This window comes from Anomaloglossus baeobatrachus, chromosome 5, assembly GCF_048569485.1.
Source record: "Anomaloglossus baeobatrachus isolate aAnoBae1 chromosome 5, aAnoBae1.hap1, whole genome shotgun sequence".
Taxonomy (NCBI): Eukaryota; Metazoa; Chordata; class Amphibia; order Anura; family Aromobatidae; genus Anomaloglossus; species Anomaloglossus baeobatrachus.
This window is the reverse complement of record NC_134357.1, coordinates 242,153,640-242,225,141: the sequence shown is the minus strand read 5'-3', so window position 1 is coordinate 242,225,141 and position 71,502 is coordinate 242,153,640. Positions and strand designations below refer to the sequence as shown.

The window sequence follows — 71,502 nt, the reverse complement described above, 5'->3', positions numbered from 1 at the left end:
GCTCCTTAGGCCCCATCCAGCTGGGAGCGGACTCCTGAGTTTCACACTAGGAAAGTCCACCTTACAAAAAGCAGTGCAGGAAAAGGATAGAGACCACCAGCCGGGTGGGGGACCCGAAATCAACCGGCCGTCGCAGCGGCCACCAACACCTTGGTTTACCAGAGACTTGTGTGTTTTACTAACAGTGAGTACACCAGCACCCCCCTGCGGTCGCTATCCCTTGCACCGAGCCACGGGGCCCCGGTGGCCACCATCCCTACCCATAGAGGGGTTAACAACTTGCTGCACAACATCTCCCCCGGGTGCCCCATAACAGCAGCGGTGGTGTCCCACCTAACCACACACCGTGGGTGGCGTCACAAACTTACTACGGCCTAGCCCATACATCTACGTCCCCCCATTTATTCGGCGTGTCCGCGAGACCCTCGAGCCACCACCCCTGAAGGCCCGGATCCGAGAAGCACCGGCTGCTGGCACGGGGGCGGCACATAAGCCCTCCCCCAAAAATAAGTGTGCCACCCCGTGCTCGGCGGCAGCCGAGCCGCTCGGGTCCGGACCTTCAGTGGTTGGCTCGAGGGTCTCCGGACCCGGGGGTCCCACGGTCACTCCGATCTAAAAGGGGTTGGCGGTATGGGGATGTAGGTGTACGGCTGGAGCCGTGTTTAAGTTTGTGACGCCACCCACGGGATGTGGTGAAGGTGGACACCACCGATGCAATTACGGGGCACCCGGGGAAGATGTTGCGCAGAAAGTTGTTAACCCCTCCGTGGGTAGGGATGGTGGCGCCGGGACCCGTTGGGGTATGGGCGGTGCAGGGAGATGGGTGGCCAGAGGGCACTGATGTACTCACAATTAGTAAACACAAGTAAACACACGAGTCTCTGGTAAACCAAGGTATTGGTGGTCGGTGCCCGCAGCCGGCTGCAGCCTGGTCCCCCACCCGGTTGGTGGTCTCTGCCTTTCTCCTGCACTTGTTTTGTGATGATGGACTACCTGCGCTTGCAACTTCAGGAGTCCGCTCCCCAGCTTGTGGTTGCCTGAGGAGCCCTTTGCCCACAGACGCTGGCCCGTGGGATCTCTCTGCCGTGGCGGTGGCTCTCTATCCCCCTCGTTGGGCTGTTGCCTTCAGTCAGGACTTTGGGTGGGACAGGACCTATAGTCCTGGCTGCAATCAGTTAATTAGCTAGCCCCCAGTAGCTTCTGGACCTAGCTTCAGGGTCTGAGTACCCCCCTTTGTGCTCTGGTTTCCGAGTCGGTTCCCCGGGTCGGTACCGACGGGCCACTACCCTATCCCAGTCCATCACGGTTCCACCGAGCCATCTTCCCGGCTCCTGCAGACAGAAGCCTCCGTCTGCCTCCTGGCCAAAGGTGCCCGGGCTCCTACCCTGATACCTGTCAGTCTGCTACAGGCCTGTCACACAGGCCTGACCTCCTCCACTGAACTCTCAAACTGATCTACTGTCTTTTCCCGCCTCAGGCCATCCGAACTCCTTGGTGGGCATGTCCAACCACCTGGCTCCGCCCCCTGGTTTGTCCATCAAGCACTGAGGGGGGTGACTAGGGTTTAAAATGTTTGGCTGCTGTCACCTTTTTAGGGGACTGGTGTAGTGCGGGGCCCTATGAATCTCTAGTGAACCCCATGTCCAAGAGAGTTAAGGCAGTGCTTGAAAATAATGGTGGCCACCAAAAATATTGACACATTGGGCACAATTTGCCCATTTTCACTTTGGGGTTTACTGGCTTTTGTTGCAGTGGTTTAAATATTAACAGCTGTTTGTTGAATTATTATAAGGGCACACCAAATTTACACCATTATACAAGCTGTACACTGACTACATTTTCGTTTAAAGGGAACCTGTCAGCAGAAATTTCGCCCAAAAGCTAAAAGATTCCCCCTCTGCAGCTCCTGGGCTGCATTCTAGAAAGGTCCCTGTTATTATTGTGCCCCATGAGAGACCAAAATAAAGACTTTATAAAGTGGTACCTTTTTGTATTCAGATAGTGTAAATGTGACACGGGGGCGGGCTCTCTGGCGTCCGTTATTCGGCCTCCTGGTCTTGTATGCCGCCCCTATCGCTCCTTTCCATAGCTGATGTGTCGCGGGCGGAGGAAGGGACGCCGTGCTCTCCCACTGCTCGGGTCCGGCTGCCGCTGCTGCGGCCTGCTGCTGCTGCTGCTCGGTGGCTCGAGCGATGGGCCGGATCCCGGGGACTCGAGCGGCGTTCCTCACCCGTGAGTGAAAGGGGATTGGGATTTGGGATAGTTTATTGTCCGTGACGCCACCCACGGTTGTGGTGATTAAGTGGACACCACCGCTGCTCTGTCTGGGGAGCCCGGGAGTGGTGGTATGGAGCAGCCAGTTGTTGGTTTGCCCCTCCGTGGGTAGGGGTGTTAGTGATCCCGGGGCCCAGTGATGGGGTTGGTATGGTGGACAGGTGGGTATGGGGCCTGTGGTGGTGCAGGGGCGCATGGGCAGCGCTGTGCCGCACGGCACGGAGGTACTCACTCAGCCAGTAAACACGACACAGTTCTCGGTAAACAAACGGCTGGTTGGACGGGTCCCTCGGACGGTTATGGTGCTGCGGTTCCCTGCAGTTAGCGGTGACGGTCTCTTCCCTGCACCTATGTAAAGTCTCTTGGTAGCGATGGGTCCCCACCGGTTACCCACTCCTCGGCTTCAATCTGGGCCGAAGGAGCCCTACTTTGCCCGCAGGCGCTAGTCCTGGGAAACTGGTGCCCTGGCGGTGGCGATGTCTCCCCTTCACGGTCGGGCTGTTGCCTTCAATCGGGACTTGGTTGTTAGGAGACAGAGGTCCCCTTCATTGACGGATTTAGCAAATTATGGCGACTCCTAGCCTTGCCGGGATCCGAAAGGCCCCTGCCCTGGTGCTGACTGTTCTTCGTATACTGCTCCAGTACCGCCGGGTCACCACCCGTCCGCGGTCCTTCCAGCAACCTCCAAACAGTCCCCCTGCAGACTATCACCGCCGTCTGCTGACCTTGCTGTCACAGTCCGGGGCACACACCCGGACCAACTTCAGGCTTGCTTAACTGTCCCTTTCTGTCGCCACTCTTACTGTCCTCCTTTACCACTTCACTGTTTTTTGTTCTGCCTGGTTCTTCCCGCCTCCAGGGCTGTGAACTCCTCGGTGGGCGGAGCCAACCGCCTGGCCCACCCCCTGGTGTGGACATCAGCCCCTGGAGGAAGGCAACAAGGATTTTAGATTAGCTTTGGTGTACCTGCAAGGAATGTGGGGTGCATGTGATGTTGTGACCTGTGACCCCTGGCTTGCCCAGGGCGTCACATTCCCCCTTAGCAAAACGCCGACCGTCCTCAGGCTGCCCGTCCAACACCGGTTTTATTTTTCTTTTTGTTTTTTTTTGTGAAAATATGAAAAACGGTAACATATTTACAACTTATAGCATCATCCCACAGCGTACGGTTACGGTTTCCGCTCTCTCCCACCCAAGCAACCTGGCCCTGATGCTGCCCCTAAAGCCCAGGCAGCACCCCTTGACCCCAGTCCAGCACAAGTTACCCGAGCGGGATCTGTCCTTCCCCTCCAGAGGGTAGCCACCGGTTCCTGTGGTGGCTGGGCCCCAGCCTGCTCTGCTGTGGACCCTCCCTCCAACCTGCCTCTCTGGAGGCGGTAATTGCGGAAACGGTAACACAACTTATTTACAAGCCACTAACGTCTGTGGTTGCCCTGCAAGTTCACGGGCTTTTCCATAGGAGTTCCTATGCATATTTTTCAAACGGTCCCCACGGGGACAACGGTGCCGGCAACAGCCGGTTTCCAAATCACAGTAGACAATCAGGTAAATCTTCGGTTATCATTCTCATTTTTGCAAAAACTTTTCAAACACACTTAAAACACACCTGTTTTCTTCGGTCCCAACGGGGACTGTGCAGCGGCACTCCGCTGCCTTTTGCGGCTCAACAGTCCTCTCTCACTCGTGGGGCTCTAGTGCCACCTTCACATGGTGCATCGCTCTGGACCCCAATGGTAGCTCGCTGCAGGCGATCTTCTTCCATATACATGCGGGCATGCACATCCGCTCTACACCCCTCTCAGGCATCGATCTCCCTGCGCAGCTGCTGTTGCCGCCGCCCCCAGTCTGGAGCACTTTCTGCTTGCTCCTGTTCGGCCTGTGCGGGGAACGGACCCAGCCAGAGTCCCTCCGTGTCGGCTACGACCGGCACCTTCAGTAATGAGGGACCCCGCTGTGACTTGGCCTGCTCTGCCGCTTGGCAGCTACATTCCCCCCGTGCCTCAGCCGAGGCCCGGTGCCTGGGAGCGGTCAACGTGACTTGCGGTGTTGGCGTTTGATCGAGGATCGCCTCCGCTGCGGCCGGGTGGACTGCCGGGACCGTCATCATCTCCGTCGCGGCTGGGATGGAAGCCGGGACGGGTGCCAGGGTGGTGGTAAAGGTAAGGCCCGGGGGCCGCAGGTCTGGGCCCTCTCCCACAGATGCTGCGGGCTCCGCTACCGGTGGCAGGGGTAACGGGTCGGTCGGGGCGTTGGCCGCAGGCATGGGCAGTGAGGGAGGTAGCGTGGTGGACGGCAGCAGGCCGGGCCCCTCAGCCGTATCGACCGATCCCTCGGGGACATAGGGGCGTGGGTCGCTTACCCGCTCCTCTGAGACCACCTCCACTTTGGATGCCCAAACGGTTGCGGCCAGGCCCTTCATCTCCGACGTCCACTTCGCCAGCATGAAGTGGACTTGGGCCTGGAGCTTCTGGCACATCTTGCTTCTGGATCCAGGAACGTGTTTCAGCAGAGTTCTGGCGTCCCTGCACGCTACAGCGCTAGTTACATGCGGCTGCGACCACCGCTCCTCCAGCGGCTCCGTCGGGCGCAGACATCTTGTTTCCGTCCCCCTTAGCCTCTTTCCGGCCCCTCCTCTATTGGGGCGGGGTTTTGGCCTTCGCGCCTCTACTACTCGAGAAGACGCTCGAGCGGGAACTTTTCGCGCCAAAGATGGCGACTTCTGAAATTTTTCGGCCGGATACCTCTGGCGGTCACAAGGCGCACCTCTACCCAACGGCAGAGCGGTAAGATCCTGTTCGTGACGCCAAGTTGTCGCGGGCGGAGGAGGGGACGCCGCGCTCTACCACTGCTCGGGTCCGGCTGCCGCTGCGGCTGCTGCGGCCTGCCGCTGCCGCTGCTCGGTGGCTCGAGCGATGGGCCGGATCCCGGGGACTCGAGCGGCGCTCCTCGCCCGTGAGTGAAAAGGGGAATTGGTGTTTTGGGATAGTTTATTGTCCGTGACGCCACCCACGGTTGTGGTGATTAAGTGGACACCACCGCTGCTCTGTCTGGGGAGCCCGGGAGTGGTGGTATGGAGCAGCCAGTTGTTGGTTTGCCCCTCCGTGGGTAGGGGTGTTAGTGATCCCGGGGCCCAGTGATGGGGTTGGTATGGTGGACAGGCGGGTATGGGGCCTGTGGAGGTGCAGGGGCGCAGGGGCAGCGCTGTGCCGCACGGCACGGAGGTGCTCACTCAGCCAGTAAACACGACACAGTTCTCGGTAAACAAACGGCTGGTTGGACGGGTCCCTCGGACGGTTACGGTGCTGCGGTTCCCTGCAGTTAGCGGTGACGGTCTCTTCCCTGCACCTATGTAAAGTCTCTTGGTAGCGATGGGTCCCCACCGGTTACCCACTCCTCGGCTTCAATCTGGGCCGAAGGAGCCCTACTTTGCCCGCAGGCGCTGGCCCTGGGAAACTGGTGCCCTGGCGGTGTCTCCCCTTCACGGTCGGGCTGTTGCCTTCAATCGGGACTTGGTTGTTAGGAGACAGAGGTCCCCTTCACTGACGGATTTAGCAAATTATGGCGACTCCTAGCCTTGCCGGGATCCGAAAGGCCCCTGCCCTGGTGCTGACTGTTCTTCGTATACTGCTCCAGTACCGCCGGGTCACCACCCGTCCGCGGTCCTTCCAGCAACCTCCAAACAGTCTCCCTGCAGACTATCACCGCCGTCTGCTGACCTTGCTGTCACAGTCCGGGGCACACACCCGGACCAACTTCAGGCTTGCTTAACTGTCCCTTTCTGTCGCCACTCTTACTGTCCTCCTTTACCACTTCACTGTTTTTTGTTCTGCCTGGTTCTTCCCGCCTCTAGGGCTGTGAACTCCTCGGTGGACGGAGCCAACCGCCTGGCCCACCCCCTGGTATGGACATCAGCCCCTGGAGGAAGGCAACAAGGATTTTAGATTAGCTTTGGTGTACCTGCAAGGAATGTGGGGTGCATGTGATGTTGTGACCTGTGACCCCTGGCTTGCCCAGGGCGTCACAGATGCACCGCCCACTGCTCCAGCCATCCCCGCGCATGCCCAGTGCCAGTCTCACGGGACTGAGCAGAGTGACCGCTGGTGACGTGTGCGCAGGCAAGTGATTATGGGCGGGGCTGTGATTGTTATCAGCAAGTACCCGCCCATAATCTCGTGAGCGTGCAAACCTCACCAGCGGTCACACTGTGCTCAGGGTAGATGCTAGACTGTATGGGCTGCTTTCAGGGATGACGTCCCTTTTGTCACGTGATAGGGGCGTGTTCAAAATACTATCACGTGACAAAAGGGACGTCATCCCTGGAAGCAGCCCATACAGTCTGGCACTACCTTGAGCACAGTGTGACCGCTGGAGAGGTTTGCGCGCTCACGAGATTATGGGCGGGTACTTGCTGATAACAATCACAGCCCCGCCCATAATCACTTGCCTGTGCACACGTCACCAGCGGTCACACTGCTCAGTCCCGTGAGACTGGCACTGGGCATACGCGGGGATGGCTGGAGCAGTGGGCGGTGCATCAGCTATGGAAAGGAGCGATGGGGGGCGGCATACAGGACCAGGAGGCAGAATAACGGACGCCAGAGAGCCCGCCCCCGTGTCACATTTACAGTATCTGAATACAAAAAGGTACCACTTTATAAAGTCTTTATTTTGGTCAGAAAGGGGGCACAATAATAACAGGGACCTTTCTAGAATGCAGCCCAGGAGCTGCAGAGGGGGAATCTTTTAGCTTTTGGGCGAAATTTCTGCTGACAGGTTCCCTTTAATATTTCTTTATTGTTTCAAAAATTTACACAAGGAATGTAAATACATTATATTGCCCAAGTTTACAGAAAAAGAAGAAGTTATATTTTCGATCAGGGCATTCAAATCTTATGCAACATGTTTCAAAATGCAATCAATCATAAGTCTTATAAAAATTTGTGTAACATCTTAACTCAAATATAATAAAATCTTTTATCTTTTTGTTCCGCTTAATACGTAAAAGGTAATATCTTTCTGTATAAGCTAGTTATATAGACTGTAGCGGGGTGGGGGTCCCCCCCAGGGCGACAAAGAGGCAGTGACTTAAAAAGTCTGATCAACACAGGTTTATTGCCATCGCTGAACAGGTAAACGTCCTCCGGGACACAGCCAGGCTATACACAGTCCATAGGATACCACATCACACAGGTACTGGTTGCCGTAGAAGACGGTCTTACTATACCTCGCCCTGCTATTTCAGGTGGGCCCACAGACCTGTGTTATCGCTCCACACAGGTCTGAACTCCCCTCAGCTTCCTGCTCTGCAGCTTACAAAGCAGACTCTGCCCCACCCAGGCCCTTACAGAGACCTTTTAATTGAACTGTGGTCATGAGCCACCTGCATAACCCGGCCTGGAGATAGTGGACTGACCGCTAAGCAGGGCTCTAATATGTTTCTGTACGCATTCTGGGAGATACGTACCGTCCGTCACATATGAATGGCCCCACTATCTCACATCCCCCCCCCCCCTCCGTTCAAACCCGAGGGGTTTAACAGACGCCCCCAAACAGGCTGCCCGCGACAGGGCATCCGCATTGCCCTGGGACGATCCGGCCCGATGTTCCACCGTAAAACTGAAATTTTGAAGGTACAAGAACCAGCGGGTGACCCGGGCATTCCGTTCTTTCGCATTTCTCATCCAGACGAGGGGCGCGTGGTCCGTCACCAACCGAAACTGTCGCCAGAGCAAATAATAGCGCAGGGACTCCAAGGCCCATTTAATAGCCAAGCATTCCTTCTCCACTACGCTATAATTCTTCTCCGCCGGGGTAAGTTTCCGGCTCAAATAGGTAACCAGATGCTCAGTTCCGTTCACCTCTTGCGAGAGTACGGCACCCAGACCCACCTCGGAGGCATCCGTTTGCACAAGGAAGGTGTTACCGAAATCGGGGCTAATGAGGACCGGTTGTCCACACAAGGCAGTCTTCACGGACTGAAACGCCTCCTCAGCCTGAGGGGTCCAGCGTACCATGGCCGCCTTTTTACCCTTCAACAGATCGGTCAAAGCCGCCGTTCTCCCGGCAAAGTCCGGTATAAACCGCCGGTAATACCCGACAATGCCGAGGAACGCTCTCACCTGTTTAGTGGACACTGGTCTGGGCCACTTTTGGATGGCCTCGATTTTATTTACTTGGGGTTTGATCACACCGCGGCTGTGAGGCAAATCCTGGGATATGAAGACGAATTATGATTTCCAGTCATAATCGCTCTCATCACTCCATGGCCGTGCCCCCTCCCTTCTTGTCCTCAATGTCCAACATCTTGGAAGGTGTCACATCCTAGCAACACATCCCATGGCCATCTCCTGTGATATGGAGATTAGATGATGTGGGAACAATGGACACAGGATGACTCCCTGCCGTGACCCTGTGGTAGGGGCTGCTATCTAATTAGCAAGCTTGGAAGTATCCAGACAGAACGACTCCAGTAAAATATGGTTCATATCTCGCAAGCCATATTTCCGATAAATATGGCAACCATAAAACTGGTGTCTCTGCATGCGGACGATGCTGGCACACCTTTTTTATGGGAGTAGGACATTGGGAAGTACCCCAGGCGTGATATCAGCCAATGGGGAACTAGTAGACAAGTCATGAGTCCTCTCGTTCTGTAGCTAAATTCATAACTGTCACAATGAGAGCGTCGGCGTCCGCCTACGACGCTCCCAGGCCAAGTTATGGCCCATATTCCCTGTTGTGGATATTGTCCATAACTCCAGCCAGGGGTGGAGCAGTGCTCCCTCTGAGGTCACTAAGGTAGGAGGGGACCTGGATTTGCCCAGGTTGATAACCCTACTTCGGCCATTTTCCAGTGTTCTTTCGCTGGGGGTCACGTGTAGGAAACATCTGTGGGAAGGATCCTAGAAACCTGGTCCACGGCGCCCCCCTGTGGCCAGACGCACAAGGTAACTGCTGGAACTGTGTATGCCTGTTTGTAAACCATGCTTTATCTGTAACTGTACTCTGACATATGTATATTCTGTAGATCTCCTATTGTATATATTGTATTTTCTAGTGTGGCTTTAGGCTGATTAAATTATATAATTAATCTTGGGCTGTTCTGTTATCTCGATCTTGAATCCCACGTCTGTGTGTTCGGCTAATAGTTACCGTGAAGCGGTTGGTGGCAGCGAGTTGTGCCAAGGATTATTGTGGGGAGGCCAGTGAGATTCGGGGAGGTTTTATATATTCCGCCCGCGGAGGTCGGGGGAATATATACCCTACTCTCACCGGGGACCCTTCAATAATCGGCATAAGTAGTATAGCGGCCTCCTTGCTTATTGTCGGGCAATTCCATAATTGGCCTGACTATAAGAGAAGCGCTAGAGAGCGCGTCACGTGCTCTGTCTGTCGGTCGGTCGGTATAAAGGAGGGGTGACCCCCACTTGTTACCCCCCGATTGTGACGTACTGGTAGCCAGCGCGGGGGATTTCTGAGTGACCCCCCCGGTGGTTCGTGACATATTGGTGGCATAGCGGTGGGATCGAGATAATAGTGTGTGTGAGTGTGAGACCCATACTCCCAGACACTAAAGACTGCCTGCAGCAGCTGTGGCTGCTGGGGTCTTCAGACCAGCTCAACACTAGAGTGTCAGAGTGCAGGTACTGTAAGGTGTGTGGAGGCATCAGGTGGCAGTTCTGTGTCAGTGACCAAAAGTCTGCAACAATGGCTGAGAGCACCAGGAGCAAAGCCAAAGGAATGGCCGATGCTCAGGCCAGAGACGATGAGGAGGTTGTCCACGAGTCCTCCAGGAGCCCGACGCCAGAGAACAGCTCTGCAGAGGACATTGCACAACCTGGCACTGCTGGACAAGATGAGGAGGAGCTCGCCCAAGGGTCCTCAACGAGCCAGATGCCAGTCCTCCGCTCTGAAATGGACAGTGAATCACCTGGCTCTGCAGCGTGCCGCAGATCACCACTTGCCAATCCCTCCGGCCTGAGAGGTGCAGAGGCCCTCCTTCAAGCTGCCTTGGCCAGGCTTATGGCTGGAGACCGGGATACCTACGAGATACTCATGGCCGAGCGTGAGCGACAGGCAGCGCGTGATGCTGAGGCTGCGGAGCGGCAAGCAGCGCGTGAGGCTGCGGAGCGGCAAGCAGCGCGTGAGGCTGAGGCTGCGGAGCGGCAGGCAGCGCGTGAAGAGCGACAGCAACAGGCAGACCGTGACCACCAGCTGCAGCTAGCTCAGCTCCGGCCCTCATCAGCCACCCGTGACCTTCAAGACACCAAACTTCCAAAGGTCCGTGTTGAGGACTTTCCCGTGCTGGAGAAGGATGGAGACTTGGACTCTTTCCTGACTGCTTTTGAACGGACTTGCCTGCAGCACCATCTGGACAAGGACCAGTGGGCCAAATACCTGACCCCCCGTTTAAGGGGTAAGGCCCTGGAAATCCTTGGGGACTTGCCTACTGAGGCAGATCAGGGCTACGACACAATCAAGCGGGCCCTGATCCAACAGTACAACCTCACTCCGGAGTCCTACCGCAAGAAGTTCCGGACCCTGCAGAAGGGACCAAAGGACTCCTGGGCTGACCACCGGCGGGCACTTGCCCGAGCTGCCGACCACTGGACCCAAGGCCTGCAGCTTTCCACCGGACCGGAGATCCTGGACTTGGTCATCACAGAGCAACTCTTGTGGAACTGCCCTGAGGATCTCCGCCAGTTCATCCGAGACCAGAAGCCAAAGGGGTCCACGGCTACAGCTGCCCTGGCCGATGACTACACCAACAACCGGGCCCCTGAGGCCAGGAGAGCGGCCACCAGCAGCACCTGGAGAGGGGGTAAGATGAATTCTGCGACTGCCCCACCTGCCCCTAGACTGCAGGGGGTGTCCCCCTCAACTCCCCTCTCCAGGCCCGTGGCAGAACCAAGACGGTGCCACCAGTGCAACCTACCTGGACACTTCAAGGCCATGTGCCCTCAGCGTCCCAAGGCCCCGGCTCCGTCCCCATCCCAAGGGCCGCCCAAGGTGTATTGTGTGGGTGGGGGTGGTGGTAGGTCCCTGGACAGCTTCCAACCTGTCACCGTCGGCCGGTCTGTGACCATAGGACTGCGAGACAGCGCCTCGGAGGTGACTCTGGTGCGGCCTGAGATGGTGTCCCCCCAAGACTTGATACCTGGAAAAACCCTCGCTGTCTCCGGGATTGGAGGCATTGACCCGGCGCTGCCTGTTGCTGGCATTTATGTGGACTGGGGCGCAGGGCGAGGGGTGAGAGAGGTGGGGGTAACTGATCGGATCCCCGCAAACGTGCTACTTGGGACAGATTTGGGGCAGATAACCTCCCAGTTTGGGCCCCCCCCAAGGGCTGACCCTTCAGCCAGTACTGACATGCCTCCGGACAATGTTAATGTGTTCTCCATGAATGATGTAAGGGAGGAGGGAGTGAACTCTGATATTTCTGCTTGCATAGACACCATAGACACACACTCAGCTGCAGCTGTGACAGGGGAGGGGGTCAGAGAAAGGTGTGACAATGCCTCTACAAGTAACCAGCCAGTGAGCTGGGATCTGTTGCCCTCTGCAGGGATAAGCAGAGAGCAGGGTGCTGCAGGGGGAGGACCAGTGTGTGGGGTGGGGGCTACCACAGCAAATGTGGGGTCCCCAGAGATTTCACAGCGGGGTTCTGTTGCTGCAGGAGGGGAACAGGCAGGTGAGATTGGGGCCGGTCCCGGAGCGGAAGTGCTCCCAGGTAAGATCTCCGTGCAGGGTTCCCCCACAACCGGGGTGTCAGGAAGCCAGGTAGGTCTGCCTGAACCGGCGACTTGGTCAGGAACGGAGGAGGAGCAGGCACGACCCACGGTCGCAGCGGCTGTGGCCGCTGTCACCCGCAGTGGAGTGCTGGAAGCCAAGGGGCCTCCCGGAGGTCCGATAGCTCTTCCCCTTCTGACCAAGTGGCAGCCGAGTCAGGTGGAGGCCAGGACACAGGTCCCGGGGTACTGACCGAAGATGTGACAGTCTCGTCGATTCTGGCCACATCTAGTCAGGGGTTTCAGGCAGCGTTAGAAGCTGACGACAGCCTGAAAGCTCTAAAGGAGCAGGCGGCACAGCCTCCCTCGGACTCGGACCCGGAGCGAGTGGTCTGGGACCAAGGACGGCTGTACCGGGTCACGGTCCAGCAGGGTTCACCGGAGGCGTGGCCCAGGGACCGACAGTTGGTGGTACCCTATCCGTTCCGGACGGAGTTGTTGCGGATCGCACATGAGATTCCGATGGCCGGACACCTAGGGATCGCTAAGACCAAGGCCAGGTTAAACCAGCATTTCTACTGGCCAAAAATGGGGGCCGATGTGGTTGCCTACTGCCGTTCGTGTGAAACCTGTCAGAGAGTGGGGAAGGCGGGGCCACACCCCAAAGCCCCACTGGTATCTCTGCCAATCATCGATGAGCCTTTCAGGAGGGTGGCTGTGGATCTGGTCGGCCCGCTGGCCATCCCCAGCAGCTCCGGGAAACGCTTCATACTGACGGTAGTGGACTATGCCACCCGGTACCCAGAAGCAGTGGCCTTGTCGTCCATTCGGGCTGACAAGGTGGCCACCGCATTGCTGGAGATTTTCTCCCGAGTGGGTTTTCCCCAGGAAATGCTCACTGACCGGGGGACCCAATTCATGTCCCAGCTGATGGAGGCCCTCTGTAAGCAAGTCCAGGTACGACATCTGGTGGCCAGCCCGTACCATCCACAGACTAATGGCCTGTGCGAGCGGTTCAATGGCACCTTAAAGCAGATGCTTAAGATGTTGGTCGACTCCCACGGGCGTGACTGGGAGCGGTATCTCCCACACCTGTTATTTGCTTACCGGGAGGTTCCACAGGCCTCAACGGGATTCTCACCGTTTGAGCTCCTGTACGGGCGACGTGTGCGGGGCCCCCTGGCTCTGGTGAAAGAGGCTTGGGAAGGGGATTTGGCCACCCCTGGAGTGTCGGTTATCGAGTATGTCATGCGCTTCCGGGACAAAATGCAGGCCGTGACGCAACTGGTACACGACAATATGGCTCAAGCCCAGGCCGATCAGAAGCGTTGGTACGACCAGAACGCTTGTGAGAGGACCTACCAAGTGGGTCAAAAGGTGTGGGTACTGGTCCCCGTACCACAGGACAAGCTTCAGGCAGCCTGGGAAGGCCCATACCTCGTGTACCAGCAGCTCAACCCTGTGACGTACCTGGTCACCCTGGACCCTGCCCGTGGAAGGCGGAAGCCCTTCCATGTGAACATGATGAAGGCACATCATGAGCGGGAGGCGTGTGCGCTCCCCGTGTGCAACCTGCCCGAGGAGGGAGAAGCGGAAACCCTCTTGGATATGCTAGCCCAGGTTAGGGCAGGCGGATCCATTGAGGATGTGGAGGTTGGCCACCAGCTCTTGGAGGACCAACGGTCCCAGCTGTGGGCCACCCTACACCCCTTCCGGGGGTTGTTTACCAACCAGCCCGGAAGGACTAACTTGGCTGTCCATCACGTGGACACTGGGGATCATCCCCCGATCCGGCGTTCAGCATATCGGGTCTCCCTGGAGGTGCAGCAACACATGCGCCAGGAGATTGACGAGATGCTGAAGCTGGGGGTGATCCAGGCATCCAACAGCGCTTGGGCCTCGCCTGTAGTCCTCGTCCCTAAGAAGGACCGAACCACTCGGTTCTGCGTGGACTACAGGGGGCTCAATGCTGTCACGGTCGCCGATGCGTACCCAATGCCACGCATCGATGACCTGCTCGATCAGTTGGCCGGGGCTCAGTACCTGACCATCATGGATCTGAGCCGGGGATATTGGCAGATCCCCCTGACTCGCAGGGCCAGGGAACGCTCTGCCTTTATTACCCCATTTGGACTGTACGAGTCCACGGTGATGCCATTCGGGATGAGGAATGCCCCTGCCACTTTCCAGCGGATGGTCAACACCCTGCTCAAGGGACTTGAAGGGTACGCGGCCGCGTACCTGGATGACATTGCCGTCTTCAGTCCCACCTGGGAAGATCACCTAGAGCATCTAGCACAGGTGCTCAGGCGGATCCACCAGGCAGGTTTGACCATCAAGCCGGGAAAGTGTCAGCTGGCCATGAGCGAGGTCCAGTACCTCGGTCACCGGGTAGGCGGGAGAACACTGAAGCCCGAGCCTGAGAAAGTGGAAGCCATCGCATCCTGGCCCACCCCCAGGACCAAGAAGCAGGTGATGTCCTTCTTGGGGACCGCTGGGTACTATAGGAGGTTTGTTCCATGCTATAGTAGCCTGGCAAAGCCCTTGACGGACCTCACCAAGAAGAAGCTGCCCTCTGCAGTCGATTGGACAATGGACTGCGAGACAGCCTTCCGGGCCCTAAAGGACGCCCTGTCCAGCCCGCCCGTGCTACAGGCAGCCGACTTCACGCGGCCGTTTGTAGTACAGACCGACGCCAGTGACTTCGGCCTCGGTGCGGTGCTCAGCCAGGTGGACTCTGTGAGCCAAGAGCACCCAGTCTTGTACCTGAGCAGGAAGCTGTTACCAAGGGAAGTGGCCTATTCCACGATGGAAAAGGAGTGCCTGGCCATAGTGTGGGCCCTGCAGCGTCTGCAACCCTATCTATACGGGCGCCACTTCATCGTGGAGACGGACCACAATCCCCTCAGCTGGTTGCACACCGTCTCTGGGACGAATGGGCGATTGTTGCGATGGAGCCTTGCGCTCCAGCAATACAACTTCACCATTCGCCACAAAAGGGGCCGGGACCACGGTAACGCAGACGGGCTGTCCCGACAAGGAGAGGTCGCGGACGGGCGCACGGGGGAACACCGGAGTGTGCTGCCCCCTAGCGCCCTCAAAAGGGGGGAGGTGTGAGGCAAATCCTGGGATATGAAGACGAATTATGATTTCCAGTCATAATCGCTCTCATCACTCCATGGCCGTGCCCCCTCCCTTCTTGTCCTCAATGTCCAACATCTTGGAAGGTGTCACATCCTAGCAACACATCCCATGGCCATCTCCTGTGATATGGAGATTAGATGATGTGGGAACAATGGACACAGGATGACTCCCTGCCGTGACCCTGTGGTAGGGGCTGCTATCTAATTAGCAAGCTTGGAAGTATCCAGACAGAACGACTCCAGTAAAATATGGTTCATATCTCGCAAGCCATATTTCCGATAAATATGGCAACCATAAAACTGGTGTCTCTGCATGCGGACGATGCTGGCACACCTTTTTTATGGGAGTAGGACATTGGGAAGTACCCCAGGCGTGATATCAGCCAATGGGGAACTAGTAGACAAGTCATGAGTCCTCTCGTTCTGTAGCTAAATTCATAACTGTCACAATGAGAGCGTCGGCGTCCGCCTACGACGCTCCCAGGCCAAGTTATGGCCCATATTCCCTGTTGTGGATATTGTCCATAACTCCAGCCAGGGGTGGAGCAGTGCTCCCTCTGAGGTCACTAAGGTAGGAGGGGACCTGGATTTGCCCAGGTTGATAACCCTACTTCGGCCATTTTCCAGTGTTCTTTCGCTGGGGGTCACGTGTAGGAAACATCTGTGGGAAGGATCCTAGAAACCTGGTCCACGGCGCCCCCCTGTGGCCAGACGCACAAGGTAACTGCTGGAACTGTGTATGCCTGTTTGTAAACCATGCTTTATCTGTAACTGTACTCTGACATATGTATATTCTGTAGATCTCCTATTGTATATATTGTATTTTCTAGTGTGGCTTTAGGCTGATTAAATTATATAATTAATCTTGGGCTGTTCTGTTATCTCGATCTTGAATCCCACGTCTGTGTGTTCGGCTAATAGTTACCGTGAAGCGGTTGGTGGCAGCGAGTTGTGCCAAGGATTATTGTGGGGAGGCCAGTGAGATTCGGGGAGGTTTTATATATTCCGCCCGCGGAGGTCGGGGGAATATATACCCTACTCTCACCGGGGACCCTTCAATAATCGGCATAAGTAGTATAGCGGCCTCCTTGCTTATTGTCGGGCAATTCCATAATTGGCCTGACTATAAGAGGGGCGCTAGAGAGCGCGTCACGTGCTCTGTCTGTCGGTCGGGAGGTATAAAGGAGGGGTGACCCCCACTTGTTACCCCCCGATTGTGACGTACTGGTAGCCAGCGCGGGGGATTTCTGAGTGACCCCCCCGGTGGTTCGTGACAGCGGCCAATCACGTACCCCAAATATCAGGCTTCCTCCTGACCGATTGCACATTTTTTTGGGTTTGCTGTCAACCCTGCCGCCCGTAGGGAGTTAACAACGGCCTGGACCTGGGACAAGTGGGTCTGCCACTCAGCACTGAAGATGATGATGTCATCTAGATAGGCAGATGCGCACTTCTGATGGGGTTCCAACACTATGTCCATCAGTCTTTGGAAAGTAGCCGGGGCTCCATGACAACATAGTGGTAGAGCCCATCTGGTGTTATAAAGGCCATTTTTTCCTTGGCTGACTCTGCAATGTACTGTACTGCCCTTATGCCGGATCTGCGAGTGCAGCAGAATACCGCTGATCTGAAACTGCCCTTAGCCCCCTACAGCACCACAAGGAAGGAGATGTTATTCAATAACAGTAGTGGACCTGCCAGCAGCGAGGCGCTGTAACCGTCTGAAGATGACAGTTACTCATGACAATGGGAGAGATGACTTCAGGGCAACCGATCAGCCAGACCATTGTGTATGGGAGAGATGACAGATGGCTTCTGGGCAACCGATCAGCCAGACCATTGTGTATGGGAGAGATGACAGATGGCTTCTGGGCAACTGATTGGCCAGACCATTCTGTATAAGAGAAATGACTGAGCTGGCAGCCGAGCAACCGATCCGCCAGACCATTGTGTATGGGAGAGATGACATATGGCTTCTGGGCAACCGATCCGCCAGACCATTGTGTATGATAGAGATGGCTGCCGGGTGATCTATCGGCCAGACACTGTGTATGGGAGAAATGACTGAGCTGGCTACCGGGCGACTGATCGACCAGACCATTGTGTATGTGAGAGATGACCGAGATGGCTGCGCGGCAACCGATCCGCCAGACCATTGTGTATGTTAGAGATAACGGTGATAGCTGCCGGGCGACTGATCGGCAGGACCATTGTGTATGGGAGAGATGACAGATGGCTGCCGGGTGACCGATCCGTTGGACCATTGTGTATGGGAGAGATGACAGATGGCTGCCGGGTGACCGATCCGTTGGACCATTGTGTATGGGAGAGATGATAGATGGCTGCCGGGTGACCGATTCGTCGGACCATTGTGTACCCTGCACCCTAAAATGAGAACAGTCAGCTGAGAAGCAATGAAGTAACACAAGGCAGTCAGATGCTTCACCATTGCCACTTCCGTACCCATGTGAGCTCCTCAGTAGGACTCTGTATCGGCCATTTCCTTGCTGTTGTTACATGCTATAATGTGTGGTTCCACAATAGCAGCACTTCTGTGAATCAATGGCCGCCCCTCCTCCAGTGCTGAACACGACTCGTGACTAGAAACATTTCCCAACCACAAAACTTCCTCATTCCGTCCCGGTCTAGCTGTGCCCCGATCCTGTGTACTGAACCTATGGCGCCCTGTCCCCCGGCTCTCCGCCCCCCTGCCCGCCTTGTCTCCGCCCTCTGCCCGCCTTGTCTCCGCCCTCTGCCCGCCTTGTCTCCGCCCATGAGGCAGGAAAACTGAGTGCAGGAAGTTGTGCTGTTAGTAAATCCCGCAGCCGCAGGTGAGAACGAGCGCTCATGTTATTGGCCGCGTCCTGCTGCTTTTGTTCCAGCGGCTTATCCTGACGGCTGGCTATTGCCAGGTGGTGGCCCCGCTCGGCTGGAGGGAGCTGTGGCTCGGGTGGTGGCCCCTCTCGGCTGGAGGGAGCTGTGGCTCGGCTGGTGGCCCCTCTCGGCTGGTGGCCCCGCTCGGCTGGAGGGAGCTGTGGCTCGGGTGGTGGCCCCTCTCGGCTGGTGGCCCCGCTCGGCCGGAGGGAGCTGTGGCTCGGCTGGTGGCCCCGCTCGGCCGGAGGGAGCTGTGGCTCGGGTGGTGGCCCCTCTCGGCCGGAGGGAGCTGTGGCTCGGGTGGTGGCCCCTCTCGGCTGGAGGGAGCTGTGGCTCGGCTGGTGGCCCCTCTCGGCTGGTGGCCCCGCTCGGCTGGAGGGAGCTGTGGCTCGGGTGGTGGCCCCTCTCGGCTGGTGGCCCCGCTCGGCCGGAGGGAGCTGTGGCTCGGCTGGTGGCCCCGCTCGGCCGGAGGGAGCTGTGGCTCGGGTGGTGGCCCCTCTCGGCCGGAGGGAGCTGTGGCTCGGGTGGTGGCCCCGCTCGGCCGGAGGGAGCTGTGGCTCGGGTGGTGGCCCCGCTCGGCCGGAGGGAGCTGTGGCTCGGGTGGTGGCCCCTCTCGGCCGGAGGGAGCTGTGGCTCGGGTGGTGGCCCCTCTCGGCCGGAGGGAGCTGTGGCTCGGGTGGTGGCCCCTCTCGGCCGGAGGGAGCTGTGGCTCGGGTGGTGGCCCCTCTCGGCCGGAGGGAGCTGTGGCTCGGGTGGTGGCCCCTCTCGGCCGGAGGGAGCTGTGGCTCGGGTGGTGGCCCCTCTCGGCCGGAGGGAGCTGTGGCTCGGGTGGTGGCCCCTCTCGGCCGGAGGGAGCTGTGGCTCGGGTGGTGGCCCCTCTCGGCCGGAGGGAGCTGTGGCTCGGGTGGTGGCCCCTCTCGGCCGGAGGGAGCTGTGGCTCGGGTGGTGGCCCCTCTCGGCCGGAGGGAGCTGTGGCTCGGGTGGTGGCCCCTCTCGGCCGGAGGGAGCTGTGGCTCGGGTGGTGGCCCCTCTCGGCCGGAGGGAGCTGTGGCTCGGGTGGTGGCCCCTCTCGGCCGGAGGGAGCTGTGGCTCGGGTGGTGGCCCCTCTCGGCCGGAGGGAGCTGTGGCTCGGGTGGTGGCCCCTCTCGGCCGGAGGGAGCTGTGGCTCGGGTGGTGGCCCCTCTCGGCCGGAGGGAGCTGTGGCTCGGGTGGTGGCCCCTCTCGGCCGGAGGGAGCTGTGGCTCGGGTGGTGGCCCCTCTCGGCCGGAGGGAGCTGTGGCTCGGGTGGTGGCCCCGCTCGGCCGGAGGGAGCTGTGGCTCGGGTGGTGGCCCCGCTCGGCCGGAGGGAGCTGTGGCTCGGGTGGTGGCCCCGCTCGGCCGGAGGGAGCTGTGGCTCGGGTGGTGGCCCCGCTCGGCCGGAGGGAGCTGTGGCTCGGGTGGTGGCCCCGCTCGGCCGGAGGGAGCTGTGGCTCGGGTGGTGGCCCCGCTCGGCCGGAGGGAGCCGCGGCTCGGGCTATCCAAATCTGGGAGCACTCATCTAATGCTTCATCCTTCATTGTCTTTTACAGGCGCCAAGATGGGCTCTCTGTTCCGCGGAGAGGAGATGTGTCTGGCCCAGCTGTTCCTGCAGTCCGGCTGTGAATACCAGGGGGTCAGTGAGCTGGGCGAGCTGGGACTGGTGGAGTTCAGGGATGTAAGTACACTGCGCAGAGACCATGGTGCGGAGGTCTCTGCTGGCTTGTTCCTGCTCTCTGCCTATCTCTGTCCTCCAATGTAAAGGATGTGCAGCCAATGCGTTATCCCGAGATTGCAAAGTAATCGTTGTCTGTAGTCTCCTTACTTCTGTCATGTGATCAGTGTGACCAAATACCACACATGCCATTCCAATCTATGGCTATAAAGTGCAGAAATCCCTCGTGTTCTAAAGCAGGACCAGTCCTGGTGGAGCCGAATAGTTGTGCCCACTTGGCACTGTGTGTGTGTGTGTGTGTGTGTGTGTGTGTGTGTGTGTGTGTTGTTGTTAACTGTTTCATTGATAGAGGGTCTAAGGCTCGGTCCAAGACATCAGTCTACTGTAGAGACCATTGTATAACAAAAGTGCTCTCCACTACTCTCCTATACAGTCAAATGGTAGGTAATCGCGCACCTGCCAAACGGAGGCCGAAACAACACACATTCAGCCTCCGCCTGGTGAAGCCTCGCCTGTGGGAATATCACAGTGCATGTCAGGGAAAGCTCCGCAGGGCAGATTTTACTTCTCATTTGGGATCTTTTTGTAACTGATCGAGCAGAAGGGGGAAGGGAATGGCTGTACACACATACCACACTGAAGCCAAAGATGGATTTTGTGGTGGCAAAAAGTATCTTACAAGGTGACCCTCCTTCTAATTATGTGTTCATCATGCATAAATTGGACCATTCATAATATGGGAAAGGTAAAGGAGACCAAGGAAGCAGAGGGTAGACCATAAAATGTAGGATGTGCGGTACTCTGATTGGTCTGATCTTGAGTGAAGACTCTTGCATGTGACCAGTGTCAGGAGGAAGGGATAGGCTAGCTGGAGAGAGTGGGCAGCTCACATGTCACTGAGTAGCAGAAAGCAGTCCTCTGTTCACGCAAATAACCGGTATTGAAGACGTCCGCATGTAATATGGCCACTATAACCATCTTAGACTATACATGACTGTCATATGATGCTCTTGATGAAATATTGAGGTAGGGTTTCATATTTGTCGCTTTTCATCCTCAGCTAAATCAGAACGTCAATGCCTTCCAGCGCCGCTATGTCTCGGAGATCAGACGTTGTGATGATATGGAGACAACTTTTGGTGAGTTTCTGCGAATGTCATGTAACTTCATAGAAATATAGCACACAATGACTCACAATTGTAATATTCCTCTCAGGTTATCTAGAACAGGAGCTGCGCAAAGCTGGTATGCAGGTACCGGACTCCTCAGACTCTCCACTGGCCCCTTTACCTAGAGACGCACTGAGGATACAAGAGGAGTCTGAGCAACTGGCTAATGAGCTAAAAGAGGTCTCTGGCAATAGACAAACTCTGCGAGAGCGTCTACGTGAGCTGCGGGAGTATGCCAATATTCTCCGGGAAAGTCAGAGGTTCACAGGGCCACTGGTGAGTATCCCCGGCATGGCACTGTTTGCTTAAACCTTATTCTTGTTACTTCTGAGAGGGTTGTGGAGACGTTTTGTAGCGCAACTAATACCTTTCACTCAGTCGAGCTTTTGGGCTGACACGTTTCCCCTCTGAGACACAAGTTGACAGGTGAAATTGTATTGCTTCCACTCCTTGATTTTTATCTGCTTGACACAGCTGACCACCTTGTGTCATTTGTACTGTGAATATTTCTGGATGTTCTTCTAACTGCTTACACTGATCTTTCAAGGTGGGAGTGGTGTACCCTCTCCATGGACTTATTCTTCCGATGCATAGCCAAAGGGTTGCTTCTGGATGTGCTGATACCTTGGTTTCCACCAACGTCTACCTATCTTCTCTATGCTGAATTCTCACTCTTTTATTAAGCTCTAACCACCTCCCTGACACATACTGTATCTACTTCTCTAATCGCTGACATGGAAAAAACTAGTACAAGTGACGTTAGATTGTCATCAGAAAATGAGCTATTGTTTTAATCAGGTTTTTGTGTATATAGATAGATATACTGTAGATGCCTGATATTAGGAGGAAAATGCCTTCTTGACTCCACATACGGCTTTCGGATTAGTTCCCTGGATCAACACCCAGTCACAATCTACTGTCCTCAACCTGTAATGTTGTATATATCAAGCAAGCGATATGAGTCTCCTCAGTTTTGTATCGAATCAACCATCACAACGTTGTGGCAGAGAGTTCATAGTCTCACTCCTCTTACAGTAAGAAATCTGCATCTATGATTAGGATTAAACCTTCTTGACTGTATAGCAGTGGTCCCCATCCTCTCTGACAATGAGAGCCACATTCAGCTCTAAAAGAGGGTCACGAGCCACGTCCAGCTCCCTCCTCCTTACAGTAGTGACACCCAGAGACCCCATTACCAGTATAATGACAGCAAAAGCTGTTACACAGAAATCATACTGAGGCTGTATACCCAAGATTCAGGGGATACAACCTTACCCCCATTCTGCTCTTCTGTGTAGAGCTACTCACAAGTCACCATTTGGAGACCTGCTTTTGATAGCCATTTGCTAGATCTTGTGCTCATGCAAAAAGCTTGAAGACAGCCGCGAGCCACACCTCACAGGCCCACAATCCACACGTGGCTCCTGAGCTACAGGTTGATGACCTCTGGTCTGGACAAAGAGGATGTCCCCTTATCCTTGTTGCAGACCTTGGTGTAAAAAGATCATTAGAGAGAGCTACCCTCAAACTTATACATTGTAATAAGATCGCGACTAAGCCTTCGTTTCTCCAAACTGAATGTCCCCATGGTTGATGACCTGTTTTGGTATTACAGTTCACCTGGTGCCTTAAAGGCAACCTGTCAAAAAAAAAGCTAATCAGGCAATCATAAGATATCATGGTAAACAAAAAACAATTGTGCAATTCCATTATTTCTGCAATTTTACTGCACTTGAATTTTTGTTTCCCCATTTTTCTAGTACTGTATGATAACATTTAATTGAAAAGTACAACTTGTTCCTAAACAAAACATAAAGCAAGTCCCCATATGGCTATATTGATGGAAAAATAAAAAAGGTATGGCTTTTGGAAGGAGGGGGAAGAAAATCACTGGGTGGTGAAGTGGCTAATCCTCCCAGCAGCGTTCCAGTCACCGGGGCGGCACTAGTTCCTGTTCTGTCTCTGTAGACTGAGAGCCGCTCAACCTTAGAAGCTGCTGTCAGTCAGTGTGTGTGGGGGGGGGGGCGTGGTTACAGCCGCTGCTGTCCACACACAGTGGTGACTGAACCAGCGCCACCCCTGTGACTGATTTCCGAACACTTACCGACTGGTAAAATCCTTCTTCAGTGACTGTTGAGGTACGACTTAGCTGCTTCATATAAACCTGTATAGAAAGGGAATGGGAGAGGACGGGCCAGCTAGAAAAGACTGCTGCAAGTTCACCTTACCTGACAGGCTATTTTAACACCCAGCATTTTTACTGCTTTTTATTCTGCTGCCAAATCATGTCCTTTTAGGCAGTAAAGAAAAAAAAAACCTGCTTTCAGAATGTTTTTTTTTTTTTTTTGTGTGTGTGTGTGGATTACATGTGTGCTTTGCCTCCAGTACATGTTTTACAAAAGTTATTTACTCAACAGAAATGCCACAAAAATGCTATTTATTGTACTGTTTTTATTCACATATTGCTTTCTATGAGTGGGGAAAAAAACAAGAATTGACGTGCTGCAGATTAAAAAACAAAAGGCTGCAGTTCTCAAATTGTCAGGAGGAAAAAAAAAAGGTTGTGCATGAGATCTCCGCAAGCTCATAGCCTTGGTCGTGTTATAAAAAGCAGCTTTTCATTTACATGAAAAAAATGCTGCAGGTGAAGGGTGCTTTACACGCTGCGACATCGCTGCCGATATATCGTCGGGGTCATGTCGTTAGTGACGCACATCCGGTAGCGACATCGCAGCGTGTGACACAAATGAGTGACGATCAACGAGCGCAAAAACGTGCAAAATCGTTGCTCGTTGACATGTCGTTCATTTCCATAATAGCGTTGCAGCTGCAGGTACGATGTTGTTTGTCGTTCCTGCGGCAGCATACATCGCTACGTGTCATGCCGCTGGAACGACAAACATCTCCTTACCTGCATCCACCGGAAAAGAAGGAAGGAGGTGGGCGGCATGTTCCGGCCGCTCATCTCCGCCCCTCCTTTTCTATTGGGCGGCGGTTCAGTGACGCTGCTGTGACGTCGATGTGACGCTGAACGAACTGCCCCCTTAGAAAGGAGGTGGATCACCGGTCACAGCGACGTTGCAGAGCAGGTATGTGCGTGTGACGCTGCTGTAGCGATTATGTTCGCTACGGCAGCGATCACCACATATCGGCCGTACGATGGGGGCAGGTGCTATCGCGCTCGACATCGCTAGCCGAAAAGTACCCCTAATGTGTAAAGTACCCCTAAGACTTTAATGTCCGGTGTTAGATAATGTGGCAATAAAGCCGATGCACAGGATCTGGCCCTCGGCCTGTGGTGTTTTGTCACGTCTGTTGTGTGAATTGGTTATGTGAACCTTCCGTTTGGTTTTTCTGTAGCCGGAGTCAGAGTCCTGGAAAGAGAATGCCGATATTGACCCATTGATTGACCCTACAGTGGCCTCCAGGCAGGACCTCCGAGTTAGGTGAGTTATTGGCCCTCATTGCCTTTGTAGTGTACGGTATGCACAGGGCTTACTGCCACAGTCAAGTCTCAGGATAACTGGCTCCCTTAAAAAATGGTACTGTGTCCACATGGATCTCCGGTAGGAATCTAAGATGCTAAGCATCTGTTGTGCAAAATTGAATGAGTGGGTGTCCTCCTGTACTTTCTTGGACTGTAGTTATTTTCTTCCCTCTCATTTTGTTTGTCTATAGAGCAGTTGGGTTCCCTTGTAGCTGGGTTGTCCCACGGCTAAATGGCTTTGCCATGAATACAAAAAAGTGAATTTTTTTTTTTTTTTTATTTTTTTTTTCCCCTCTGGAGGACCACACTGCCAGGAACCTCCTAACCATTGGGACAGGTGGTCCTTGCTGCACAACCACAGTGATGAGCCTCTACATGGAGTGGAAGCTATGCATGTACAGTAGTATGAGCCCAGAAATCTGCTGAGCGGTCTCTATCTACACCATGGAGCTGCACCACACATGCATGACTGCTTGTCAATATAAAGACTCTTCAGTGCAGTGAGGACCACCTATTCCAGTTTGGAGGATACTGGTAGTGTGGTCTTCCACCGGTTTTGGTTCTGCAGTGAGGAGAAAGTGGGGGTTGAAAACCTGTGATTGTGCATGCAATACATGCAATCACTGCTGTTAGACCATTTAAATACTGGTGTCTGTTACTCACTGCAGCATTTAAATAGCCTGATCAATGGTGCAATTGAAGTTATCAGATGGGTTGTCATGCTAGCTGAGGGCCTACAGATGGCCCACATGGCTGCTGTCTGTCCTCCTGTGAAGCCCAGCAAAGTGGGTAGCTTTCATACAATTTAATTGTCAATATGCTGCAATAGCATGTAATTTTGACAAGTGATCAGACTATTGCAGGGTAAAGAACCCTGCGCTCTACAGAACAGAGAGCAGCAGTGCAGGGAGATCGTTCCTCCATGCTTTGCCACAGAAACTAACTACCGTATTTTTCGGACTATAAGACGCACCGGACTATAAGACGCACCCTGGTTTTAGAGGAGGAAAATGGGAAAATAAAACTTTAAGCAAAAAATGTGGTCATGACACACTGTTATGGGGCGAGGATCTGCTGCTAACACTGTTATGGGGGTAATGTCCCCAAATTCTCTACTAAGGTACCCCATCCTGGTAATGATCCTCCTGCCTTGTATATGATTTTGCTATAAACCAGCATCCTGCTCCTATACCAGCATCCTGCTCCTATACCAGCATCCTGCTCCTATACCAGCATCCTGCTCCTATACCAGCATCCTGCTCCTATACCAGCATCCTGCTCCTATACCAGCATCCTGCTCCTATACCAGCATCCTGCTCCTATACCAGCATCCTGCTCCTATACCAGCATCCTGCTCCTATACCAGCATCCTGCTCCTATACCAGCATCCTGCTCCTATACCAGCATCCTGCTCCTATACCAGCATCCTGCTCCTATACCCCGATCCTATTGGTATACCCCCCATCCTGCCTGTTCATATACCCCCATCCTGCCTGTTCATATACCCCCATCCTATTGGTATACCCCCCATCCATCCTGCTCATATACCCCCATCCATCCTGCTCATATACCCCCATCCATCCTGCTCATATACCCCCATCCATCCTGCTCATATACCCCCATCCTGCCTGCTCATATACCCCCATCCTGCCTGCTCATATACCCCCATCCTGCTATATGCCCCCATCGTGCTCATATTCCATCCTGGTATATGGCCTGTATCCTATAGCACAGAGAAAATAATAAACGTTTATACTCACCTTTGACTCACTCCCTCCAGCACCGATCATCTTCCTCTCTGCGCCACTGACCTGTGTGTGTGGAGCCGTTCCCCTGCTGCATCGCGATGTCTTCCTGTCTGTGCCAGTCAGCTGACCAGCTCAGCACAGATCAGCTGACCGGCACAGACAGGAAGACATCGCGTGCAGCAGGGGGGAGGCTTCACACACGGGGACGGGTGAGTGTACTGATGCACTGCACCCCGCGCTGGTAATGACGCGCGGGGGGCAGTGAATACAGCCGCACATGATCACTCCAGGCTGTAATTGCCAGGGGTGATCATGCGGCCGGCTCTTTGCTATGCGCGCGTCCCCCGCTCGTCCTCCCGCCCACCTGTCAGTGCCGGCTTCAGCGCTGAGAGATGGGCGGGAGGATGGGCGTGCATATGTAATGAGCGGGCCCACGTGGTCACGGCAGGCGCTGCTGCTGCCTGCTCGTGCCCCCGATGACCCGCAGCACCCTCATTCCCAGCCGCAGCCCTATAGTCAGACCATAAGATGCACCCCCAACTTTCCCCCAACTTTCCCCCAACATTTGGGGGAAAAAAAGTGCGTCTTATGGTCCGAAAAATACGGTATATGAGCACACTGATATACGTAATAAAGGGGCCCACGCAGAGCTAGTGCCACAGAGTGCAGGGCCTGGGGCAACACCTCCCAACACAGCCTGTCCTGAAGGCCCTGAAATTCTTCTCAGAATGAATATGAAAGACTAATCAGTCGTCCCAAGCACTGTGGTATCGGGTGGCTGGAAGGAATCTGGTCCATCATCCTTCCCTGCACTGTCAGGCTCTGGAAGGCGAGCGGCAGGGTTATGGTGGCGAGGTCCAATGTGCCTGGCCGTCCTGAGACACTCTTGATGTCTTGTAGGAGTAGGGTCCTACCAGACCAACCAGAGAGGGTATGATATAAAACGATCCAAATTATGGATCAGTCCACACTGTTCTCTTGGTCTTTATGCAGAATGACTGTGTGAACGGTTACACTGTTGCCCAAGTCGCAAGCTGAATTTGAAAGAATAACTTATATATTTTTTTATAGTATTTATCATTAAAAAAAAAAGTCTAAAATAGAAATAGGACTTGGTGCAGCCCCGTGTGTGCTTTTTACAGACACTAAGCTAAAACTGATCAGCCGGTTCCGGTTGGTGGTGTATCCTGCTGAGGAGCAGCCAACTTTTTTTATTGCCTAGTGGCAGCAGCATACACCCTGCAGTCTCCTGTATCCCTCAATGAAGCAACAGATATTATGGCAGCACTCCATACATTGCAGAAAAACCAAAACCCCACACCTTTATTGGCCCGTATGGTGTAGTAGCAATTAAGGTCTGTTCTTTCTTCTTCTTTCTTCTTCCTTCTTCTTCCTTCTTCTTCCTTCTTCTTTCTTCTTCCTTCTTCTTCCTTCTTCTTCCTTCTTCTTCCTTCTTCTTCCTTCTTCTTCCTTCTTCTTCCTTCTTCTTCCTTCTTCTTCCTTCTTCTTCCTTCTCCCTTCTCCCTTCTCCCTTCTCCCTTCTCCCTTCCTTCTCCCTTCTCCCTTCCTTCTCCCTTCTCCCTTCTCCCTTCTCCCTTCTCCCTTCTCCCTTCTTCCTTCTTCCTTCTTCCTTCTTCCTTCTCCCTTCTCCCTTCTCCCTTCTCCCTTCTCCCTTCTCCCTTCTTCCTTCTTCCTTCTTCCTTCTTCCTTCTTCCTTCTTCCTTCTTCCTTCTTCCTTCTTCCTTCTTCCTTCTTCCTTCTTCCTTCTTCCTTCTTCCTTCTTCCTTCTTCCTTCTTCCTTCTTCCTTCTTCCTTCTTCCTTCTTCCTTCTTCCTTCTTCCTTCTTCCTTCTTCCTTCTTCCTTCTTCCTTCTTCCTTCTTCCTTCTTCCTTCTTCCTTCTTCCTTCTTCCTTCTTCCTTCTTCCTTCTTCCTTCTTCCTTCTTCCTTCTTCCTTCTTCCTTCTTCCTTCTTCCTTCTTCCTTCTTCCTTCTTCCTTCTTCCTTCTTCCTTCTTCCTTCTTCCTTCTTCCTTCTTCCTTCTTCCTTCTTCCTTCTTCCTTCTTCCTTCTTCCTTCTTCCTTCTTCCGGATCTGTAATTCAATATATTATAATACAATTAAACAGTGTATTTGCTTTCAGCTTTATGGCCGGAGTCATTCACCCATGGCGTATGAATTCCTTTGAACGTCTGTTATGGCGAGCCTGCCGAGGATACCTCATTGTCAACTTTGTGGAGATGTCTGAACCCATGGAGGACCTTGTAACAGTAAGTTGCTGCTAACAGTCTCATGCAATTCCACAGTGGATGAGTGGTAAAGCGTTTACTAGACATCTGAACATGCTTCCATTACTTAAAAGAAGAGGACCCTACTGGCTGTAGAGGTGGTATTCTGTTATTAGAACCCACCATAAGGCGGCTGGATTTGTAGGAGCTATACATCTATATACCACACATCTAAATTTTATAGAAATTGCAATCTTATTGTCGGTTTTGCCCTTCGCTGTTCGGACTTTATAATGCGATTACCAATAACTTTATATGTGAGAAGCATATTATGTGACCACAGGGTTATTGCTCAAATGGCCACTGACAATGCATGAAACCCTGAACTATCGTTCTGTTTTATACAGGGGGAGAGTGTAACACAAATCATATTTTTAATTTCCTACTGGGGAGAGAAGATAGGAGAGAAGATTAAAAAGATTGCAAACTGGTGAGTGTGTACAGAGCCTTACTAGGTTCCCCAAACTAGGTTTCCTAAAAGTTTCACCTCTCACTTTTTTTTTTCCTTTCATTTTCAGTTTCCACTGCCACATTTACCCCTATGCGGAAGATGAAACAGTCAGACTTGACACCCTTAAAGATCTCATAGTGCGGATCCAAGACATGCAGAAGGTGAGAGGTGAATCACTATTAATCTCACAATATCACAAATCCCTTCTTGTATTTGCTTCTATTTCAACAATACTAGTGTCCTTAATCTGCCATCTGGCCAAAGGTGGCTTGTGGATGAGCCTTATTTTGTATCAAATAGTATTCTTGCTTATGAAACCAAAGATTTAACAAATGTGAAGGATTCCTTGAATTAAAATGACCTTTTTTGGGGACAGGGAAATGCAATTTAAAGGGTAACAGGGGTCCTGGGTCCATATCCCACTAAGGACAACATATTCCTGGAGTTTGTATGTTCTCACCATGTTTGTGTGAATTTCCTCCTACACTCCAGAGACCTACTGATTGGGGCTCACAATCTACATTCCCTATGGGGACAGTGATGATCACATCTGTAAAGCACTGTGGATTAATAGCGCTGTGTAAGTGAGTAAAATATTTCTCGGTAGTGAGTCCTGTTTGCGCACAATATAATTTCACCGGATGAAGTGTTTTGCTTTGTCAGGTCATCAGCAGCCTTTTTACACAGCACGATAATGGCGAAACAAGAGTTTTGAAGAATGCGTGTTCCCAATTATCTTGCAATGTAAATGTAACTTAATCACACACCTCCAGCAATATTTAAACTGTGCATGTTCAGTCCTGGGGTTTAATGATCATCATGCGATTCTTGATGCACCGCTTCACTTTTCCATTGCTGATCTATTTAATGCTCTGTACTCCCACACACGATCTGTCTGATTTCTTATGTAATCTATGAGCAGTCCAGATGCCTATTTTCTATCTGTCTCCAGCAGTCAGATACTTATCGTCTATCATTGTACCGCAGGTGCTGTCCCAAACAGAGGGGTACCTGACACAAGTCCTCACCCGGGCTGCTTCAGATCTGCATCGCTGGAAGATCTGTGTTCGGAAAATGAAGCACATCTATCAGATTCTGAACCTGTGCAGTGTGCGGGAACGATGCCTGATAGGAGAAGTGTGGTGTCCAGTGGCTGATCTGCCCCTACTTCAGGGGGCGCTCGCTCGAGCATCGGTGAGACTAGATTATAACAAGCAACTAATAAATGAGTGTTTTGGTGCAGGAACCCAGGAATACATTTAGTGCTTATCACTCTAAATTGTGTTTCTAACACATGAAATTAAGAAACCTAAAGGTTTAATACCGAGTTGGATGGTCACTGTAGTCTTCTGAATCCCTACAGCAGTGGTCCCCAACTTTTCTGAGCTTGAGACCCACATTCAGATCCAAGAGAAGGTGACGAGCCTAATCTACCTCCCACCCCCATCACAGTAGTGACCTCCAGAGCCTCCATTACTAGTATGACATCCAAAGCTTTTCCACAAGCATCACACTGAGGCGGTATGCCAAGATCCAGGGGTATGTAAAAAGTCCCTATCTGTAGACCTGGTGCTTATGCACCAGCCTGGAAGACAGCCGTGAACCACACATCATGAGCCCATGAGACACGTGATTCTTGAGCTATAGGTTGGGGACCACTGCCTTACAGGGTGCGCAATGCAATTACTCAAGATTTCGTACACCAGTATTGATCCATTGAGTCCTTTGCAGTAAGATGGGCCAAATTTATTAAGTCATTGGAGAGCCATCCTGGCTACTAATGGTCATATCTCGGGATCACAGCCACGCTTGTGATCAGGGCTCATTTTCAAACATAGACTTTGGTTGCACTTTTAGACCAAGGCCAGGATATCACAAGTTACAGTGAGCGTCGGATTGACCTCTACAGGCTTCTGCAACTCTCACGTTAGCTTGTGGTAGCTCAGGTTGATGTAGCAGCGATCCAGTATGAGCGATTACGGCTGTAGCTGTGATCTAGGGTAAGATGCTGCCTGTTTAAAATGCCTTCCCCCTTCCATTGATTTGAACTAGTGTTAAGGAATAAAGGATGATGGCAGGAGATCGGACAGGCTGCCGGGACAGAAGCGAGATATGTCCTCCTGTCCCTGTGTAAGAATAGGTGTGAATTGCACCAGTAAAGTAAAAAAAAATCTGGAAAAAGGAGTAATAATGCATTCCCCTGCATCTGTAATAACTTGAATTAGCAACTTCGCTTGTCACTGAACTCTCGAACACAGTTTATATAGAAAAGCCATGATGGCAATTTATTTGCCCACTTGGCCTTGAACTAAAAATTAAAAGCAATCAAAGTCCAAAATTACATCAGATCTATCTAAAAATTCCAGTTACTACATAAAAACCCCACAAAACACTTATATACCACTTACGTAATGAAGGACAAATAAATGATACATATTTGGTATCACCGTGTCCATAACAACCCTTAACCTTAGTATAACCTAAGCACTCAATGTAACCTGCCTAATGAACGCCATAACAATAAAATGCAAAGTTGAAATTGCTTTTCATTCCATCATTTGGGTGACTGACATAAAAACAGCAATCAAAAAGTCACACCCCAAAATGGTACCAATAAAAACTTGTTCTTCATAAAAAAAAAAGCCACATACAGCATCGTCAGCAGAAAAGTGAAAAAGGTTATTTCTCCCAGAATATGGCAGCACAAAAATATATTTGTACAAGGTATGTTTAATGTGCAAACATTAGCAAAATACAGACTTTATTGATTTATTCATCAAACTAACAGTCAGTATGTGGTCTTTTCTTTTTCGCTCCTAATTGGGAGACCCAGACAGTGGGTGTATAGCTACTGCCTCTGGAGGCCGCACAAAGAACTACACTTAAAAGTGTAAGGCCCCTCCCCTTCTGGCTATACACCCTCCCGTAGGAGTACGGATTCCTCAGTTTTAGCTTTGTGCGCAGGAGGTCAGACACGCACGCATAGCTCCATTGTTTTTAGTCAGCAGCAGCTGCTGACTATGTCGGATGGAAGAAAAGAGGGCCCATACAGGGCTCCCAGCATGCTCCCTTCTCACCCCACTGTATGTCGGAGGTGTTTGTAAGGTTGAGGTACCCATTGCGGGTACGGCGGCAGGAGCCCACATGCTGATTCCTTCCCCATCCCTTTTTACAGGGCTCTGGGTGAAGTGGGATTTACTGGTCTCCAGGCACTGAGACCGTGCTCCATCTACAGCCCCTGGAGAAGATGCTGGATGGAGCGGAGTACATCAGGGACATGGCCCTGCTTCCTCAAGGTACTCTGTGTCCCCGTGCATTTGGCGCTCACACCGCAGCATGCTGGGTGTTGTAGTGCGCCGGGGGACATCAGCGCTACGGCGCTTGTGCCATGGCCTCATTCAGCTTCGCTGAAGCAGGCACACTTATAGGAATCGGTCGCGCCGGCCGCTGGGACTGCGGCGCGGCTGGCACTTGTGGTGCGCCGGGGACTTCAGCGCGGCCCGCGCTTTTACGGCGGCCGCGCTGATAACTCGAGTCCCCGGCTTTTGCGGCCTGCTTCCGTTCGTTCCCGCCCCCAGACCTGCCAGTCAGGAGAGGGGCGGGACGCTGGCCACTTCTGGGAACGGTCACGCCGGCCGCTGGGACTGCGGCGCGGCTGGCACTTGTGGTGCGCCGGGGACTTCAGCGCGGCCCGCGCTTTTACGGCGGCCGCGCTGATAACTCGAGTCCCCGGCTTTTGCGGCCTGCTTCCGTTCGTTCCCGCCCCCAGACCTGCCAGTCAGGAGAGGGGCGGGACGCTGGCCAGTGCATCAGCGCTGAGGGCTGGAGTCGTTTTTACATACTCCAGCCCTCACAATAGGCACAGAGGGGACACTGTTTCCCGCACTTTTGTTTGGGAACTCCCACGGACCGCCCCTCTCCACAGACGCCGGCAGCCATTCCTGCTGACACGCTGAGCTGCAGAGGGGAGCCGGGGAGACCCAGACAAGGAATTCTGCGCCTCTTACCCGCTATTCAGCGGGCGGTAAGCAGCCCTCAGGGCTCACCCCCTCTTGTGCCAGTAGTATTCTTAGTATTTTGTTTCTACAAATACTTGGTATTACATAGCGCTGGTCCCCCTTTGGCTATAGACTCTCTCACATTGCAGAGAGCCAGCAGCATGTCGTCCGTAAAACGCAAGGGTGCCAAGGCACAGACATTATATGCTTCCTGCACCGCATGTGGGACTTTTCTACGGGCAGGCTCCACGGACCCCCATTGTGTGCAGTGCTCGGCCCCTGCGGCGCTTGCACAGTCGGGACCTCTGCTGGACGTGACCCAGGGTGTACCACCTGTGAATGCTGTCCAGGTGACAGGAACTGAGTTTGCAGCTTTTGCTGACAGAATGTCTCTCACTATGTCACAAATTCTTGACACATTGCGAGCTAGGCCTGTACTTCAGGCCACGGACACTGTGCAATCATTGCCCCCTGGTCCCCCTCAGCTCCAAGCTCCGGGACGGGCATATACACCTCAGGGTGAAGACTCTGACTCGGACGATGGCCCCGGGCAGCCTAAGCGGGCTCGCTATGACGGGCCTTCACATTCATCTCAATGGTCAGGATCCCAGCGAGATGAATCTATGGGTGATGAGGCGGACGTAACTGATCAGGATTCTGATCCTGGGACCGCTCTCAATCTAGATACACCAGATGGTGACGCCATAGTTAATGATCTTATATTTAACATCAATAAGATGTTAAATATTTCCCCACCAGCTCCTCTTGTAGAGGAGTCAGCTTCGCAGCACGAGAGAATCCATTTCAGATACCCTAAGCGTACATTAAGCACTTTTCTGGACCACGCTGACTTTAGAGACGCAATCCAGAAACCCCACGCTTATCCTGAAAGGCGTTTTCCTAAACGGCTTAAAGATACACGCTACCCTTTTCCCCCTGAGGTGGTCAAGGGTTGGACCCAGTGTCCAAAAGTGGATCCTCCAATTTCCAGGCTTGCAGCTAGATCCTTGGTTGCAGTTGAAGATGGAGCGGCACTTAAAGATGCCACTGACAGGCAGATGGAGCTCTGGCTGAAATCCATCTATGAAGCGATTGGAGCGTCTTTAGCGCCTTCTTTTGCGGCCGTATGGGCACTCCAAGCTATCTCCGCCGGGCTTGCGCGAGTCGACTCAGTCACACGTGCATTTGCCCCGCAGGTAGCACCATTGACCTCGCAAATGGCGGCATTCGCGTCGTACGCGATTAATGCTGTTCTTGACGCTACAAGCCGCACGGCAGTGGCGTCAGCCAACTCCGTTGTTTTGCGTAGGGCCCTGTGGTTGAGACATTGGAAAGCAGATTCTCATTCCAAGAAGTGCTTAACCAATTTGCCTTTTTCTCGTGACCGATTGTTTGGAGAGCGTTTGGATGAAATCATCAAACACTCCAAGGGTAAGGACTCATCCTTACCGCAACACAGACAAAACAAACCCCAACAGAGGAAGGGTCAGTCTGGTTATCGGTCCTTTCGAGGACCGGGCAGGTCCCAATTCGCCTCGTCTAAAAAGACTCAAAAAGACCAGAGACGCTCAGATTCTTGGAGGTCTCAGTCACGCCCAAAAAGGACAGCCGGAGGAACCGTTGCCAAGACGGCGTCCTCCTGACTTGCGGTCTCCGATTCCCACACCCGCGGTCGGTGGGAGGCTTTCCCACTTTGGCGACATTTGGCTGTCACGCGTCAAAGACCGTTGGGTGAGGGATATTCTGTCTCACGGGTACAGGATAGAGTTCAGTTCTCGTCCGCCAACTCGTTTCTTCAGAACTTCTCCACCACCAGACCGAGCCGATGCTCTGTTGCAGGCGGTGGCCGCTCTAAAGGCGGAAGGAGTGGTGACCTCCGTCCCTCTTCAGGAACAAGGTCACGGTTTTTACTCCAATCTGTTTGTGGTCCCAAAAAAGGACGGATCGTATCGACCCGTCCTGGATCTAAAGTTGCTCAACAGACACGTAAAAGTCAGGAGGTTCCGGATGGAATCCCTACGCTCCGTCATAGCCTCAATGTCTCAAGGAGATTTTCTAGCATCAATAGATATCAAAGATGCGTATCTCCACGTGCCGATTGCACCAGAGCATCAGCGTTTCCTACGCTTCGTCATACACGACGAACACCTACAGTTCGTAGCGTTACCTTTCGGTCTGGCAACAGCCCCCCGGGTCTTCACCAAAGTCATGGCAGCAGTAGTAGCTGTTCTGCACTCGCAGGGTCACTCGGTCATCCCGTATCTAGAAGACCTGCTTATAAAGGCACCCTCTCAAGAGGCATGCCAACACAGTCTGAAGGTGGCACTAGACACTATCCAGAGTTTCGGGTGGATTATCAACTTTCCAAAGTCTCATCTAACCCCGACCCAATCTCTGACTTATCTTGGCATGGAGTTTCATACTCTCTCAGCGATAGTGAGGCTTCCACTGGACAAGCAGTGCTCGCTACGGACTGGAGTGCAATCTCTCCTTCAGAGCCAGTCGCACTCACTGAGGCGCCTCATGCATTTCCTAGGAAAGATGGTAGCAGCAATGGAGGCAGTCCCGTTCGCGCAGTTTCATCTGCGCCCTCTACAATGGGACATTCTACGCCAATGGGATGGGAAATCGACGTCCCTCGACAGGACTGTCTCCCTCTCTGACTGCCAAGGACTCTCTGCGTTGGTGGCTTCTCCCCACCTCATTGTCACAGGGAAAGTCGTTCCTTCCCCCGTCCTGGGCAGTGGTCACGACGGATGCGAGCCTATCAGGGTGGGGAGCAGTGTTTCTCCACCACAGGGCTCAGGGGACGTGGACTCAGGAAGAGTCCACCCTGCAGATCAATGTTCTGGAAATCAGAGCAATCTATCTTGCCCTGCGAGCCTTCCAACAATGGCTGGAAGGCAAGCAGATTCGGATTCAGTCGGACAATTCCACGGCGGTGGCGTACATCAACCACCAAGGGGGAACACGCAGTCGCCAAGCTTTTCAAGAAGTACAGCGGATTTTGACGTGGGTGGAAAGCAGAGCGTCCACCATATCCGCAGTTCACATCCCAGGCGTGGAAAACTGGGAAGCAGACTTTCTCAGTCGCCAGGGCATGGACGCAGGAGAATGGTCCCTTCACCCGGACGTGTTTCAGCAGATCTGTTGCCGCTGGGGGACGCCGGACGTCGATCTGATGGCGTCACGGCACAACAACAAGGTCCCAGTTTTCATGGCACGGTCTCACGATCACCGAGCGCTGGCGGCAGACGCCTTGGTTCAGGATTGGTCGCAATTCCGACTCCCCTATGTGTTCCCACCTCTAGCATTGTTACCCAGAGTTCTCCGGAAAATCAAGTCCGACTGCCATCGAGCCATACTCGTCGCTCCAGATTGGCCAAGAAGGTCGTGGTACCCGGATCTGCGGCATCTCACGGTAGGCCAACCGTGGACACTACCAAACCGTCCAGATTTGCTGTCTCAAGGGCCGTTTTTCCATCTGAATTCTGCGGCCCTGAACCTGACTGTGTGGCCATTGAGTCCTGGATCCTAGCGGCCTCAGGTTTATCTCATGAAGTTGTTGCCACAATGAGACAGGCTAGAAAACCATCCTCAGCTAAGATCTATCACAGGACGTGGAAGATATTCTTAGCGTGGTGCTTGGCTCAAGGGTTTTCTCCCTGGCCATTTGCATTGCCAATTTTTCTTTCCTTCCTGCAGTCTGGGTTGGAAAAAGGTTTGTCGCTTAGCTCGCTTAAGGGTCAAGTCTCCGCGCTATCCGTATTCTTTCAGAAGCGCTTGGCACGGCTTTCTAAAGTACGCACGTTTCTCCAAGGAGTTTGTCATATCGTTCCTCCTTACAGACGGCCATTGGAACCCTGGGATCTGAACAAGGTTCTCATTGCTCTCCAGAAGCCGCCTTTCGAGCCTTTGAAAGAGGTTCCCCTTTCTCGGCTTTCACAAAAGGTAGTTTTTCTTGTGGCGGTCACGTCTCTTCGAAGAGTGTCCGAGCTAGCGGCGTTATCTTGCAAATCTCCCTTCTTGGTGTTTCACCAAGACAAGGTAGTACTGCGTCCAATTCCAGAGTTTTCTCCCAAGGTGGTTTCTTCCTTTCATCTCAATCAGGACATCACTTTGCCATCTTTGTGTCCGCATCCAGTTCACCAATTTGAAAAGGGTTTACATCTGTTGGACCTGGTGAGAGCACTCAGGATTTACATTTCTCGCACGGCGTCTCTACGCCGTTCTGATGCGCTCTTTGTCCTAGTCGCTGGTCAGCATAAGGGATCGCAAGCTTCCAAATCCACCCTGGCGCGGTGGATCAAGGAACCAATTCTTCACACATACCGTTCTGCTGGGCTTCCGATTCCATCTGGACTGAAGGCCCATTCTACCAGAGCCGTGGGTGCGTCCTGGGCATTGCGGCATCGGGCTACGGCTCAGCAAGTGTGCCAGGCGGCTACCTGGTCGAGTCTGCACACGTTTACCAAACACTATCAAGTGCATACCTACGCTTCGGCAGATGCCAGCCTAGGTAGACAGGTCCTTCAGGCGGCGGTGGCCCACCTGTAGGAAGAGGCTGTCTGACAGCCCGTTCATGTGGTATCTTTTTACCCACCCAGGGACTGCTTTTGGACGTCCCACTGTCTGGGTCTCCCAATTAGGAGCGAAAAAGAAGAAGGGAATTTTGTTTACTTACCGTAAATTCCTTTTCTTCTAGCTCCAATTGGGAGACCCAGCACCCGCCCTATTTGTTCTTAGGGTTTCGTTTTTCGGGTGCACATGTTGTTCATGTTGTTTCTTAAGTTCTCCGATCTTGTTATCGGATTGAATTTGTTTTTGAAACTGTTATTGGCTTTCCTCCTTCTTGCTTTGGTACTAAAACTGAGGAATCCGTACTCCTACGGGAGGGTGTATAGCCAGAAGGGGAGGGGCCTTACACTTTTAAGTGTAGTTCTTTGTGCGGCCTCCAGAGGCAGTAGCTATACACCCACTGTCTGGGTCTCCCAATTGGAGCTAGAAGAAAAGGAATTTACGGTAAGTAAACAAAATTCCCTTCATTTGGGGGGGAACAAAGTACAGTTTTCATTTGTTTCCCCCATCACATTCCTTGATAATTACCTTGACTGGTAGGTTCCAAAAACATTTCTGATGCACACGTCAAGGTGTCTGCAATATGGTGACAGGAAACCATTTCCGCAAAATAGGCGTTCCATATGGTATGGCTTCTTTTCTGAGCCCTGGTATGTGCCCAAATAGTAGTATATGAGTATTTCCATCCACCAAAAAATTACATATCTGTTTTTGCGTCTGTGGTGTTTTTTTTTTTTGTTTTTTTTTTCTCCTCCTAAATTCACTTTAAAGGGAAAAAAAATGTAAATTTTGAATTCTAAAATTGTTTTGAATACTGTAAAGGGTGCATTTTGCATAATGGTGTAATTTCGGGGTGTTAAAGGGAACCTGTCACATGCAATATCCACCCAGAACCAGAGCAGTTCTGGGTGTATATTGCTAATCCCTGCCTAACTGTCCCTGTATACACTAGCATAGAGAAAGATTGCTAGAAAAAGTATTTCTAAAGATCTTTTATCATATGCTAATGAGCGAGGGCAGTATGGCCCCGTCACACTAAGCAACATCGCTGCTGAGGCACGACTTTTGTGACGTACCAGCGATGTTGCTGTGTGTGACATCCAGCAACAACCCGGCACCTGCTGTGAGGTCGCTGATTGTTGCTGAATGTCCTGGACCATTTTTTAGTTGTTGCTCTCCCACTGTGAAGCACACATCGCTGTGTGTGACAGCGACAGAGCAACAACTACATGTGCAGGGAGCCGGCTTCTGCGGACACTGGTAACCAATGTAAATATCGGGTAACCAAGAAGCCCTTTCCTTGGTTACCCGATATTTACCTTCGTTACCAGCGTCCACCGCTCTCACGCTGTCAGTGCCGGCTCCCTGCACACATGGCCAGACTACACATCGGGTAATTAACCCGATGTGTACTGTGGCTAGGTGTGCAGGGAGCCAGCGCTAAGCGGTGTGCGCTGGTAAGAGGTAAATATCGGGTTGGTTACCCGATATTTACCTTAGTTACCAAGCGCAGCATCGCTTCCACGCATCGCTGGGGGCTGGTCACTGGTTGCTAGTGAGATCTGCCTGTGTGACAGCTCACCAGCAACCCGTGTAGCGACGCTCCAGCGATCCCTACCAGGTCAGGTTGCTGGTGGGATCACTGGAGCGTCTTAATGTGACGGTACCTGTAGTCCCCAGGTGTTGCTTCCCTGGCTAATCTGCCCCATTAGCATGTTAGCACCCACAGGGTCCCACAGGAGTATACTAACATGCTAATGAATACGCAGCGTCACAGGATTATCTCTCACCTCTCCACTGGCATCGCCGCCCGACGCTGGATTTCGGTTCAGTGCGCATGACCCCAGAGTTTCGGTCATGTGGCAGACTGGTCGGGGAACTAATGCCCAGGGGGCTAGCGCCCTCACTCATTAGCATACGGTAAAAGATCTTTAGAAACAGTTAGAAAAAAGTATCTCTTTATCTATGCTAGTGTATACAGGGACAGTTAGGCAGAGATTAGTAATATGCACCTAAACTGCTCGTGGTCCTGGGTGTATATTACACCTGACAGGTTCCCTTTAATATATTTGCCCCTCAAAGGCACTTGAGAATTGAATTGGCCCCTAAAAAGATAATTTTCCAGGACTTTTCAGAGACCTTTTGAAATATTGGTTCTAAATCTTATAAACTGCCTCATGTTCCAATAAAATTCCGGGACAATAAATCATGCCACAATATCAGTATCATGCCATATCGTCTGATCCCTTGTTAGACAGAACCATGATCACAATCTCCCATGAATGCTGGCTTGTAGGGGTATCGTCATGACACACAGGGGGTCATCAACTGACCCTTGGTTGTCATGACAACCAAGGTAGTGACCCAAAATCTCACGTGGTCACACTAAGAGCTGGGAATGACCTGACATGCACCCCCCCTCCCCCCCCCCCCCCCCCCAGTGCGTGTTGAATCATGCTGTCAAATATTGACAATGGGATTTAACTGGATAACAGCAGCCATTAAAGGCACATGATGCCTCGTTAAATCAGCCGCCATGTGCAGGGAAAGATGCAGGTTCAGTGTGTGAGCCCGCATCAAAGGCAGAGACACACCCTTTGACATAATTGTATATAGAGATCATGAAGAGGTTAATAAATTCTTAACTTATTGACCTACATTTGTTATTCGCATAAAGTACAATCTTTCTCACAACCAAAGTGGATACGTGACGTCATTCCAAAGTTATTGCTCTCTAAGGTGACCTATGCCAGACCACAATTTTAATGCGTGAAACCAGATTTTTGCTCTCTCCAGTTCCAATGGTTGGTTTTATGAAGATACATAAAATGTAGATAGGTGTAGGAGGGAAGTATGGAGTTAGCTTATGCTAAAGTTTTATTATATGGACGTGTGGGATATTTGATTTAGTAATTTTGGATTTTATTTGTAATTTCCAAAAGTTAAAAAAATTGTGCTAGCTATTGGAGGCGCAAAATGAGAAACCCATAGCAGCGAAAGGAGCATATGTTAACACACGGCATGCTCTTCTAGGTGGACAATGGAAGCGGTGGAGAGTCGTTTTGTCACCGGATTCCCTGTTCGGTCAGTCCTCCCACCTTAATTCGCACCAATAAGTTCACTTCCGGATTTCAAGGAATTGTGGATTCATACGGTGTAGCCAGTTACCAAGAAGTCAACCCTGGTGAGTGCATCCTATTGGCTAGATTTATTCCCAGAATCCTAATGTCTGATTTTAATTTTGTCCATATATATTTATTCATGTGTGCCAATACAACACCTAATGAAATGTACCAGTTTTGGAAATCTTGCTCTTCTTCTTTAACGTTTCCCAGGCTCTATTTAGTCTCCAGTTGTCATTGGATCTGTCTTCCTGTAGTTCTTGTTACCAGACGAGCATGCGTAGTGTTTTACTATTCCGCCATTGGCTGAGCATGTGCTGATCTGATCTGCGTGCTAGTTCATTTGTCCTTTCAGCTGGCCTACAAGGCAGGTCTTGAAAGGATTAGACTGCATGACTTGTACACCTTATTCCTGGGCACCCATTTTATTCTTTGGATACACTTATCTATTGAGCCGTGGCATGGGTGAGTTTACATATAAATCTGTCGCCCGGTATCCAAAGACAGGTGGTTGTTTTTTTTTTTGTTTTTTTTTTCCTCTTATATGTGAAAGAGGTATGAAACCAGCCTATGCGCATATGCTGCATTTTTTTTTTTTTTTTTTTTTTTTTACGCTGCGTTTTTGGCCGCTAAACGCACCCGCGGCAAAACGCATGCGTTTTTACCGCAATTTGGTGCGTTTTTGATCTCTGCGTTTTTCCAATGCATTGCATGGGGGGAAAAATGCAGGAAAGAATTGACATGTCCATATAATTTTTTTTTTTTTTTTTTAAGCTCAAAAACGCAGCTTAAAGTTGTGTGCGGACAGCAAAAATGAAAACTCATAGACTTTGCTGGGGAAGCACAGTCATGCAGATTTGAGGCCAAAAACGCACCCGAAAAACTCTCAAAAACGCACTGTGTGAACTTGCCCTAAGGGCTCATTCAGATGATCATTCCGTTTGTCCTGGCCAGTGTCGAGCTTACTCCCTCATACAGTAGAAGCTGATCAGATTACTCTGGCAGGACCAATCCCTCATAAGCCTATGTTGGTACTGGGTCATGAGGCTATTCTTCTTGAGAAACTCCAAGATGGCATCTCTTAGGAAACCCTCAAGAATTTTCCCCATCGTAGAGGTTAAAGGGAACCTGTCATCAGAAATGTACCTGTAAACCTAAAAGTTTCCCTCTCTGCAGCTCCTGGGCTGCATTCTAGCAAGCTTCCTATAGTTTTTGTGGCCCCTTTTATACCAAAATAAATACTTTATAAACTTGTACCATTTTGTAAATCGTCCATGGGGGCGGGCTCTCTGGGATCCGTTGCTGTTCCTCAAGCAGATTTACGCCGCCCCCGAACGCTGAATTTCAAACCTCAGGATACCGCCCCTGGGCGCCCGTGGTCCCGCGCATGCGCTGTGCGACTGTAGCGGTGCCGAGCACTGTGTGCACGTGTGACCGCTTGTGACTCTTTGCGCGGGCACGAGGTTATGGGCGGCGCTGTGAGTGTCATGCATTTGTTTAATGGTGGTGGCCCACCTGGCATTAAAATGCGGCCACTATTGTAATTTGGTTTGTTTGTTGTTTTTTTTTGTGAATGGTCTAAACTTATACAAGAGCAAAGAAAATGGGAATAGCTTATTAGTTTTCTTTCTCGCTCCATTGGGAGACCCAGACAATACTTTGTATCCTCCTCCCCCCTCACTGAGCACCGTGGGGCACCAGATTCCCGCACTTTCTTTTTCGCTCCTAATTGGGAGACCCAGACAGTGGGTGTATAGCTACTGCCTCTGGAGGCCGCACAAAGAACTACACTTAAAAGTGTAAGGCCCCTCCCCTTCTGGCTATACACCCTCCCGTAGGAGTACGGATTCCTCAGTTTTAGCTTTGTGCGCAGGAGGTCAGACACGCACGCATAGCTCCATTGTTTTTAGTCAGCAGCAGCTGCTGACTATGTCGGATGGAAGAAAAGAGGGCCCATACAGGGCTCCCAGCATGCTCCCTTCTCACCCCACTGTATGTCGGAGGTGTTTGTAAGGTTGAGGTACCCATTGCGGGTACGGCGGCAGGAGCCCACATGCTGATTCCTTCCCCATCCCTTTTTACAGGGCTCTGGGTGAAGTGGGATTTACTGGTCTCCAGGCACTGAGACCGTGCTCCATCTACAGCCCCTGGAGAAGATGCTGGATGGAGCGGAGTACATCAGGGACATGGCCCTGCTTCCTCAAGGTACTCTGTGTCCCCGTGCATTTGGCGCTCACACCGCAGCATGCTGGGTGTTGTAGTGCGCCGGGGACATCAGCGCTGCGGCGCTTGTGCCATGGCCTCATTCAGCTTCGCTGAAGCAGGCACACTTCTGGGAATCGGTCGCGCCGGCCGCTCGGACTGCGGCACGGCTGGCACTTGTGGTGCGCCGGGGACTTCAGCGCGGGCCGCGCTTTTACGGCGGCCGCGCTGATAAATCGAGTCCCCGGCTTTTGCGGCCTGCTTCCGTTCGTTCCCGCCCCCAGACCTGCCAGTCAGGAGAGGGGCGGGACGCTGGTCAGTGCATCAGCGCCGAGGGCTGGAGTCGTTTTTACATACTCCAGCCCTCACAATCGGCACAGAGGGGACACTGTTTCCCGCACTTTTGTTTAGGAACTCCCACGGACCGCCCCTCTCCACAGACGCCGGCAGCCATTCCTGCTGACACGCTGAGCTGCAGAGGGGAGCCGGGGAGACCCAGACAAGGAATTCTGCGCCTCTTACCCGCTATTCAGCGGGCGGTAAGCAGCCCTCAGGGCTCACCCCCTCTTGTGCCAGTAGTATTCTTAGTATTTTGTTTCTACAAATACTTTGTATTGCATAGCGCTGGTCGCCCTTTGGCTATAGACTCTCTCACATTGCAGAGAGCCAGCAGCATGTCGTCCGTAAAACGCAAGGGTGCCAAGGCACAGACATTATATGCTTCCTGCACCGCATGTGGGACTTTTCTACCGGCAGGCTCCACGGACCCCCATTGTGTGCAGTGCTCGGCCCCTGCGGCGCTTGCACAGTCGGGACCTCTGCTGGACGTGACCCAGGGTGTACCACCTGTGAATGCTGTCCAGGTGACAGGAACTGAGTTTGCAGCTTTTGCTGACAGAATGTCTCTCACTATGTCACAAATTCTTGACACATTGCGAGCTAGGCCTGTACTTCAGGCCACGGACACTGTGCAATCATTGCCCCCTGGTCCCCCTCAGCTGAGTTACCTCCAAGCTCCGGGACGGGCACATACACCTCAGGGTGAAGACTCTGACTCGGACGATGGCCCCGGGCAGCCTAAGCGGGCTCGCTATGACGGGCCTTCACATTCATCTCAATGGTCAGGATCCCAGCGAGATGAATCTATGGGTGATGAGGCGGACGTAACTGATCAGGATTCTGATCCTGGGACCGCTCTCAATCTAGATACACCAGATGGTGACGCCATAGTTAATGATCTTATATTTAACATCAATAAGATGTTAAATATTTCCCCACCAGCTCCTCTTGTAGAGGAGTCAGCTTCGCAGCACGAGAGAATCCATTTCAGATACCCTAAGCGTACAATAAGCACTTTTCTGGACCACGCTGACTTTAGAGACGCAATCCAGAAACCCCACGCTTATCCTGAAAGGCGTTTTTCTAAACGGCTTAAAGATACACGCTATCCTTTTCCCCCTGAGGTGGTCAAGGGTTGGACCCAGTGTCCAAAAGTGGATCCTCCAATTTCCAGGCTTGCAGCTAGATCCTTGGTTGCAGTTGAAGATGGAGCGGCACTTAAAGATGCCACTGACAGGCAGATGGAGCTCTGGCTGAAATCCATCTATGAAGCGATTGGAGCGTCATTAGCGCCATCTTTTGCGGCCGTATGGGCACTCCAAGCTATCTCAGCCGGGCTTGCGCAAGTCGACTCAGTCACACGTGCATTTGCCCCGCAGGTAGCACCATTGACCTCGCAAATGGCGGCATTCGCGTCGTACGCGATTAATGCTGTTCTTGACGCTACAAGCCGCACGGCAGTGGCGTCAGCCAACTCCGTTGTTTTGCGTAGGGCCCTGTGGTTGAGACATTGGAAAGCAGATTCTCATTCCAAGAAGTGCTTAACCAATTTGCCTTTTTCTCGTGACCGATTGTTTGGAGAGCGTTTGGATGAAATCATCAAACACTCCAAGGGTAAGGACTCATCCTTACCGCAACACAGACAAAACAAACCCCAACAGAGGAAGGGTCAGTCTGGTTATCGGTCCTTTCGAGGACCGGGCAGGTCCCAATTCGCCTCGTCAAAAAAGACTCAAAAAGACCAGAGACGCTCAGATTCTTGGAGGTCTCAGTCACGCCCAAAAAGGACAGCCGGAGGAACCGTTGCCAAGACGGCGTCCTCCTGACTTGCAGTCTCCGATTCCCACACCCGCGGTCGGTGGGAGGCTTTCCCACTTTGGCGACATTTGGCTGTCACGCGTCAAAGACCGTTGGGTGAGGGATATTCTGTCTCACGGGTACAGGATAGAGTTCAGTTCTCGTCCGCCAACTCGTTTCTTCAGAACTTCTCCACCACCAGACCGAGCCGATGCTCGGTTGCAGGCGGTGGCCGCTCTAAAGGCGGAAGGAGTGGTGACCTCCGTCCCTCTTCAGGAACAAGGTCACGGTTTTTACTCCAATCTGTTTGTGGTCCCAAAAAAGGACGGATCGTATCGACCCGTCCTGGATCTAAAGTTGCTCAACAGACACGTAAAAGTCAGGAGGTTCCGGATGGAATCCCTACGCTCCGTCATAGCCTCAATGTCTCAAGGAGATTTTCTAGCATCAATAGATATCAAAGATGCGTATCTCCACGTGCCGATTGCACCAGAGCATCAGCGTTTCCTACGCTTCGTCATACACGACGAACACCTGCAGTTCGTAGCGTTACCTTTCGGTCTGGCAACAGCCCCCCGGGTCTTCACCAAAGTCATGGCAGCAGTAGTAGCTGTTCTGCACTCGCAGGGTCACTCGGTCATCCCGTATCTAGACGACCTGCTTATAAAGGCACCCTCTCAAGAGGCATGCCAGCACAGTCTGAAGGTGGCACTAGACACTCTCCAGAGTTTCGGGTGGATTATCAACTTTCCAAAGTCTCATCTAACCCCGACCCAATCTCTGACTTATCTTGGCATGGAGTTTCATACTCTCTCAGCGATAGTGAAGCTTCCACTGGACAAGCAGTGCTCGCTACGGACTGGAGTGCAATCTCTCCTTCAGAGCCAGTCGCACTCACTGAGGCGCCTCATGCATTTCCTAGGAAAGATGGTAGCAGCAATGGAGGCAGTCCCGTTCGCGCAGTTTCATCTGCGCCCTCTACAATGGGACATTCTACGCCAATGGGATGGGAAATCGACGTCCCTCGACAGGACTGTCTCCCTCTCTCAGACTGCCAAGGACTCTCTGCGTTGGTGGCTTCTCCCCACCTCATTGTCACAGGGAAAGTCGTTCCTTCCCCCGTCCTGGGCAGTGGTCACGACGGATGCGAGCCTATCAGGGTGGGGAGCGGTGTTTCTCCACCACAGGGCTCAGGGGACGTGGACTCAGGAAGAGTCCACCCTGCAGATCAATGTTCTGGAAATCAGAGCAATCTATCTTGCCCTGCGAGCCTTCCAGCAATGGCTGGAAGGCAAGCAGATTCGGATTCAGTCGGACAATTCCACGGCGGTGGCGTACATCAACCACCAAGGGGGAACACGCAGTCGCCAAGCTTTTCAAGAAGTCCAGCGGATTTTGACGTGGGTGGAAAGCAGAGCGTCCACCATATCCGCAGTTCACATCCCAGGCGTGGAAAACTTGGAAGCAGACTTTCTCAGTCGCCAGGGCATGGACGCAGGAGAATGGTCCCTTCACCCGGACGTGTTTCAGCAGATCTGTTGCCGCTGGGGGACCCTGGACGTCGATCTGATGGCGTCACGGCACAACAACAAGGTCCCAGTTTCATGGCACGGTCTCACGATCACCGAGCACTGGCGGCAGACGCCTTGGTTCAGGATTGGTCGCAATTCCGACTCCCCTATGTGTTCCCACCTCTAGCATTGTTACCCAGAGTTCTCCGGAAAATCAGGTCCGACTGCCATCGAGCCATACTCGTCGCTCCAGATTGGCCAAGAAGGTCGTGGTACCCGGATCTGTGGCATCTCACGGTAGGCCAACCGTGGACACTACCAGACCGTCCAGATTTGCTGTCTCAAGGGCCGTTTTTCCATCTGAATTCTGCGGCCCTGAACCTGACTGTGTGGCCATTGAGTCCTGGATCCTAGCGGCCTCAGGTTTATCTCATGAAGTTGTTGCCACAATGAGACAGGCTAGAAAACCATCCTCAGCTAAGATCTATCACAGGACGTGGAAGATATTCTTAGCGTGGTGCTTGGCTCAAGGGTTTTCTCCCTGGCCATTTGCATTGCCAATTTTTCTTTCCTTCCTGCAGTCTGGGTTGGAAAAAGGTTTGTCGCTTAGCTCGCTTAAGGGTCAAGTCTCCGCGCTATCCGTATTCTTTCAGAAGCGCTTGGCACGGCTTTCTAAAGTACGCACGTTTCTCCAAGGAGTTTGTCATATCGTTCCTCCTTACAGACGGCCATTGGAACCCTGGGATCTGAACAAGGTTCTCATTGCTCTCCAGAAGCCGCCTTTCGAGCCTTTGAAAGAGGTTTCCCTTTCTCGGCTTTCACAAAAGGTAGTTTTTCTTGTGGCGGTCACGTCTCTTCGAAGAGTGTCCGAGCTAGCGGCGTTATCTTGCAAATCTCCCTTCCTGGTGTTTCACCAAGACAAGGTAGTACTGCGTCCAATTCCAGAGTTTTCTCCCAAGGTGGTTTCTTCCTTTCATCTCAATCAGGATATCACTTTGCCATCTTTGTGTCCGCATCCAGTTCACCAATTTGAAAAGGGTTTACATCTGTTGGACCTGGTGAGAGCACTCAGGATTTACATTTCTCGCACGGCGTCTCTACGCCGTTCTGATGCGCTCTTTGTCCTAGTCGCTGGTCAGCATAAGGGATCGCAAGCTTCCAAATCCACCCTGGCGCGGTGGATCAAGGAACCAATTCTTCACACATACCGTTCTGCTGGGCTTCCGATTCCATCTGGACTGAAGGCCCATTCTACCAGAGCCGTGGGTGCGTCCTGGGCATTGCGGCATCAGGCTACGGCTCAGCAAGTGTGCCAGGCGGCTACCTGGTCGAGTCTGCACACGTTTACCAAACACTATCAAGTGCATACCTACGCTTCGGCAGATGCCAGCCTAGGTAGACAGGTCCTTCAGGCGGCGGTGGCCCACCTGTAGGAAGAGGCTGTCTGACAGCCCGTTCATGTGGTATCTTTTTACCCACCCAGGGACTGCTTTTGGACGTCCCACTGTCTGGGTCTCCCAATTAGGAGCGAAAAAGAAGGGAATTTTGTTTACTTACCGTAAATTCCTTTTCTTCTAGCTCCAATTGGGAGACCCAGCACCCGCCCTATTTGTTCTTAGGGTTTCGTTTTTCGGGTGCACATGTTGTTCATGTTGTTTCTTAAGTTCTCCGATCTTGTTATCGGATTGAATTTGTTTTTGAAACTGTTATTGGCTTTCCTCCTTCTTGCTTTGGTACTAAAACTGAGGAATCCGTACTCCTACGGGAGGGTGTATAGCCAGAAGGGGAGGGGCCTTACACTTTTAAGTGTAGTTCTTTGTGCGGCCTCCAGAGGCAGTAGCTATACACCCACTGTCTGGGTCTCCCAATTGGAGCTAGAAGAAAAGGAATTTACGGTAAGTAAACAAAATTCCCTTCTTTACAGGCACGCCCACGGCTCCCTCCTCCTCTCTGAACGCCGACAGCCATTGCTATCAGCACTTCAGACGCTGGAGAACTTCAGAGGGGAGACAACTCCGAGCCCCACAGCTCTGGGAGGCCCAGGCAGGGAATCTGGTGGTCACACAACCGCTGAGAGCGGTTGGTAAGCCGCACCTGTTACTAGGTGCTGGTCCCCCTGGGTGCCGAAGTGTATATTTATATGCTTATATTGTATACATTTACTCTGTACGGCCGCACTATTAGCGTTTGGCTATATACCCTCACTGATTGCTTTAAGAGGAGAAACAGCATGTCGTCCGCAAAAAGCAAGGGTACCAAAGCACAGGCTTACTTTGCAACCTGTACCTCATGTGCGGCAATGCTTCCTGCAGGTTCCACCTACCCTCATTGTGTGCAATGCTCGGCCCCTGTGACATTCACTCAGCCGGAGTCTCAGCCACTGGTGGGACCCCCGGCCCAGGTGGAACCTCCGGCCCCCACTGTCCAGGTGACAGGGACAGAGTTTGCAGTATTTGCTGACAAACTTTCTGAGTCTATGGATAGATGGTCTGCTAAGATACTAGAAGCTTTGCAGTCCAGACCTGTAACACAGGCCCCGGGCACTGTTGATTCATTGCCCCCATGCCCCCCTCGGTCGGAGCATCAAAGTGCTCCTGGGTCGACTCATAGGTCCCACGGGGAGGACTCCGACACGGACCGCAGTCCCAGACCGACTAAGCGGGCTCGCTGGGAGATTCCCTCGACTTCATCTCACTGTTCAGGGTCTCAGCATGAGGACTCTCTGGAAGATGAAGCGGATGTGGCAGATCAGGGCTCTGATCCTGACGCCGTGCTCAACATTGATACGCCGGACGGGGACGCCATAGTAAACGACCTTATAGCGTCCATCAATCAGGTGTTAGATCTTTCTCCTCCAGCCCTTCCGATTGAGGAGTCAGCTTCTCAGCAGGAGAAATTTCATTTTAGGTTTCCCAAACGTACACGGAGTGCGTTTCTTGATCACTCCGACTTCAAAGATGTAGTCCAGAAACACCGAGCTTTTCCGGATAAGCGCTTTACTAAGCGCCTTCATGACACACGTTATCCCTTCCCCCCTGACGTAGTCAAGGGTTGGGCTCAGTGTCCCAAGGTGGATCCTCCAGTCTCTAGACTGGCGGCCAGATCCATAGTTGCAGTGGCAGATGGTGCATCACTCAAGGATGCCACTGACAGGCAGAGCTCCTGATGAAATCCATCTATGAGGCTATCGGCGCGTCCTTTGCTCCGGCATTTGCAGCCGTATGGGCACTCCAAGCTATCTCAGCCTGTCAGTCTGAGATTAATGCGGCCACACGAGCCGCTACTCCGCAGGTTGTGTCATTAACCTCTCAGGCGTCGGCGTTTGCGTCCTACGCCATGAATGCTGTCCTGGACTCTGCGAGCCGTACAGCGGTAGCATCCGCCAATTCAGTGGCAGTCCGCAGGGCCATGTGGCTACGTGAATGGAAGGCAGACTCTGCTTCCAAAAAGTTTCTAACCGGTTTGCCGTTTTCTGGCGACCGCCTGTTTGGCGAGCAATTGGATGAAATCATTAAACAATCCAAGGCCAAGGACTCGTCCTTACCTCAGTCCAAACCTAACAGACCTCAACAACGGATGGTACAATCGAGGTTTCGGTCCTTTCGGCCCTCAGGCAGGTCTCAATTCTCCTCGTCCAACAGGCCTCAAAAGGGTCAGAGGAACTCTGATTCATGGCGGTCTAAGGCACGTCCTAAAAAGACCGCCGGAGGAACCGCTCCCAAAGCGGCCTCCTCATGACTTGCGGACTCCCCAAACCGCATCCTCGGTCGGTGGCAGGCTCTCCCGCTTTTGCGACGCCTGGTGCCCACATGTCCAAGACCGATGGGTGAGAGACATTCTGTCTCACGGTTACAGGATAGAGTTCAATTCTCGTCCTCCGATTCGTTTCTTCAGAACATCTCCGCCCCCCGAGCGAGCCGATGCTCTTCAGGCGGTGAACACTCTGAAGGCAGAAGGAGTGGTTATCCCTGTTCCCCTTCAGCAATGGGGTCACGGTTTTTACTCCAACTTGTTTGTCGTACCAAAAAAGGACGGATCTTTCCGTCCCGTTCTGGACCTCAAACTGCTCAACAGACACGTGAAAACCAGGCGATTCCGGATGGAATCTCTCCGCTCCGTCATCGCCTCGATGTCCCAAGGAGACTTCCTAGCCTCAATCGACATCAGGGATGCTTATCTCTACGTGACGATTGCACCAGAGCATCAGCGCTTCCTGCGTTTCGCCATCGGGGACGAACACCTTCAGTTCGTGGCACTGCCTTTCGGCCTGGCAACAGCCCCACGGGTCTTCACCAAGGTCATGGCAACAGTGGTAGCAGTCCTACACTCTCAGGGACACTCAGTGATCCCTTACTTGGACGATCTTCTTGTCAAGGCCCCCTCTCGGGTGGCATGCCAACACAGCCTGAACATTGCTCTGGAGACTCTCCAGAGGTTCGGGTGGATCATCAATTTCCCAAAGTCAAAACTGACACCGACACAATCGCTGACATATCTCGGGATGGAGTTTCATACTCTCCCAGCGATAGTGAAACTTCCGCTGGACAAACAGCGATCACTACAGACAGGGGTGCAATCTCTCCTCCGAGCCCAGTCGCACCCCTTGAGACGCCTCATGCACTTCCTAGGGAAGATGGTGGCAGCAATGGAGGCAGTTCCATTTGCACAGTTTCATCTGCGTCCTCTTCAATGGGACATTCTCCGCAAATGGGACAGGAAATTGACGTCCCTCGACAGGAACGTCTCCCTTTCTCGGGCAGCCAAGGCCTCCCTTCAGTGGTGGCTTCTTCCCACTTCTTTGTCGCAGGGGAAATCCTTCCTGCCCCCATCCTGGGCTGTGGTCACGACGGACGCGAGTCTGTCAGGGTGGGGAGCGGTCTTCCTCCACCACAGGGCTCAGGGTACCTGGACTCAGCCAGAGTCCTCCCTTCAGATCAATGTTCTGGAGATAAGGGCAGTGTATCTAGCCCTAAAGGCGTTCCAGCCGTGGCTGGAAGGCAGGCAGATCCGAATTCAGTCGGACAACGCCACGGCGGTGGCATACATCAACCACCAAGGCGGCACACGCAGTCGGCAAGCCTTCCAGGAAGTTCGGCAGATTCTGCTGTGGGTGGAAGCCACAGCCTCCACCATCTCCGCAGTTCACATCCCGGGCGTGGAAAACTGGGAAGCGGACTTTCTCAGTCGCCAGGGCATGGACGCAGGGGAATGGTCTCTTCTCCCGGACGTGTTTCAAGAGATCTGTTGCCGCTGGGGGAAGCCGGACGTCGACCTAATGGCGTCCCGGCACAACAACAAGGTCCCGGCATTCATGGCACGGTCTCAAGATCACAGAGCTCTGGCGGCAGACGCCTTAGTTCAGGATTTGTCGCAGTTTCGACTGCCTTATGTATTTCCTCCTCTGGCACTGCTGCCCAGAGTGTTACGCAAGATCAGGTCCGACTGCCGCCGCGCCATCCTCGTCGCCCCAGACTGGCCGAGGAGGTCGTGGTACCCGGATCTGTTGCATCTCACGGTGGGTCAACCGTGGGCACTACCAGACCGACCAGACTTGCTGTCTCAAGGGCCATTTTTCCATCTGAATTCTGCGGCCCTCAACCTGACTGTGTGGCCATTGAGTCCTGGATCCTAACGTCTTCAGGGTTATCTCAAGAGGTCATTGCCACTATGAGACAGGCCAGGAAACCAACGTCAGCCAAGATCTACCACAGGACGTGGAGGATCTTCTTATCCTGGTGCTCTGATCAGGGTTTTATTCCCTGGCCATTTGCCTTGCCCACTTTTCTGTCCTTCCTGCAATCCGGAATGGAAAAGGGGCTGTCTCTCGGCTCTCTTAAGGGACAAGTCTCGGCGCTCTCTGTATTTTTTCAAAAGCGTCTAGCAAGGCTTCCGCAAGTACGCACGTTCCTGCAGGGGGTTTGCCACATAGTCCCCCCTTACAAGCGCCCGCTAGAACCCTGGGATCTGAACAGGGTGCTAACGGTTCTTCAGAAACCACCTTTCGAGCCAATGAGAGATATTTCTTTTTCCCGCCTCTCACAGAAGGTGGTCTTCCTAGTGGCAGTCACATCACTTCGCAGAGTGTCTGAGCTAGCTGCACTGTCATGCAAAGCCCCCTTCCTGGTGTTTCACCAGGACAAGGTGGTTCTGCGTCCGGTTCCGGAATTTCTCCCTAAGGTGGTATCCCCTTTTCATCTCAATCAGGATATCTCCTTACCTTCTTTTTGTCCTCATCCAGTTCACCAATGTGAAAAGGATTTGCACTTGTTAGATCTTGTGAGAGCACTCCGGCTCTACATTTCTCGTACGGCGCCGCTCGGATGCGCTCTTTGTCCTTGTCGCTGGCCAGCGTAAAGGGTCGCAGGCTTCCAAGTCAACCTTGGCTCGGTGGATCAAGGAACCAATTCTTGAAGCCTACTGTTCTTCTGGCCTTCCGGTTCCTTCTGGACTGAAAGCCCATTCTACCAGAGCCGTGGGTGCGTCCTGGGCATTGCGGCACCAGGCTACGGCTCAGCAGGTGTGTCAGGCGGCTACCTGGTCGAGTCTGCACACTTTCACGAAACACTATCAGGTGCATACCTACGCTTCGGCAGATGCCAGCTTAGGTAGGCGAGTCCTTCAGGCGGCGGTTGCCCACCTGTAGGAAGGGGCCGTCTTTCGGCTCTATTACCGGGGTATTCTTTTACCCACCCAGGGACTGCTTTTGGACGTCCCAATTGTCTGGGTCTCCCAATGGAGCGACAAAGAAGGGAATTTTGTTTACTTACCGTAAATTCCTTTTCTTCTAGCTCCTATTGGGAGACCCAGCACCCGCCCCTGTTCCCTTCGGGCTGTTGTTCTTTTGTGTACACATGTTGTTCATGTTGAATTGTTCTTTGGTTCATGGTTTAATTCTCCGAACATCCTTCGGATTGAGTTTACCTTAGACCAATTTATAAGTTTCCTCCTTCCTGCTTTTGCACCAAAACTGAGGAGCCCGTGATGCACGGGGGGGTGTATAGGCAGAGGGGAGGGGTTTACACTTTTAAGTGTAATATTTTGTGTGACCTCCGGAGGCATAACCTATACACCCAATTGTCTGGGTCTCCCAATAGGAGCTAGAAGAAAATGAATTTACGGTAAGTAAACAAAATTCCCTTCTTCATGTGCTATACAGTGAAGAAAAAAACAACCTTTTGGAGCATATGTTAACAGTGGTTATGCTGGTAATGTGCCTGGTGAAGAACATTGTGGCAACAACGTTCACTGGATTAATGTTTAAATGGTAGTTGTCCTATAGATCTTGGAAATCTAGTCGCAGAATGGTCTCTAATTTCCACTTGACAATCACTCAAAAAAAACAAAAACCCCTAATTTTAATGAAAGCTTCTGATCTTCTTTCAGCTCTCTACACCATTATAACATTCCCATTCCTATTTGCTGTGATGTTTGGAGATGTAGGCCATGGACTCCTCATGGCCCTATTTGCCCTCTGGTTGGTTCTTGGTGAGAACGACCCGAAGCTTAAAAACTCAGACAATGAGGTAGGAAGCATCAGCGTTTTTGGTGGTCAAAGTTTTTTTTTTTAAAGGAGACCTCTAATTTGGCATGAACTTATCTTTGCAGATCTTTTCCATGTGCTTTGGTGGTCGTTACTTAGTCCTCTTGATGGGACTGTTATCTATATACACCGGATTTATTTACAATGAATGCTTCAGCCGAGCTACTGTGATTTTCCCTTCAGGCTGGAGTGTTGACGCAATGGCAAAGGAGAAGAACTGGACGTAAGTAGGTCGTGTAATTTGTGTGCATTTGTAAGTGTCTGTGCTGCTTATTTAATACTATATTTCTCTGAATCCTAGAGATAATTTCTTGTCTACATCCATTCCTGCTCCGCTAGATCCCAACATTACCAATGTCTTCACCGCAGTATACCCTTTTGGCATTGATCCGGTAAGAACCTCTTTCTTAACCCCCTTTTCCATCACAGCTACTTTTTGGCTTTTCTCGGTGAAAAAATAAATAAATAAATAATCCTGGATCCTTCTAAAACTGATGCCATTTAAAACATCCTTAAAAATGAACTTCAATGATTTAACAAACTGAGCTAGCTACAATCCCTTTTTCTTCCTGACTTTGTGACAACTGCTGCTAGATCTGCTTATTAAATCTTTAGTCAACATATTGGTTTATTATATATTATATTATTATTATAGTATAAGAAAAAAAAAAACCTTTTTTGCGGGATACACTAAAATATTTTGGCATTAGCGATAATGACGCAATATACAAATTTTACTTTAATTTTAATACAAAGAGGTTCTTAATTTTAGTGTTTTTTCCCCTTCATTTCAGATCTGGAGTCTGGCTGCAAATCGCCTCACATTCCTAAACTCCTTTAAAATGAAAATGTCTGTCATTTTGGGGGTTTGCCACATGTCCTTTGGCGTTTGTCTAAGCATCTTCAACTACATGTAAGTTTTATTATCTTTTTAAATCTAAACCAGTCACTGTGCAAATGTCTGGTATGTCGGTATCTGTACTACACAACCTTGGATCATCCAATCCATGAATGATCAATGGTTCACTTGCAGTTTCCTCTTGAGGTCACTGGGACCCTCGAATCTGTATCATTAAGCACAGGCAAGCTACATGTATACTTTGAAGGGATTGTCCAGTCTAAAATGACAAGTCTGCAGTCAGTCTGTTACACGCACTGTTACACTACAGAGACTCTCCTGTTTCTAAGCCAGGAATGTCAGCCATGTGACCAGAGCAGTGCTGTAAATTGGGGACGACGACTATAATTAATTTTAAGACCCGAACACACCATTACATACATAATTAGGACTGATTATGGAACATAAACTGATAATTCTTTAACTACATCCGGACTGCCCATAAACTTCTAAAATGTTGCTGCTTACTGGAGCACCTGCACACCATCATGTGAGAGTAGGGATCTGTCTGTCTGACACAAGCCAAGCTCCCCTTGTAGAAGGCAGTGACAGTTTATTGCCATCTATGCCTTCTCTAAAAAAAAAATAATATATATACATATACAGTATATTGTAAGAAGGCGACCAGTGATATTAACAGGCAGTATGTACCACCAAACTGGTGTAAGCCTGAAGCTCCGTTGTGGTACTTGTAGTGCCACAGCTTTGTATTATGTTCACTGGGTCAGGCCACCTATATACACTGCCCCTGGGGGTGTCAGAGGAGAGCCCACATGCCATGTAATGGAGTCAGTGTTTGGCACATGGCAGAATGTGTCTAGAGCAGCCTAGGTGAGAGTTGCTCTAGACTGCCAGAGACTGGGAGGCTGAGAAGCCTCTGAGAGAAGAGTACACTGGCAGGAGCCAGGGGACTTTGTGCAGATTAAAAGTTCAGGTGTCTGAGGAGCAGCCTCTGAGGGTGGACAAGAGGCTGCTGGACTCTGTAAAGAGGGACAGAAACCTCTCGGAGTAACAGACTGGTAGCCGTGGACGAAACCTGACTGGGGTCAGTGAAACGTGTGTGGGAGAGGCACACTTAAGATGGTCAGTCAACCGTTTATTGTTTTGGTTGCCAAAGGAAGCCTCATTTGTGTTGCCAGTGTACAAGCTATGCTTGGATTATGTAAATAAACTGCTGGATTTATAAAGAAACTGTGATCTCTATGCTACCTGATATTGCCATGAGTAAATCCTCTATGTTGCGGTGTGAAATAAATATATATATTTTGCATAGGTAGTTCCTCTGTAACTAGGGATAATATGCCAGCCCCAGTAATAGGGGACATATCTCTGTCCTAAACTAGTTAAGGGCTGTTCAGTATGTTTTGTGAAATTAAAGTTTTTGATTTTTGCTGTCCGTGATCCTCACATGTGTACAAACCTCCTTTTTATAGATCCTCAATCGTGTATTTGATCTCTTGCAGACACTTTAAACAGAGGTATCGCATTTTGGTGATTTCCATTCCTGAGCTTCTGTTCCTCCTGTGCCTGTTTGGATATTTAGTATTCATGATTTTCTACAAATGGTTTGCATTTGATGTAAGATTTGCGCAGACTGCACCGAGTCTTCTCATTCACTTCATTGACATGTTCCTGTTTACCACAAATGAAAATAACATAAATCTCTACCCTGGACAAGTAAGTTTACCTGCACAACGACATGGGCATGCCTTCCATTGTTATGATGAGTGGTCATGTAGTAATTTTCAATATAGTGAAACCAGAGCATTCCAGATAGAATCTGTGCCAAAAATTGGATTGAGGATGCTATAAAGATTATGTGCACAATAAATGATGGAATACTAGAGTAGCTAATGGACTGGAAACAAAAGCTAGAACTAGTCCTGAAGATTAACGCCACTATTCTGGAAAATCAGGTTACGTTCACCATTCCTATTGGTGGGAATCTAGGGTACAGCAGGCTTGTCATATATAGTTGAATGTATTTTGAAGAAGGTAACTGCATACAGATTGTCACCATTTGAGCTTGTATTAGAGCTTCTCCTGTGTCTGTACTCATAGTGTTTTGACGCATGGATGGGCTTGTCATGTATAGAGTTTAATGGAAGTCAATAGGGAACGTAAGCATTATTTTGGAAAATCTTCCGTAAAATGCTTGAATTCTCCATTTACTTCCATTATACTCAATCCATTATTTAAGTCGGTCTGAGTGTCAAAATGCTCGTAACGAGCACAGAGCACCTGAGCATGGTAATGCTTGCTCATCACTAATCAGCCTTTCCAGAATTATACCATGCATTAAAAACCTTTTTCTTACTGGTAATTAGATTGAAAAATCCCTAAAACAAGTTATTTTATTTTTGCAGCACACTGTTCAAATGGTTCTTGTGATTGTCGCGGTGCTGTGTGTTCCAGTTCTTCTCCTAGGTGACCCAATTTGTCTATATATTAAGCATCGCAGAAAAAAGAACAAGAGACATGGAGAGCAGGTATGATCTGTGAAAGGGAATCTGACAACCTAATGTAGGCAAGGAGATTCTGAATCCAGCAGTGCATCTCACAAATATTGGGTGCAGCCATTCTCACATAATCAAAAAATAGAGTTTTAACCATGTAGCTGAGCCCAAGGAGCAGTCCCCACCCATACCAGGTTCTCTGTAGAGTTTGTGCATTAACTGTGAGGTGTCAGTCACAGCAGGGTGGGTGTGTTGGACTTCTCTGCATCGGCATTTCTAGAACTGCAATGTTAATCACAGGGTAATAAAGCCATTAGTTTACTTAAACGATTGCGTACACACACACACACACACACGACATAATTTTGTTTTATGCTGTTCTCAATTTACATAGCAAAAACCTGCTGACAGATTCTCTAAGTAACACTTTGGGTAGCTTCTTTTAGTGTGTTTTAGTCTGAAAAACAAAAAAGTGGTAGCAATGGAGTTTTGTCCTTCCAGTTTTGCAACATGTAACCATGGCTTGTGCATATATCTCAGGGTGGTGACAGCAGTGGCTTACTCGCAGAAGAAGAGAAGTGTTCAGAAAATGTAGAGCATGAGACTGAAAATGGGCCACATGATGGTATAGAGGTAACGTTCCTCCGTTCATTTCCGTTCTGCCCCATTCGTAGACCTCGCATGACCCCTTCTGTTTTTAGAATCTTGCTGATGCCATTTCCTTTGGATATGTCTGGGCCTGGGGAACATATTCCATCTCCTTTCCTATTTTCACATAAGCTGTATTAAACGCTGCCAGTCCTGCTTCTGTCCTCCTACACCCTGTAATTCATAAATGATGTAGATGGAACACAACTAAAGCTACTGACCAGGGACAAAATGGGACTTGGCAGAATTCATTGGTTGTACATTTCGTTTTCACATCTTCATCGGAACAGAGAATTAATCCTAGTTCTTGTCTTGAAAGGCATTGCCTTCACGAGTGACCGTTCCTGTGTTCAGCAACCAGAGACCTTTAGGAGGTGCTGCAGGAACCTGGCACGCTGTTGAAACTCCCCAGCAATGCCTAGACACCCAATTAAGTGTCTTTGTAATTGTCATGCTGACTTAGCAGCCATTCATTGCTTCCTGCAACACCACTAATTGCCTCCGTCTATAAACCCACAAATCTAATTGAATAATGTAGCGATCCTGTAAGAAACCATAATCTGCTTCTTGCCATGCACCCTCAATTTCTCTAAAATGACAGTGCAATGATATTGTTGCCCCTCCAGCCACATTCAGCAGGGAGAGAGGGCAGAACACCGTTCATCACTGTAGCATCCAAAATAAGGCACGTGGGTTTTTAGTTTTATTCCATCGGGCACAGTATACCTGAATCAGGGGAGCACGTTGCAATTTTTCTTTTTTCTAATTATTGATTTGTAGGGCACTGTTTGTTTTGGTAATCTGTAAATCTTAAACAAAGGTGCCCCAAGATTTTTTTTTTTTTTTTTTTTTTTTTTTTTTTTTTTTTTTCTTCAGCAGTGATGCCCTAAGGCCAAAAAGGTTGAGAAGCATTAGTTTGCGTAAAGGAAACCCCTCAAACTTAATTCCGCCCCCAAAACCTTAATCATTGGGCTGTATAATCCTTTTAGGCGATCAATCTCTTCATGACTCCAAAGCACTGCAACTGCAAGAAGTTGCTTTTTTTTAAGTTGTATAGAATTGCATTAGATCATTAAGATTCACTTCTAGCTTCTTAGCCTCATGTTGTATTTTCTAAATAACACGCTACCCTGGCTGACTGGTGGTTTGTTCTGGTATATGGCGGTTGACCAGTGGAATCCGCATGGCAGTTGCTGCTAGGAAGGAAGTATAGCATAAGGCTGAGAAGCTGTAAGTGCATTATCACGTCCTAATGCACTTGCAGTCATCACTTCAGTGCAATTTTCTTGCTTCCTCATCAGTACTTTGTGGTTCTAAAGAGAATAATCAGCTTATCTTTTAACCCCTTCACAACCATGGACGGATCTATCCGTCATGGAGCGTGTCCTGTTAAGCCCCGCCCCCTGCCGTGGGCAGGCGGCGATCGGCGCACATATCAGCTGTTTTCAACAGCTGACGTGTGCCTGCACGTTACGAGTGGAATCGCATTCCACCCGTACAGGGCCGGCTCCAGGTTTTTGTGGGCCCTGGGCGGAAGAGTCCCGGTGGGCCCCATCCACACACAGACACACACATACGTACATATACATATTTAAAGACACTCACAAAAATACGTATAGAACTGACATATCTATACAGTCATATACACTGACATACATAGATACACATCATACATGCATACAGACACACACAACACAACTCTGCTAGATACATACATAGACACACACAGCTCTGCTGGATACATACACACATAGCTCTGCTACATACATACACACATAGCTCTGCTACATACATACACACATAGCTCTGCTACATACATACATACACACATAGCTCTGCTACATACACGCATAGCTCTGCTACATACATACGCGCATCGCTCGTAGGGCATACACCTAAGGGGGGAGAAGCCCATACAGCTCACCAGGGCCCATAAATCGGGGGGCGGGGAGGGCACATACCGCTCAGGTCACGGTGGAGAGGGGGCCCACACAGCGCCGGAGAGAAGAGCTGGGCTGGAGGTCGCTGGCTGCCACTGCAACTCCTTCATCTGTGGGACTGAGCAGGCCGGTCGGTAGCTCCGCCCACAGATGAAGTTCAAACCACGAAGTCTGCGCGCCTTAAAGGGACGGCGCTGCAGATTCCTGCCGAGGACTGCGGTCCCCGGAACTCGGCCCGGGGGCAGCAGAACGAAGGCGAGCGGGCCCCGGCCAAGGGGCACCAGAACTGACGAGGCAGAGTGGGCCCCCCCGGCTCTCCAGGGCCCCGGCATTTGCCCGGGTATGCCGCGTGCTGACGCCGGCCCTGCACCCGTAACATTAACCCCTTACATCTCGCTGCCAAAGTCTGTCAGCGAGATGTATATACGCGTGGTGAAGATTTTCACTTACCGCCGCCCCCACCGAAAGTCACGTGAGTGATCACGTGACTTTCGGTGGTTGCCATGGTAGGACAGGGTCATGTGATGACGCCTGCAGCTATGACGTTTCACTTTAGTTTTCACTCGGCCTGGAGGCCAGTGAAGCAGGAAGTGACTGTATCTGCTGTTTACAGCTGTATAGCTGTGATCAGCAGATAGATCAGAGCGATCGGACAGCTGATCGCTATAGCCCCCTAGGGGGACTAGTAAAATAAAAAAAAGTTATAAAAAAAAAAAACCTAAAAGTTCAAATAGCCTCCCTTTCGCCCCATTGAAAATTAAAGGGTTAAAAAAAATAAATATATACACATATTTGGTATCGCCGCGTTCAGAAATGCCCGATGTATCAAAATATAAAATCAATTAATCTGATTGGAATTTTTGCCACTACGCCGTTTACCAAACACCAAAATTACGTTTTTGGTCGCCGCAAGTTTTACGCAAAATGCAACAGGTGATCAAAACGTAGCATCTGCGCAAAAATGGTACCGTTAGAAACGTCAGCTCGAGACGCAAAAAATAAGACGTCACTGAGTCATAGATCCCAAAAAAATGAGAACTCTACAGGTTTTGTAAAATGGCGCAAAACGCACGCCACTTTTATTGGACAAGCTTGTAATTTTTTTTTTAACCCCTTAGATACAAGTAAACCTATACATGTTTGGTGTCTACAAACTCGCACCGACCTCAGGCATCATACCCACACATCAGTTTTACCATATAGTGAACACCATGAATAAAACATCCCAAAAACTATTGTGCCATCACACTTTTTTTGCTGTTTTTCCACACTTGGAATTATTTTGCGGTTTTTCAGTACACCATATGGTAAAACTTAGGCCCTGTGCGCACTAGGCGTTTTACCCGCGGTTTTGCTGCAGAAATTTCTTGAGAAATGCTTGTGATCTTTCTGCAGACATTTCCCAGCAAAACCTATGGGAAAAAAATAGCTGTGCGCACACTGCGTTTTTCAGAATGTGCATGTCACTTCTTTTCCGCAGGTACCTGCGGTATTTCACTCCATTCACTGTAATGTAATCGCAAAATACCGCGGGTAGCAAATGATGTGCGGTATACCCTCGGTATAGCCGCGGTTTACCTGCGGTAATGCTCATCGCTGCCTGCGGTTTTGCAGGGGAGTGATGTCATTATGCCAGGAAGAGGAAGCTGAGCAGAGTAAATACACACGTCACACTCCCTGGACGCCGCACAGAAGCACTTCCGTGTGACGTCCAGGTGCCCGTGCAGTCTGTCCTGCTCCAGCCCCGCGGCTGCACGCGCAGCAGTGTCCGTGTCTGCCCGCAGTATCAGCAGCTTGTCACCCTGCAGTGCGTGCAGCCGAGGGGATGACAAGCGTTGCTGTCAGGAGGTGAGATGAGATCATTACCTGCTGTAGCTATCTCATGACGTCACCGCTGTCTATGCCATCGGCCCGAGACTGTGACTAGTGGTGACGTCACGGGCTCTCGCTATACTGCTGAGAACGCGGTGGACATAGACGGCAGTGACAGCGCTGACATCAGGAGTGCAGGAGATCATCACAGCAGGTAATGATCTCATCTAACCTCCTGATGGCAGCGTTCGTCATTCCCTGCAGTGACCTGGGCTGACCTATTGATGTTAGCTCAGGTCACTGCACTACTCTCCCAGCCAATGGGTAACATTCTGTTCATTGACTGGGACAGTGACTATGGTATGGATCGTCGTGGGACCCCCTTATTGGATTACGCCGGACCCGGATTTGATTGTTGTTGTCAATAAATTGGTGAAAGAGGGAATGTTTTGGGGAGTGTTTTTCAAATTAAACTTTTTTTTGTCTATTTTTTTTTTTATTTATTACTGACTGGGTTGGTGATGTCGGGTATCTGATAGACGCTTGACATCACTAACCCCAGGGCTTGATGCCAGGTGACATTTCACATCTGGCATCAACCCCATATATTACCCCGTTTGCCACCGCACCAGGGCAACTGGATGAGTTGGGGCGAAGTGCCAGGATTGGCACGTCTATTAGATGCGCCACTTCTGGGGCGGCTGCAGCCTGCTATTTTTAGGCTGTGGAGTGTCCAATAACAGTGGACCTCCCTAGTCTGAGAATACCAGACCACAGCTGTCCGCTTTACCTTGGCTGGTGATCCAATTTGGGGGGGGGACCCCACGTTTTTGTTTTCAAATTATTTATTTAATGTAAAATAACAGCATGGGGTGCCCTCTGTTTTGGATTACCAGCCAAGGTGAAGCTGCCAGCTGTGGTCTGCAGGCTACAGCCGTCTGCTTTACCCTAGCTGGCTACAAAAGATGGGTCGTTTTTGTAGCCAGAACGAGCAAAAAAGCAAAAGACGTCGTTTTGTTTTTTGTTTTGTTTTTTTTATTTATTTTTTGGCTAAATACAAGGCTAGGCACCCTTTAGTGCCACATGAAAGTCACTAAAGGGTGCCAGCTTAGAATATGCAGGGGGGTGGGACATTATATATGTCTTTCTCATCCATCTATCTATTCATCTATCCATCTTTCCCTCTATCAATTATCTGTCTATTGATTATCTATTATCTATATTATTTATTGCAGTTCAGCATAAAAAAAAACGCAGGGAAAAACCGCGGCAAAAAGCGCATGCGGTTTTGGTGCGTTTTTTTACCGCAGGTGCGGTAATCTTCAACTCCCAGAAGTTTCTCAAGAAATTTTCTTGAGAAAAATCACTTAACTAGTGCGCACATAGCCTTATGGTTTCATTTAAAAGTACAACTTGTCCCGCAAAAAACAAGCCCTCATATGGCAAGATTGACAGAAAAATAAAGTTACGGCTCCCGAAAGAAGGGAAACAAAAAACAAAAACAAAAGTGCCTCGGAGCTGAAGGGGTTAAAGGGTTGTACATTCATATTAATGGTTTGGGGAGTAAATGTTTGTTACAGGTTCCTTTTAATAAGTTGCAAATCTGGACTTCACTCCAAAGTCTTGTTATAACATTAGTTGGCACAATGAGGTTTTTGTTTCGCATTTTGTGTAGGTGTGAAAAAATATATACATTAGCTGTAGTACCCGGACGTTGCCCGGGCAGTAACTGTCTCTCTATATCTGTCGCTGTCTGTCTCCCTGTCTCTTTCCTTGTCTGTCTGTTTCTATCTCTGTATTTGTCTGTCTTTTTGTGTCTGTCTTTCTCTATCTGTCTTTTATGTCTCTCTCTCTATCCGTCTCACCACCGACATCTTATTACCTCACACGTAAGCTTCTTATACTAACAGTTTATTTTGTTCCTATAGCAACCACTGACAGTTGCTATTAATAACCTAGAGCTCCCACCTCCATTCAGTTTAAAGGAGGTATGTTTATTGGAGAGTAACTGTAAAGCGTGGGGTTAAATTTTCCCGTCAAGTCTGTCTGACGTTCCCTGGGTCACATGGGGCGTCTGTGCAAAATTTCGTGATTGGAAATGCGACGGTGCGGATTCCTTTAGCGGACACAAGAAACCCCGTATTCTACAGAATAATGCACAAAGTCAGAGCACAAGCATTGTATCTAGATATTAACACATCGAATCGGTAGGCCTAAAATATGGGGACATTAAAAAATCACGACTGTATCAGCAACGATGATGCTATAACCGACTACTGTCGAAGGTTAAACATAATACCGTTTTACACTATATAAGATTTCCCAAATTTTAAACAGTTAGAAATTCCAGCTCTATAAGATCTTTCTAACTGGCTTGTAAGGATTTCCCCTCATACATTTATTACCCACACAGCACGGGATTGGTGATCAATGTATAACTGCTTAGTTGGTTGTCTACTGTGAAATGTGCTTCAATGTGATATGCATTGGTTTAACCCCTTCAGCCCCCGGGCATTTTGCGTTTTTCCATTTTTGTTTTTTTCCTCTTTCTTCCAAGAGCCGTACCTTTTCTTTTTTTTCAGTCAATATGGTCATGTGAGGTCTTGTTTTTTGCGGGACAAGTTGTACTTTTAAATGAAACCATAAGTTTTACAATATGGTGTACTGGTAAACGGCCAAAAAATTCCAAGTGCGGAAAAATTGCAAAAAAAGTGTGATCGCACAATAGTTTTTGGGATATTTTGTGTTCACTATATGGTAAAACTGATGTCACTGTGATGCCTCAGGTCAGTGCGAGTTTGTAGACACCAAACATGTATAGGTTTAATTGTATTTGAGGGGTTAAAAAAAAATCACGTTTGTCCAAAGTGGCGCACGTTTTGCGCCATTTTCTGAAACCCGTAGCGTTCTCATTTTTCTGGATCTATGGCTCAGTGATGGCTTATTTTTTGCGTCTCGAGCTGACGTTTTTAACTGTACCATTTTTGCGCAGATGCTACATTTTGATCACCTGTTATTGCATTTTGTGCAAAATTTGCAGCGACCAAAAAAACTTAATTTTGCTGTTTGGAATTTTTTTTGCTGCTTTACGGTTTACCAATTAGATTAATTTTATATTTTGATCGGGCGTTTCTGAACGCAGCGATATCAAATGTGTATTTCTTATTTTTTTTAACACTTTAATTTTCAATGGGGTGAAAGGGTGTTTTTTGTTTTTTGTTTTTTTTTGTTTTTTAATTTTACTAGTCCCTCTAGGGGGGCTATAGGGCAGAGTAATTGGATTGCTGATCGCGATCTCCAGATCAGAGCTACAGAACTGAGAACTGCAGATTTGGTCCTTTACTTTCAATGCCAGCTGTATTCCGGCACTGAGAGGAAGTGAGTCATGTTAGCTACAGGCGTCATCACATGACCCTGTGCTACCTTGGCAACCACCGAAAGTCATGTGATGTCATGTGACTTCCGATGGGGGCAGGGTAAGACACTGTAATGGCGGCGCGCATGTACATCAATCTGGCAGCGAGATGTAAGGGGTTAATAATCACAAGTGGAAGCGATTCCACCCGCGACTAGCAGGCACACATTTCTTCTGTTGAAAACAGCTGATATGTGCGTGGATCGCTGCGGCCTGCCCACAACAGGGGGCGGGGATTAACCTCACACGATTCATGACGTACCCAGTATATCATGGGTCGTTAAGGGGTTAATGAATCTTTTATATTACAAATCATGTGATTCTAAGACTAATGCAGAAATTGTGTCCATGAATCACAAGACCTGTAATGCACAAAAATGCAAATAAGAAAACCGTAGGAATAAAAATAAAACACTTCAGAAATGCCACAAGAACAATTAAAATCAAAAACCGTAAAAAAATGGAGAATAAGCTGTCATGGCGTTAAGCTTAAGTGACATGGCCCACCAGAATGCATATAAATGAACTCATGATATGGGTCCAGCGCGGCCCATATGGGAATATTTGGAGAAAGCCGCACATATGCACTCAGTTTACAGAGGGTGACGTCTGACCGAATCTGCAGGTTACATTTGGACACAGCAGTGTTTATAGCAGAACTATCTCCGTAGTCCATATGCAGATGTTCACTCGTATAATAAGCACAGGTTCAGTTAAGGAGGCTTTGACAAATTCCCTAATAACCAGTGTTTTTTTTGTAGTTTGATGCAGGGGAGGTCTTCATGCATCAGATGATCCATACCATAGAGTACTGTCTGGGCTGCATTTCCAATACCGCATCCTATCTACGACTCTGGGCACTCAGCCTGGCTCATGCACGTGAGTAGCATTTATTCACTCATTTTAGTCCCATTCTTTTTTCCCTCCCTCCTTTGATAAAATGCATCTGACGCTCATTCAGCTGCCGTGTGCACACCGATTTACATGTGAGGTCTAAGAACACATAAGAATTCCCACTTGTGTGTTGTAGACTCTTTTTTGCATAGTACTGGTAAAGTGGATTTCTCTGCAGATTGTCTGGGTGGGACCGTGCACTCCCACTGCTCCAGCTTTATTCTCATGCCTCACTGCATATGGGTGTATATATAGGAACTGCTGCTGGGATGGTGGTGTTTTATGTGACTATTTATTCTCCTTCTGGCCAGCGGAACTGGAGTCGCGCTCGAATCGACTAACGAGCACCCGAGCATTTAGCGCTCTCCCATCCCTATAGCACATCTGTGACAAACTCCGCTGCTAATATCTGAAACCTTCAGCTAAACCCAGGGAGTTACAGATTATATAGTTTTATTTTTGACCTAATCTGTGCAGTATAGCCAGTTCTTAATATTCATTTTTTTCCCCTTTATCCGGCAGAGCTTTCAGAAGTGCTGTGGAATATGGTGATGCGTTTTGGGTTTACGGATCCAAGTTTCAAATGGAGCATCGTTCTAGTCCCCATCTTTGCCTTTTTTGCGGTGCTGACAATTGCCATCTTGTTAGTCATGGAAGGCCTCTCAGCTTTTCTACATGCACTCCGTTTGCATTGGTAAGTGGAGAAGGGAAATTCCTTTTACTCCTTTTTACAATTTTAGGCCCCTTTCACACGTCAGTGATTCTGGGACGTTTGTGCTTTTTTTAAACGTACCAGAATCACGGACATACGCAGACCCATTATAATGAATGGGTCTGCTCACACATCAGTGATTTTTCACTGCACGTGTCTCCGTGCGGCGTACCCGCGTGTGCGTGATTGCCGCACGGAGACATGTCCTTTTTTTTTTTTTCTGGCATCACTGAAGTCCCACGGACCACGCAGTGGTGTGGTCCATGAAACACGTGCCAGAAAAAAAACGTGCTTCTAAAATAACAATCATTTTTACTCACCCGGCTTCAGCGGCGCTCTCTGCAGCCCGTGCAGCCTGCTGCTTCTGAGCCGGCTCATTACTGTCACGCATATTCATGATGCACGACACAGCCGACCCGGAAGCAGCTGCTGCAGGGGTCACCGCCGGCCGGATGCTGCACCGCGGGAGCGTGCACAGGTGAGTTAATCTCTATGTGCAATCACGGGCCACGGAGAACGGAGCCCGGATTGCACTTAGACAACCCACGTGTGCTGTGAATCATGGCACACGGAGGGACATGTGCGTGTTTTCCACGCCAGTGAAAAACGTCTGTGTTTTTCACTGACGTGTGAAACGGGCCTTTATATGGAGGTTTTAATGTAATTTTCACACAAATCTGCAGCAACATTTCTATATGTTTTGGGTGTGTGCCCGCCTCTTCTTCTTTTTTTTTTTTTTTTTCTTTCCCTTCCTTGCAGACTTACAGCATGTCACTTTTCACCCAATCTAATGACTGGCTGGGGAGTGGGGGAGAACACATTACTGTGTGTGTGTGTGTGTGTGTGTGTGTGTGTGTGTGTATATATATATATGGATGGATAGATAGGGGGAAAAAAAGCAGAATTTTTATGCGGCAATTCCATTTAACATCTGTGACACTGGCTGCTTTTATTGTTCCGGGAAGACAGTGTCACTTCTATCAATCTCCTATAGTTCTGCTGCTTCGGAGGCCAGCCTACCCTCTAAATATAGAAGTACATAACTCATGGATCCCATTGATCAGGATGGTATTACTGTGTGGCATCATATAACCTTTACTAGCTACACTTGCAGAGATTTTCAAGGAATCTGAATGCAGGTTGTTCTAATAATTTTGGAGAACTGAGCATAATCGTCTGTGGGTGTAGTATTGCACAAATCCTTCTGGGATTTCATGAAAATACAGACAGACTGGATATTCTGAGATCAGGGCTCTGTCGACCATATCACTTCCAAGACTCTGTTCTTTACTCTGAAGATAGTTCTTAATGGCCTTGGCCTTGTCTTTGTGGTTATTATCCTGCTGCAGAACAAATTTAATACCAATCAGATAGGACACCTCTCTGATGGTATTGCAAGAATAATAAGACCCCAAAATACATCTATTGAGTTTCCTTTGCACAGAATAGACAATATCTGTAACTGCCATGTCTATAAGACCATTTGTACAGCTCATAGCACACCATTGCTGAGGCCAGTGATTAGTGGCAGTGGTCATTTGGGGTATGCAGATTGGAACATCTGTAGCCAAGGTAAACCAAAGATGACAATCTTGGTGCTGGAACAAGCAGGAGTAAAGGGGGCATCAGGTATTCTAGAATTTATTGTGTAGTTAATGTGTGATTTGTGAGATAGATATATATATATGTATGTGTGTTAGTCCTGGGGGGAGAGAGGAGGATAATAGGAGGAGTAGTCCCTGAGGGGGGGGAGGTGTCTAAAAGGTGCCCATTGTGTGCGGGGAGAGGGGGGCGTGGCTGGGCCAGCCAATGCAATGGTTGTCACTGTAATGACTTATTTTGGAGCCACAGACAGAATAAGGTGTGTGTGTGTGTGTGTGTGTGTGTGTGTGTGTGTGTATAATATTTTGCCTGTGGGCGCTTTGTTACTTTTTTTTTTTTTTTTTTAATACAAATGTTTTTATAAATACAAACCTGTCAATTTTAAATACATTTTTACATCCTTTGGATGACTACTTTAATTATGCATATAACGCTGTTAAACCTCCTTTTTTATTTTTTCTCCTGTCTCTTGCAGGGTGGAGTTCCAGAACAAGTTCTACTCTGGGAGTGGATACAAGTTTACTCCATTCAGTTTTAAACCATTATTCTAATTCCGTCATCTGTTCTTTTTCCTAAGTCTTGATTCTGGCATGTAAAGGGAATTTGCTTTTTGGGAAAAATATTTCTACTGCACAAATTAAACTTTTTACGCACAGTTGTTTGTAGCCTCTTTTGATCTGTATTAGATATTCTACAGTAGTCGCAGGTTGACACAAAGCTATTTTTACTGCCTGGGATCTGATCCACTTATGTTTTTTCTCTACCAGTGTTTGTATAGGATACAGTAATGGTTACTTGCAGACACTACTACCCCATTAAGCCATTTGCATGTAGACTTCTGTAATAGAAGTGGCTTTAGTATTTATTCTATACGACCCTTAGAGGAGTTTGTCCCCCTCTAGTTTGCGATCAAAAACAACCAACCTCGTTTTCTTTATCGCTTCATTGGGGGACACAGAGACCATGGGTTGTATGCTGCTGCCACTAGGAGGCGACACTAAGCAAAAAAAGGTAAACTGCTCTTATGCAGTATACACCCACCAACTGGCAATCGTCCCTCAGTTTAGGCTTAGTGTCCATAGGAGGTGGACACACTTGGGGCTGCTCTCAGCCCCCAGGTTTGTATTTTTAATCCTTTTTGTTTTTTCGTTTCAGACACAGCTTGTCGGGCGACAGGGTGTAATAGCTCACCCTGCTCTCCCCCCTAGAGACCAGTCGCACAGAAGTGGGGTCCGTCCGCCACTTCCGTTGTCCTCCGTGTCTGTCTGGCAGGACCCTACCCCCCCTAACACTCTCTCAAGACTGTTTGGGGGGCATCCGCACAGAGGGACAGGCGGATGGTCCTTGCCCCCCTCCCCCTGCACGCTCGCCTTCCACAGCCGGCCTGATCAGGGAGGGGAGACGAAAAATCACACAGGAAGATACCAGTCTCCCTATTCCTTTCCCAGGAGGCCAGGATCAAGGAGGACTATCAGCCATCGGGACATGTACCATCCCTTGCCCCGGGTCATGGGGGGGGCTCTGTTTTTTAAAAAAAAAAAAAAAAGTGTAAGAGGATCCATAGGTTGAGCTTACCCCGGGTCAGCTCCCCTTTAAGCAGGCAGTACACTCGCCCATGTCCCGTCCTCGGCGCTGTCCACCTGCGGCCTCATTCCTAATTTAGCCCCCGGCTTCTCTCCGGCCTAGCTCCCGTCCGGCCACGCCCCCTCCCGGCCGGCCTATCGCGCGAGTCCTTACTAGCAGGCCCGCCCGCCCCCTCAGCCATTCACAGCAAACCTCTGCGCGCCCTTTTTCCTCCGCTCATGGGCCCTCTCTCCCAGCCAATCCCTGCAGTCCTGGCTTCTGCAGCGCGCCGTTTTTTTCGCGCTCTTTTCCTGTTCCTCTGGCCCGGACACCTTCAGCGCCATCACAGCCCTGCGGTCTCGCAGTGCGGCGGCAGCGTGCCACGCGCAGCCTCCGGCCTCGTACCCATGCAGCTCCCCGGAGCCTCCTCCTCTGCTCCTGCAGCCTCACCGCACAGCGCCAGCACACACAGGACGCCAGAATCTGGGTAAGCTCTGCCACTGGGAGGCAGCTCCTTCCCCAGGACCCCATCCACCTGGCATCCTCTGCTATGTTTCTTCTCTTCCTCTCCTCTCTCTCTCCTCTGTCCCATGTCCAGCAAAAGAGCATCCCGCTCTCACAGGCCATAGTACTACACTTTGCCTGCACCTCTTGTCTAAAGAAGTTTCCCTCAGGGCAGTCCTCCCCCATCTGCCAAGCCTGCAGCACCCCTAACATGACTACTACGGAGCCCCACACCGCCCGTAACGAGGACTCTGCCCCCACATCTGAGTTGGCTGCAGCTCTCTCTGTCCGTGGACAACCTAACTAAGGTATCCCAAACCTTGGTTTCAGCCATAGAGCGACTGCCCGCCTCCACCTCTGGAGCCCCCCCCGGTGACCCAGAGTGAGTCTGAGTCCGCAGCGCCACTAGCCCGGCAGGGCAGGACGCACAAGAGGTCTAGGAAGCGGTCCCTCTAGGGGTCATCTTCCAGCTCTCCTAACCCCTCTACGGCCTCCAGAGCAATACGCGCTCTCTCTCTCTCCTACCTCATCTGCGGCAGGCCCAGATTCGGACCAGGACCCTGATTCTGACTCCGATCTGGACTCCGAGCATACCCCCAAGCTGACCAGCATGATGGACAGTCTGGTTATTGCTGTCAACCAAACCCTAGAGGTGAAGGATGTAGAGCCGGCTCCTACCAGTCAGTCGGTCCCTTTGAAAACGGCCAAGAAACTGCCAAGAAGCTTTGGCAACCATAGGGAATTTGAGGACATTTTTTCCAGACAGTGGGAACATCCTGACAAGCGTTTCCAGAGGCGCAAGCGGGCACAGGTCCTTTATCCCTTTGCACCGGAACTTCTTCAGAAGTGGTCAGTGGATCCTCCGATCTCCCGACTTTCATCCAGTACCACCTTGCCGCTCTCTGACGGCGCCTCCCTTAAAGACCCCTCGGACAGGACCATAGAATCCCTAGCCAAGTCGGCCTTTGAAGCCTCCGGCTCCGCCATCACTCCAGCCTTTGCATCCACCTGGGTCTCCAAGGCGGTTTCCGCCTGGGCAAAGCTCCTTCGGCGTGGTATCCTGGCTGAAGCTCCCGGCCCTGAGCTGGCAGATCAGATCGCCCATGCCGGAAAGTATCTAGTA

The 71,502-nt window shown here is 50.7% G+C and overlaps 1 protein-coding gene across 1 annotated transcript; it reads left to right on the top strand.

The window, feature by feature from the left end:
• Positions 1 to 17,499: 17,499 nt before the first annotated feature.
• Positions 17,500 to 68,973, top strand: LOC142311141 (V-type proton ATPase 116 kDa subunit a 3-like). The gene is made up of 20 exons (XM_075349291.1): positions 17,500 to 17,976; positions 19,588 to 19,712; positions 20,770 to 20,848; positions 20,925 to 21,154; positions 24,239 to 24,324; positions 28,253 to 28,379; positions 28,745 to 28,827; positions 28,916 to 29,009; positions 29,836 to 30,042; positions 40,458 to 40,608; positions 53,779 to 53,918; positions 54,001 to 54,158; positions 54,237 to 54,327; positions 54,730 to 54,848; positions 56,297 to 56,510; positions 57,200 to 57,322; positions 57,830 to 57,922; positions 65,866 to 65,983; positions 66,521 to 66,692; positions 68,788 to 68,973. Exons 2-20 carry the CDS (start codon positions 19,596 to 19,598, stop codon positions 68,861 to 68,863), a joined length of 2,478 nt encoding a protein of 825 aa, XP_075205406.1. The 5' UTR covers positions 17,500 to 17,976; positions 19,588 to 19,595; the 3' UTR covers positions 68,864 to 68,973.
• Positions 68,974 to 71,502: the final 2,529 nt, after the last annotated feature.

Coding starts and splice junctions, on each gene's coding strand:
- LOC142311141 (XM_075349291.1), top strand. CDS start 19,596: ATGGGCTCTCTGTTCCGCGGAGAGGAGATGTGTCTGGCCCAGCTGTTC. Junction 29,010..29,835: donor GGATCCAAGACATGCAGAAG/GTGAGAGGTGAA, acceptor ATTGTACCGCAG/GTGCTGTCCCAAACAGAGGG. Junction 57,323..57,829: donor ACAAGAGACATGGAGAGCAG/GTATGATCTGTG, acceptor CATATATCTCAG/GGTGGTGACAGCAGTGGCTT.